Source organism: Hesperophylax consimilis, chromosome 2 (genome assembly GCF_061612785.1).
Source record: "Hesperophylax consimilis isolate HC1 chromosome 2, BYU_Hcon_1.0, whole genome shotgun sequence".
Classification (NCBI taxonomy): Eukaryota; Metazoa; Arthropoda; class Insecta; order Trichoptera; family Limnephilidae; genus Hesperophylax; species Hesperophylax consimilis.
The window spans coordinates 16,769,521-16,841,609 of record NC_142837.1 but is presented as its reverse complement, the minus strand read 5'-3'; the positions used below and the strand labels follow the sequence as shown (position 1 = coordinate 16,841,609).

General features: G+C 36.5%; 4 protein-coding genes and 1 long non-coding RNA gene across 5 annotated transcripts; 3 read left to right on the top strand and 2 right to left on the bottom strand.

Annotated features, from left to right (window-relative positions):
• Positions 1–875: 875 nt before the first annotated feature.
• Positions 876–4,296, top strand: LOC149425742 (UPF0729 protein AAEL015238). The gene is made up of 2 exons (XM_089644675.1): positions 876–1,009; positions 2,554–4,296. Exon 2 carries the CDS (start codon positions 2,572–2,574, stop codon positions 2,845–2,847), a length of 276 nt encoding a protein of 91 aa, XP_089500801.1. The 5' UTR covers positions 876–1,009; positions 2,554–2,571; the 3' UTR covers positions 2,848–4,296.
• A 15,710-nt stretch (positions 4,297–20,006) lies between these two features.
• LOC149425741 (uncharacterized) lies at positions 20,007–22,679 on the bottom strand. Its single transcript, XR_016304542.1, has 4 exons — positions 22,584–22,679; positions 22,334–22,470; positions 21,727–21,784; positions 20,007–20,062 (listed from the first exon to the last, which is right to left on the bottom strand). It is a non-coding gene; the product is annotated as an uncharacterized LOC149425741 (long non-coding RNA).
• A 269-nt stretch (positions 22,680–22,948) lies between these two features.
• On the top strand, positions 22,949–35,551 carry CCT3 (chaperonin containing TCP1 subunit 3). The gene is made up of 11 exons (XM_089644664.1): positions 22,949–23,091; positions 23,176–23,237; positions 23,414–23,590; positions 25,171–25,368; positions 26,155–26,279; positions 28,142–28,337; positions 28,724–28,878; positions 31,092–31,353; positions 32,724–32,844; positions 33,149–33,354; positions 34,888–35,551. The coding sequence occupies exons 1-11, from the start codon at positions 23,058–23,060 to the stop codon at positions 35,014–35,016; spliced, it is 1,665 nt and encodes a 554-aa protein (XP_089500790.1). The 5' UTR covers positions 22,949–23,057; the 3' UTR covers positions 35,017–35,551.
• A 10,559-nt stretch (positions 35,552–46,110) lies between these two features.
• LOC149425739 (uncharacterized) lies at positions 46,111–52,833 on the top strand. The gene is made up of 2 exons (XM_089644651.1): positions 46,111–46,979; positions 51,476–52,833. Exons 1-2 carry the CDS (start codon positions 46,188–46,190, stop codon positions 51,914–51,916), a joined length of 1,233 nt encoding a protein of 410 aa, XP_089500777.1. The 5' UTR covers positions 46,111–46,187; the 3' UTR covers positions 51,917–52,833.
• Positions 52,834–68,032: 15,199 nt separating this feature from the next.
• On the bottom strand, positions 68,033–69,493 carry LOC149425738 (uncharacterized). Its single transcript, XM_089646131.1, has one exon. The coding sequence runs from the start codon at positions 69,491–69,493 to the stop codon at positions 68,033–68,035; it is 1,461 nt and encodes a 486-aa protein (XP_089502257.1).
• Positions 69,494–72,089: the final 2,596 nt, after the last annotated feature.

The window sequence follows — 72,089 nt, the reverse complement described above, 5'->3', positions numbered from 1 at the left end:
TGAGAGCAATTATGTTGTCTATGTTCGAATCTTTTTTTAAATGGCCTTGAGTTTCCTCTACCTTGTCTACTGCTCTGCTCCGCACGGTAGGTACTGCTTGTATATCTGTGGTTAAGTACTGTATAATTCTGTTGGATACAAAAAGCCGGAAGATATCGATCTAGAGAGTGGTATATTTATGGTTGTAATCTATGGTTATGTTCAAGGTGCTGCCATTTTTTGACGATGTAGTACTGTTTCAAAATATTATTTCTTCTCTAAAGGCAACTGTTTATATGAAATCGTAAGTATGAAAATAATGATCGTGTAAAGCGAAAAATCACGAAAAATGTTCGTGTGTCTCCCAATTTGGGGATCGGTAAGAAAAAAATATGGTGTAAAGCAGTTATGAAATCTCTCTCATGCCGATCAAAAAATGAGGTTTGATTGAGTATATCAGTTGTATGTTATGTTTGGTTTGAGAGATATTTGCATTTGTCAAGTTGTTCTTTGGTAGGAACCATGGCAAGATTTATAAACATAGTGAAACCATTACTAAAAAATGCTGTATTTATCACGAAAAGGTATAAATATCACACAATCAAAAGTTTGGTATGAAGTAACCATCATAAAATAGTATTGTTTTTCCAAAACATTATTTATAATAGAAAAAATATATCACCATCCCACTCGTCGATAGCTTTTGCACCTGTTTTAACCCCGTATTTTCTATTTTAGCAAATTGCTCATGGTTAGTTCCGAATTTTTCGAATATGAGGAGTTTTTATAAAATCTAGGGAGTTTTGGCGAAAAAGCTGGGGAGATTTATTTTTTCGGCATCCCATCACTGAATCAGCGTAACGTAAAACAAATGAGTTATTTATGAAAATGTGAGTCGCGCAGTGAGAGAGTGGTTTATTTATGCGCAGTGAAATGTCATGAGAGACAATATTGTCATTGCGATTTGCGATTACAACCAAAACCAAGGAAATTACAACATTATTTAATTCTCATAATATTTGCTTAAAAGGTACGTCGATTTCCTGATAATATGTAATATCCTTTGTAATTTCAACTGTGCGGAAATTCTTCAGATTTATTATTTATATCAAAATAAGAATACGAAAAACAAAGATGTTTTTCATTTCCATCAAGTGAACGAATAATATTCAAGCTCATTGAAATGTGGCTTAAAATTAACAATGTTAGGTTTACTTGATATTTTCTGTCTTGGTCGAAGGTCATATATTTATTTTTTGTTCTCATATTCAAATACGAGATTCAACCTGCTTTCTTCAAATATCCACCCGTAATGTCGAGTTCTCACGAGGACAATGCATCCAAAGGCTCTTTATAAAAACGACACTTGATTTCAACTTAAAAATCTAATGGAGACAACTATAAGTAAACATGCACAAAATACGTTTTTAAGTTGTTGGCTTGGGTTATTTTAATAATTTATGCTTTTTCGAGCGATTATGACGGCCTCCGTGGTCGAGGGGTAAGGCTCTCGACTACCAAGCTGGAGGTCGCGGGTTCAAATCCCGGCGTGTGCGATTAAATTTTATTTGTGTTAATTCACAATTTTTTACGCCTTTAAAATAATATTTATGTATGTATTTACTTAACGCCCAGATGGCATTTACATGTAGGTGATACAATTTTGATGACAGACAATTTTGAAACATGAGAAAGAAATAATAAAAATAAAATTACATTAAAAAATGATATATGCAAGAAACAAAATTAAAAAGAACAAGAACATAAATTAAAAAATACAGCGATTTAACTGGTTTACAAAAATACAACTTCCATTTAGGAATAGTATTAAAATAAATCTTTTACGTGATCCACAAAATTCGCAAAAAGTTAATATTAAATATATTGACATCACCTAAGTGTTGGTTTCCCATAGCGTAAAACCGCAATGTAATTGCGCTTATGTGTGTTGCAGTGGAATAGTGTATTCTGTCGTGTTGTTATTGTAGGTATTCGTAAGTTAATGAGTTGCAGAAGTTCGCAACAGTCGAATTTAGAGTTTAGAATTTTGAATAAAAAAGTTAAGTCGTTTGTTTTACGCCTGTCTTCCAATGTGTGTATTTTTAGAGTATTAATATTAATATTTAATAAGAAATGATATTGTAAGTCTTCTAGTGGGATATTCAAATTTAAAATTTATAAAACGTAGAATTTTTTTTTGTATTCGCTCAATGTTATTAATGTGAATTTTGTAAGAGGGAGACCAAAGTACTGAGTCTTATTCAATTATGCTTCTAACTAGAGATATGTATAATAGTTTAATGACTTGTATGGAGTTAAAGTTTTTAGTTGTTCTTAATACAAAGCCTAGTGTTTTCATGCCTTTGTTTACAATTTGGTGGATATGAATATATTTGTGACACGTTCCAGAATGGAAGATACTCTCAGTATCGCCCTGGTGTAAGACCACCATTCAGAATTGAAACGTTGCTTAAAATGGCTTTGGCTGTGTTTGGTGCAATTTACTTTTTAATTATTTGTTTCGGAATAGGAGATTAAACACTTATTTGAATACATTTTTAAATTATTTTTCAGGTCTCATTACATTTGAAAATGGTGTGCGTCCCCTGCATATTCATTCCGGTGTTGCTTTTCCTGTGGCACAAGTTCATCCAGCCCTACGTCCTGAGGTTCTGGAACCCTTGGGCCACCAAATCTGGAAGTGGAATTGGTGGAGCGGTGGGTCAAGATGAGAAGACTGAATTTCCCTTTACGTGCCAAGGGGGAGTGTGTCCATTCCCAAATAAAACTAGCAAAGATTCTGTCACTGTTAAAGATGCTGACAAAGTGATTGATGCCCAAATATCTGACAAGGAGAAAGTTCAATAGTCAGACATTATTTTTTAGATTATTTAACACTCGTCTAGCGACATCATTGCATCAACACTTTCCATAATAAATTTGGCTTGTATAATTTAGCTAAAAATGTAGAAAATTCATAAAATATCAGATTACTATGACTTCTACAAAAGTTTGGACAATTTAAAATCGCAAAAGTTACAATTGTGCCTATTCTGCTGGACAAGTGTTGAAATTGATTCCATAACATTCATGTTTTGTAGGGTATTTAATTCTTGGAATCTTGAATTCTTAATTATGTTTTGTATAAAATATTCTTGCATTTATCTTCAATCAAAAACTAAAATTTTTGAGACATTTCCCTAATGATTTGATAAATTTGTGTGCTTTACAATGCTGGCCTTTGAACACAATATCCCATCGCAAGTAAGTGTTTAGGTGGATCACATGCTAAGTGACTGCCGCATAGATACGGCAAGTTACTTGCTGTAAATATTTATCAACTCTTCTTTTATCTTATTATTTTCGTTTGACTTTCCTAGAGAATTTAATAGTCCATATAAATTGAAGAGCTTATAATTTCACCGCATGTCATAAGTACATTATGCGTGGTATGGTAAAATAATCACCCATTTGTTACTAAGAAGTTTCAGATAAAGTTTGATGAAAGAATTAAAAATTATTTTTGAAGGTAGAGATTGCAAGGAACAATTATCGTTCGGGGACAACCCTTCACACAAAATTCAGTTTGAAGTAGTTTTTTTTTAAATATAACCATTCAAATATTATATTATTATCTAGTAAATATTTTGGAATTAAAAGTAACTGCCTGCATACTAATTGGAGAAAATGTGTTAATGAATGTTTTATTGTTTTGTGGTGGGTTATATACGGAAATAATACTATATATTATTTTAGCAAATATACATTTATAAGTATATATCATTGTCATGTAGGTATATGTGATAGACAAAATCTAATACGTATAAATGAATATAGACAAAATTGAATCTTGAAGTGAAGAGTTATTATTTTTTACATGCGCATTGTTAACATCTATTTGTTGTGAGATGTAACTTCATATACCTAATCCTTTTCCCAATGTTTGAATATAGAACAATGTGTGGCTTTGGGCCAGTTGTTTCACAGAATTTGAACATTTCATCAAATTTCATAGTTAATTTTCAAGTGATGTAAAGGTCCTATTCAAGTTCTATTATATTATTATTGGCTAGTTGTTTCACATATAACATAGTAACAAAATAACAAAACTTTCACAGAACTTGAATTTTAACTTCTGTGAAACAACTCGTCCTTAGTTTTTCTTATAAAACCAAATCAGACTTGCTTGCACTTAGTTTGTTCTTCTTCATTCTACGCGCATAATAATGATTATAATAAATACGTTTATATTTTTGTGTTACTAATTATGTTGCACCACAAAGTTTCAAAGAATATAATATAAATTATTAAGTTTTACCTATTGTTTTATTTTTTTTACTCATTTATTTATTTACTAACGGACCATGTCCAATTACAACACATTACATAATATTACACAAAGTTAATAATACAAGGAGAAATTTTGCAATACAGGATAATAAAAAAATAAAAGTATGACAAAAATAGGGCACAAAAACAATAAAGATAATGTCAAGTCAAGACAGAAAAAAGGTTTTGATGGAGTTTAGACTTCTGTCAAATCAATACAAAATATTACATGCGTAATGACTGACAAAAATCATTAAGGCTTACACCAAAAAATTATCTAGGAATTAAATCAGCACGACCTCCATGGTCGAGGGTAAAGCCCTTCACTAGCAATTCGGAGGTTGCACTGTCAAATCCCGGTGTGTGCAATTTTAATTTAATTTTGTTATTTCACAATTTATTAATTAATAATAATAATGGTCTTTATTCCAGAATATCGGGAGGTGAGTGCAATCCCATCGAAAGTATAAGTATATTTTACGTACAGGACTTCAAGTGAGAACATATTTATAAATAAGAATTAAAATAAAACGAGATAAACGAAAAATAAATTAAAAGAGATTAGTACAACATAGAATATAAATAAAAAAATAAAATAAATCATTTATTGGATCGGAGATTGTTGTAGCCAATAACTTTCTTCAATGTTTTTCGACGTTAGATTCTGAAATCAAGACAAGATTCGATGATGACGACATTTCTGGATTTGTTGATCCTTCTCTTCAGTCCTGCCACACTGGTTAGAGGTTAGAGGTGCAAATCAAGGAACATGCCCTCCCATGAACATCTAGGAGGCACTGCACTGTCTGGGAAGTCGGAACATCCTACAGTATGCGTTGTTGTATTGCATCCAAAGCCTTTCCATGGTTCTCTTGTTGAAATTGGCCCAGAGTTTGCATTTATACATTTTTTTTTGAATAACCAACAGTTATGATGTACAATAAAATATTTGTAATTATTCGACCAATAAAAGGTTTTCACTGAAGTACCAAGGTAGAACAAAGATCTTTTCACTTGTGGGCTAGGAAGCCGAATCTAAGCGCTCACCTCTGCCTGTTGCTGTCGTCATCACCCGTTAACTTGTTAGTGATGATGTGCCCTAAATATTTTGTTACTTCTACCATTTTTAAGAGTTTACCGTTCAAAAAGGCTGGGGAAATTTTTTGGACCTTCCTTGTTTTTTATAACTGACTGAGCTTTTTTTCGGATTGTAGGTTAATGTTAGTTTCAAGTACAAACTCTTCACAAAATCATCAAGAGGATACAAAGTCTTCTTTTAGATGGCGCCATCAGTACCATGTCGTCCATTAAAGATAATATATTATGGTATACTTGCAGCACCTTGCAGAGTGGAAAATACTCTCTCACTACTCCCATCTCCTTCCTACTACCTTCAGCCTTACAATATACCCCGAATGGGGATGCCAGTCTCAATGGCTCCAGATGGTTGGGACTCTTGTGCGGTATTTACCTAAAAATCCATACGAATGGCTGTAATTCTGATGGTAATGAATATTAGACAGATTGGAGAAAACATAAAACACATAACGATTTGTCTATGTTAAAAATGTGAAAATTTATTAATTTTACTCCTGTAGTCATTGTTGTAGGATCTTTAGGACTTTTACATAAATTTGTTTACATTTTGCTAAATTAACATCATAAAAAGTCTCCTAAGAGACCTATAGCTCAGCTGTTCAGCACAGGGCAAAGAAAAAGACGAGTGTGCTGAAAAGTAATGCAATACAAAGAGATTTCTTTTTAGTGTTGAACTGTGGCGGGAATCAGCAGGGCCGGCCCTGAACAAACAGCGATTGGCGCAAGTTAAATTCTGGCGCTGCTTGTCAAATCCAGTAGACGCCTAGGCTTTAGGTTGGTGATCACTGTAATCAATCATATTTGTATTTTTGTGTGGCGTGATTTTTATGAAAAATAATCTTAAGACCCCGTAGTAAGCGTTCAAAGATGGTTTGAAAGGGAGATATGTAAATACGAATGTTAGAGGGAGCGCGCTAATATTAAAAAACGATAATATTTAATAAACGTGACTCATTTGAAATAGAGCAAAAATCTCTCCACAAATGCTTTGGTTGCATTTAAAGATACACTTTGATTTTTTTCATGTCTATAACATATTAAATAATAGAACATAATGTGTTAATATATAAAATAATGCATAATTTTTTTAGCTTACTTCGCATTTTTTTTCTATCGTGGGAATTTTATATAATTAACGTTTCGGCATAACAAAGTGTAGATATTATCTTCGAACATAACATACATATTTTTTGGGACATAAATATATAAATAGTTAACGAGAAACTTGTTATAAATCTGTAGAAATTGGGTATGCGGGCCTCAGGGCGATGTGTTAGATTAGGTGTTATCAACGCCTTAGAAATTCGTTGCCCGGAGCGGCCTGCTCCAGTTGCGCCCACATAGGGCCGTCCCTGCGGGAATGATTTTTCAACTTTTACAATGCGTGAGTCGTTTTTAAAAAAAAGTTTTTCCAAGTAGGGTACATTATTTTTATATTATTATGGCATCATCAATATTTCATTTTGCAGAAGCTAAAAGCTGATCAAGGACAAGGTCCGTAGAAAATGCTACATTTTCTACAAACCTCGGACCAAGGTTGCATAAAATGACAGAGTGTGAATCTCTCTAAATCTAATAAATAGTATAAAACGAAGCCGCTATCTGCGTATTTCAAATGGATTGGTTCCCTAGGACTTCCTCGCTAGAATTGGACGGTTTGCTAGTTTCGGGCCGGAATCGCGCATGTTCAAATTAAGTTCAATGATATTCTTGCAAGACATGATTCTACAAGATTTTAGAAGTAATAAAGACTTTTTTTTAATTTTAATTTTTTAAAGTAGTTTTTAGGTAAACAAGTTGAATTGTTTGTATTGGAAAATAAATATTCTTCTATGGAAACATATTTTTGTTTTGAAAATAAACTTCGAAATAGATTTCGAAAAGAGTCATACCATCACTGGTGATGCCATAATAATATGTGTAACAATAATTTACCCTACCTGGATAACCTTTCCAGCATTTTAAGGTCATAAATGACCGGGCGCCCATATTTTATAAAAGTATTTTTATCTTTTTTTTATATCATGCGGAAATAAATATTTTTTTGATGTTAGAAAGAGAAATAATAATTCTTTCCAGTTTTCCTCAAATATTTGTACTGGAATCCATTAATAAAATCCTTAAAATAGCCAGAATGAATAATTCATATTTTGCGCCGCTATCGTAACAATAAGGAAGTTGAGTCCATTTTTTTTATTTTTTTTATCAATGTTCGCATTCAAACTTAAATACTGGTATTTTTTTTTTTTTTTAAAGTTTGTTTTCATAGTTAAATTAATTCTCAAAGTTTAAATTTTATTAAGCCCGCCAAAACGAGCGGAATCCGAGCGGTAAGAGGCGGGGTGTGGTGTGATGTCATTAGAACTGTGAAAACCACGACGCTCAAGCATTTTGTATGGAAAAAAATTTAATTCTTCAACAAGGAATTCCAGTAATTTTTTTACCAATGTTAACCGTCTATTAGAATTGATGTTATTAAAAAAAAAGAAAATTGATTAAGATTTCATAGTTAAATTAATATTTTAAGTTAGAATATTTGCTTTTCCCGCCCGGTACGGTACTGTACGGTATTGCCGTCGCTACTTGTTGACGTTCCACGCGCTAATTCAGGACCACCGCGCAGAAAAGTAAAGACCAAAAGTAAAATAACGGTTTACAGCCCAGTTCACTGTGAGACCTTTCTGGGCGGCCGGCGGCCTGAAGTGTATCACATGCTATGTGACATGTATAATAATAAAAACTTCTAAGTTATGCAATAAACAACATATTATTATAAAGCACTGTACGAATATGTATCTTTAGAAATCCATTTCATATAATAATAACAACAAATACGTACATATATTTGACAAACCCAAATAAACCTTTGGCCTATACACCTCTCTCATCTAAACCGACCATCTCTCATGTAATAGAAAGAGATGCACCATAGGTGATCCGTTGAACGTACAAGTCACGACACATGTGACGTCAGAATTCTTTCGACCAATCGTGGAGCGTCTACAGTCTATTGCTATTGAATGCTTTTTCAAGAACGTTTAACTAATTCTAAGAATAATAATATAGAAATATATTTATATTTTTAGAATCGATATTTTTTTATCTACATGAACATATTTTTTATAAGTCAAAATATTTTTCACTCAACTTCCTTATTGGTTTAACTTTAAAAATTATTTCTTATATTTTATTATATGAATGAGAAAAAAGTGAAGGTACAGTTTTCTTACGAATTCTCCAAACAAAACGAATGTATTCTCGAAATATCGAGTTCTCTCAATTTTTCTATGATTGGAGTAAAAAATTATGTAAAATATAGTTAGCGTTTTTGACAACATTTTTCACTTTTGATATTAAAATTTTATTATTTAGAAATAGTAATGTTTATTTTAAATGCATAGACCGGAAAGATAATTTTATCTTGTTTCTAAAAAAATAAAATGCATATAGCGCACTTGAAATACACAGAAAGCATTGCAAATTGAACAAATGTGATGAAAGTACCGAAGGGACTCGTGCATTGCAAAAATTGAAAAATCATTCCCACTATAGTATAAATAAATGATCTCAACAGAATGTAGAGGGATTATGGGAAATGTCAGAAGTTGGAGGTATTATTAATATTATTGTTAAAAAAAAAACAGCTTGCGTAATTTCTGTAGTAATATATCCCGGCTCTCCGGCGGGGAAGGTTTGGTCCGTAATTCACAGGTTTAGATCATCCTTTTCCCTGCCAAAGTCATCTCACAATTTTATATTTTGATTGTCTTTCTTAACAGAATAGCTCCCCCTTATGTACCTAATCTTGAAAAAGTACCTGCTTTATCTTACTCCCCAAATTCTTCTTCTTGGTTAGATGCTCCATTTTGCATAGTAGAGATAAAAAGAGCCACGGAAGACCTAAAAGACTCAGCACCAGGCAAATGTGAAATCCTGAACATATTCATCCGCCACACTGATGACAATTCCCTTTCCTACTTTCTCTCTCTCATCAATATCTTTCTGGACTCTGGTATTATTCCCCTGGACTGGAAAATTCAAAAAATCATTCCCATTTGTAAAAGTAGCAAAGTCTAGGCTCAAGCTACAGACCGATTGCTCTCTCTTTAACACTTTGCAAAGAATGATTGAGAATAGATTAGACTGGTTTGTAGAGAAAGATCAAATTCTTCTCCCTTCCCAGTTTGGATTTAGAAAGGGTAAAAGTATCCTTGACAACCTTTCCTCTCTTGTTACAGATGTCAAATTAGCGTTATCAAAAAAAAAATTGTATTGCAGTATTTTTAGACATCTGTGGAGCATACGACAATGTAAATATACTCATTCTAAAAGAAAAGTTACTGGCTATTGGCATTCCTCCTAAATTGGTCCAATTCATTATCAATTTACTCGCCCAGAGAACTGTTTTGGTAGATGGATTCGCATCGTCTCCCCACATAAGACAAATATTCAAAGGCTTCCCGCAAGGGTCTGTCTTAAGCCCGATCCTGTACAATATTTACAACAAATAGTTACAGACTTGACAGCTGCAAGCAACTATTACAACAATAATATTTCCAATATCAGAAGTAACTGAAATAAACATTTAATATGCCTCTTTTCGACAAAACTCACTGTGCTCAGTGCAAAAAGGCAACAAACATTGAAAAAGACATACGTTGTGCAAAATGTAGTATGTATTTTCACACTACATGTAGCGGCCTAACTCGCGCCGAATTACAGTCATTCACGGCGAAGTCGGCACATACTCTTTCGTTCATATGCGACTTCTGTGTCACGCCAAAAGCTGCCTCTCCTCAGGATGAAAAATTAATAGAGAAGCTGAGCGCCGAAGTGAAAAAACTACTTAAGTGTGAATTGACTGATATAAGCAAAGCAATCGATTTTTTCTCTAAAAAAATTGATGATTATGAGGAAGAGAAGAAAAAAATTTACCAAAAAATAAAAGAAGTACAAAATGAAAACAAAACTTTAAAACAAATGGTCAACAAAATTCAACAAAATGCTCTTGAGACGTCTATAGAAATCCAAGGACTGGAATTAAAAGAAAATGAAAATCCTAACATTCCGGTGGAACTCATACTGAAGAAATTAGAGTGCGATGATCTACTTCTGCACAACAACATTGAAAACTGCTACTCAACAAAAAAATCAATCACATTGAAATTAAGAACAAAAGAAGCTAAAAACAGAATACTTTCCCAAAAAAAGAAAGTTGGGTATTTTACTGCAAAGGATATGAAATACTCTTCTTCTGAAACAAAGATTTACATAAATGAGAAACTTACGCCCGCCAACAACCAACTTCTTTGGCTAGCAAGATCTACAAAATCTATGGGTTACAAATTTGCTTGGACAAAAAACGGAAATGTATTACTACGAAAAAACCAGGATTCACCAATAATCTTCGTTAAGGACGCGAATGATATTCCACTACAATAATTCGGACCCCATATAAAAAAAGACAAAATTAAATAAAAACTTCACACAAAATGGCTTACGCAGACAATATTGTTCCTAAAACCCAAGAATGCGATAACTTCATTGAAATAAATGCAATTTTCGATGATACTAACTTCAACATGCTGAACATGAATATAAGAAGTATCCGGAAACACTATGACGAATTCTGTATCCTTTTAAATTCTCTATCTTTCCAGCTAGATATAATAATACTTACTGAAACCCAAATGCGAGAATGTGTCCCTTTCAGCTTACCTAACTTTAATACCTTGTCAATACCCTCTAGACATACCTCGCATGATAGCCTTACTTTATTTTATAATACTCTATCTTTATCCAACATAAATGTAAATATACTAAAATTCAATTACTCTAATGCTGTCCATGTAACATTTACTTTAAGGGGAAAAAAATATTCAGTATTGGCTATATATCGATCTCCCTCTTTATCCACAAATCTATTCATTCTAGAAATTGAATCATTCATAAATGAAGTTAATGTGAACCAATTCGATTTTTCCTTCATTGTAGGAGATATCAACATAAACATACAAAACGCAATATTAAATCCAACTGCAAATGAATACTTGAACTTACTGTATACCAAAGGTTATCTATCTTACGTGAACAGTACCACTAGGCCTAATCATCCAAATGATTCATGTTTAGATCACATATTCCTCAAATCAAATAAAAGTTACCCACATAGATCTGCTACCTTCAAAATTGACATAACAGACCACTATCCGACCTTCTATGGTCATTGTACTGAAAAATTACCTAACTACACAGATCACATTAACGGTCAGCAAATCAAAACCAAAATTAATTACATATCTCTAGACATCTCACTAACAGCCGAAACATGGGTCTCAGTGCTTTCTAATGATGACACAAATATATCTCTAAATAACTTTTATGATATAATTCAAAACCATATTGAAAAATGTTATGAACCATTAGCAGCACCAAAAAGTAAACACAGACACATAAAACCATGGATTACACATGGATTAATAATCTCAATTCAGCATAGAAATAAACTGTTCAAATCTTATAAAACTCATGAAAAGCATTGCCTATCCACAAATGAAGCACAAAATTACAACAAACGTAACCATTATATTATATATAGAAATTATCTAAATACTCTTATAAAAAAATGCAAACACCAGTATTACTCTGAACAACTACAAAAAGCACATAACGACTCACGAAAAACATGGAACATCATAAATGAGATCTCAAACAGGAATCAAAAAGAACACAAAATTCCTCAAAAAATTATAACTGAAAATAATATAATCCTTGATAATCCTAAAGATATTGCAACCAATTTCAACCACTTTTTTACAAACATCGCCTCTACCCTAATTGACAATAATCCTTCTCTTAGCTTGCACTCTGAGCATGTACCCCCAGACTTTCTGAAGACTAAAAATTCTACCTTCGAACTTTCCGAATTTCCCGAAATAACTGAACTTGAAATCACAAACCACATTGACAATCTAAACGCTAGGTCTGCAAATGGCCCAGACAACTTAAGTAACACTACAATTAAATCTATAAAAAAACATATAATCAAACCATTACACCATATATTTAACGCATGCATCAGAGATAGTATTTTTCCGAATAAATTCAAACTAGCTAACATCATCCCAATACACAAATCAGGACCTAGATGTAAAACAGACAACTACAGACCAATCACGTTAACTTCTCAATTGTCTAAGATATTAGAAAAATGCATTAAAAAACGTATCGTCGATTTTCTGGAATCAAACTCACTCCTTTCACCTAACCAATATGGCTTTAGAACTAAACTAGGTACTGATGATGCTATATTTAATTTAACCAAAAACATTTATTCTAACCTGGACTCAAACATCAAAACTTTAACCATTTTTTTAGATTTAAAGAAAGCCTTTGACACAGTCAACCATAGAACTCTCTTAAAGAAAATATCCAACATTGGAATTCAACACAAATGTCTCATGCTGTTACAAAATTATATATTGAATCGCCAACAATGCACAAAAATTGGAACATATTTGAGCAATTTTGATTTAGTAAAACATGGTGTACCACAAGGAACTGTATTGGGGCCGTTACTCTTTCTAATATATATAAATGACTTATGTAATATTAAAATACCTGGTAAAATTTTTTCATTTGCTGACGATACTGCAATAACAGTCCAAGGAAAATCATGGGAAGATACTACTAATAAAGCTAACAAATGTATTACTATTGTCAAAGAGTGGCTAGATAGAAACCTACTTACCCTAAATTATGATAAAACTATTTGTATTCCTTTCTATAACACACAGAAGTCGGCTCCTAAAACCAATCTTAATTTGAAGTTTCATAACGTAAATTGTAACCCAAACACATTCTGTAACTGTGAGGAGATGAAATCTGGAAAACTTATTAAGTATTTAGGTGTAACTATAGATTGTCAACTTAAATGGACCAGCCATATTGAAAAAACTGTTAACAAATTGAGATACCTAAAATATATTTTTAAAAGAATGAGTAATGTAGTAAATATAAAAACCATGAAACTAGTTTATGACTCACTAGTTCATTCATCTCTTTCCTATGGAATAATTGGCTGGGGCGGAACTTTCAACAATCATGTAAAACCACTAGAAATTGCACAAAAATCAATTATTAAGATAATGTACCAAAAGACTAAATCCTATCCCTCTAAACAATTGTTCCAAGAAACTGAAATTTTGGACCTTAAGCAGACTTATAGTGCTCAATGTCTTAAATTTATTTATACGCGACCAAACAACTTTATTAAAAATTCAAATCGTGCCAGCCAACGACATGGCGCTTGTGAATATGCTGTGCCTCACTGCAAAACCAGGTTGGCCCAAAGGCATATTAGTTTTATTGCTCCAAAAATGTATAATTCTTTATGTACAACCTTTAAAAGGGACACGTGTGTAAACCTTCAATCTTTTAAAAAGTACATCAAATCTTGGCTAAAAAACACTGAACTAGATATTTTTTTCTTATAAGTTTTAGCAAAGCTATCTGTAACATTTATATCAATGTATACATTATTTTTTATTATTTCACATACATACAAAACAGCGGATATATTTTATTGTTTGTAATGCTTTGTCTGCTAATTCACTTTTTAAGATGTCTTCAAAAACTAGTATTTACCTTATTTTTTGTGTTATTTTAAAACTTTTACATGTTACATGATTTAGTTTCTTGTATTGTATCTCTACAGTAACTCTTTTAAAATAACTTAAATTTATATTTAATATTGTATCTTCACTTAAACCATAGAAATAAGATAAAAATACTTATAATACCCACACTCAGGCTTCGCCTTCGTGGGATTTTTTTTAATTATGTACATTTATTTCAATATTTTTTATACATTTTTCAATATTTTATGTAACCATGTATGTATAAAAAAAAAATTCAATAAATAAAAAATAAAAAAATAAAAAAAATTTACACATACGATCTGGAAAAATCCATTAATTTTCATGTGCAACATACTCTTAAACAACAACGTCTAAAAGGGATCCAAATGATAATCTAGTCTCCTTCAACGGAAGCAATCTTCCGAACAGGCCTTCCATTGATATGCTTGGTGTAACTATAAGTGACCAGCTCAGGTACGGGGGCTCCATCGAAGCCAGAGTAAAGTTGGCCTCTCAGAAGCTGGGCGTACTGTACAGGGCCCGCAGATACTTTAATAGTACACAACTGCTCACCCTGTACAAATCGCAAGTGCGCCCTACTGTCGAATTTGGCAGCCATCTCTGGTCTGGAGCCCCAAAATACCTGAAAAAAACCCTTGACTCTGTGCAGAAACGGGCGGTCCGTTTGATAGATTCCCCAATCTTAACAAACGGACTGCAATCTTTAGAGCACAGGCGTCAGGTAGGTATGCTGTCCTTGTTCTATCGGTATTACAATGGAAGATGCTCTGAGGAACTAGCGTCATTGATCCCTTTGGCACCGGTGCGTAGTCGGGATACACGCCAAACGCGCGCCCAACATTTGTACACAGTTGACACTTGTCACATGAGAACGGGTCGCTTCTACGATTCGTTCTTAAGTTCAACAGCTCGGCTGTGGAACGAACTGCCGGCCTCTGTGTTTCCTCCCTCCTACAACATGGGACTCTTCAAGACCCATGTTAACTCCTTCCTCTCCACAAAAAGACCCTCCACACAGCATCCCCAAAGATGACATAGGCCCTGAGGGAAATTATTTTCTTCAGGGCCTCCTGTGTGGAGTAAATATTAAAAAAAAAAAAAAAAAACTCCAATATGCTGACGACTTAACGTTTTACAAAATATCTGCCAATCTTTTCATCACAGTATCAGCAATTAACAAAGCTCTTAAAAAACTCTTGGCATGGTAAAGTAGTAATGGCCTTGAACTTTCCCCTTCCAAAAGCAAAGTTGTCATCTTCACTCGTCGATGAAAGGTCCCGGATATTTATGTGAGATTTGGCGATGAAGCCATCCCTATCTCTAAGAAAGTTAAGTTCCTGCGGATGTTTTTGGACTCCAAACTTACTTGCAACACTCATTTAAATCAGGTTGTTACAAAAGCCTTTTAAAGATTTCTACCCAGAGTGTGGTGGGGATCTCTCCCAGCATCTTTAAAACTTCTATACCAAGGCTGCCCAACCTTTTTAACAGTTGGGCGAAATTGACGATTTCGAATCACTGGCGGGCCACTGAATACCTGACGGTTCCTATTTCCATGGGGGGGGGGGGGGTTGTTAGAGAATTTCTATAAAACATAATTCCCCACAAAATGAGTGCTCCCCACAAAATATTTTTAACAATTTTTCGATTTCCATGGGGGGGGGGGGGGGGGGTGGCTACAAGATTCCATTTCGGACGCAAAAAATATGTCAAAAACCGGTGTATTTTTGTTTAAAAAATGAGTTCAACAGGTTAGATTTTTTCGTCGCTGATTCTCGTTCTTTTTCAAATTGGCGGATTGGCGGGTTTTTTGAAAATGGTTCACGCGGGCCACTTGTAATTCGTTCGCGGGCCACATTGTGGCCCGCGGGCCTGGGGTTGGGCAGCCTTGTTCTATACAATGCTCTCATCCGCAGCCATCTCGATTGCGGATCTTGTCTGTTTGATCCAATGTCCACTTCAAATTTTCATAAATTAGATAAAATACAGTCAAAATCTCTTTGCCTTATCTTAGGGGCCGTGAAATCTTCCCCAATCAACACAATGCAAGTAAAATGTTGCGAACCTCCTTTACATATAAGAAGGCAATGCCTAGCAGAAAAATATATTTTTTAAATACGTTCAATAACATCCCATCCCTTGATTCCTAAACTTCAATCCTTAAAGTATGTTAATTCGAATCCCTTTTGGAAAAATCATTCCCCTCCCCTTTTATATGATTGCTACAACTCTTTCTTGGTTTTATCTACATACACCTATCTCAATGAATCTCTTCCCTTATACTCATGTCCCTATGAAAGCCTTACTATCTATCCAAAGGTCCATCAGTTTATAGGAATAAGTAAAAAAAAAAACATTAAAAACGCAGCTCAATCAAATAATGCAGAAATTAAAAAAATTATTGAAAACAACTGGCCAAATTATATAAAAAATTTCACAGATAGTTCCAAACTCAGTCAGGATTTTCATTGCGGGGCCAGTGTCTATATGCCTCACAGAAAATTGTGTTTCCCACACAAACTTCCCAAAGAATGCTCCATTTCCTCTGCTGAATGCATAGCTATCATAGAAGCTCTTCAACTTGTCAAATCATTAAATATTAAAAACGCACTCATCCTTTCAGACTTACTTAGCTCGCTACGAAAAATAAGCACGTCCCCACTCAATTCCAGTGGCGACTCTCTAATCTACTGGATCAGGGACCTACTGCATTCCATGTCGCTGGCTAGTGCATCAGTAGTCCTGGCCTGGATTCCGGGACACCTAGGTATTACTGGAAACGACATGGCTGATTATATTGCTAAGGAAGCCACTGCCCGTGGTCCGTTTAGTGATATCCCCATTCCGGTTAGAGGCCATTTTACTATTCTAAAAACTAAGTACCAACTCCAATGGTCCTCTGAATAGAAAACATCCTATCTGATAAAAGGTCACCAGTACTCATTAATTCAACCTTCTAATCCTGTTAAGCCTTGGTTTCACAAATACCTACACTGCCATGCCTAAAAAATATATTTCTTCCATAGCCCAAATGCGGCTGGGTAACACTTGTTGTCTTAGCCATCTTGCCAGGTTCCACATAATCAGTTCGCCGTACTGTGATTGTGGGTCAGAGGATACTCTGGGACTATCGAATTTCCAAACTTCAATAAGTTGGTAAATAAATGCATAAATTGGTAAAACTTGAAATTGAATTCCCTACCAGTATACCCTGTCTTCTTAATCTCAACATTCCTGAAATTTACCTTTTGTTGGCAAAATTTATTTATAAAAATGGCCTTAATATCTGAATATTAACCACATTTCTTTCACTTTCATCTGTATACATTTGTTCAGTTCTCCTATTTACCATTTGATAACTAATCCCAACTCTGTATTTATTTATTTATTGCATCTCACTATGCATAAATCACGTTTTTTCTCATAAAAATTAACTTCACTAGGACTAAGCCTGTATCGAGGTTTTGTATTGAGCTCTGTATTTATTTTGATGTGTTATGTTTATGTTATGCATACCTACGTTATGCTTATGTTATGTTTATTTATCTTTATGTTGTTTGTCTTTTTCATAGTTCTGTTTAAAAAAAAAATGCTAGTTATTTTGGAAAAATCTGTTTAGTTAAATACCGAAAAAAGATTATTACTATTGTACACAGGTTCCTATTTTTATAATTTTGTAACTATGTTATGTTTATGTTTGGTTTATAATAATAATAATAATTGTTTATTCCAGAATGTGGGGAGGGGAGTGCAATCCCATACATTCCATAAAATATAACTACAATGTTATATACAGAGATTCAAGTAAGTACAAATAAAATAAAATATAAAATGTAATAAAGTATAAAACGTAATATACCTATATATTACGTTTTGTTATGTTTGTATAATCATCTATATAATTTTTTTTTTTTTTTTTAAAAAGAAAGACAAACATTCCCGGGTTACGAATAACCCAACAATGTTTGAAAATCTCCTACTACCATCACAGAAAGCCGAAAATGTTGCTTGTGTTGTGATGGAGGACTTAGCCAGCCGAGGAATCGAACACGCGACGCTCGGTGAGACCCAAGCGCTATGCCCACTCAACCACTGACCGGTCAATAATGTCATAATATATTTATATTCTGTCATTTGCTGTATTTGGTTTATAAAAAAAATGTTAATTGTGTATGGCTAAGATCACCCTTAATGGGTGAAAGCCAAAATAAATAATAATTATAAAAAAATGAATAAAAGGATATTCGCTCGTATCTCCAACTTTAATGCTGCATATACGTTTGCGAACCGAAACGTGAGTTTCTGCTTTGCTGTTGCTTCGCTTCTTTTCCATAATTCTAGGCATATTCTTGGCTTGGCTCGCGTTTCGTTTTGCAAATGTATACGCACATAATAAACAACGTTAATAATTACAAATGTTTCGTGTAAAATGAAAAATATATTTTATTTATAATTTAAATAAAGGCTATTATTGCATACGCATAAAAATCAACGTGAGCTCTGTTTTAACACCTCGCTTTTCATTCTAGAAGTCTCTACAATTCTTCGGGAGTCGCTATATGCACAGCGACTAATCGACAGGGGGCGGGGCCAACATTTCCGAGCATACCCGAAGTCAGGTGTTTCGGCGCTTTATTTGAAATTGGTTCTCCGCTCAGATTTTTTTGTGACGTCACGGCCGAGCATTTCCGAATATTGCCGAGCAGCCGATAGCTAATTTTCATATTTCGTTTCATACGATTCTTGCACCTTGATTTCATTTGGTTAGATTACATTACTATAGCGCCAATATCATAAAGTCGATTCCAAAGCCTTAATAAAGACTGTTTGGTATGGCAACCACATTCTAACTAACTAACTAACCATCACGCCGTTTCCCCGTAGGGGTAGGCAGAGAGGACGGACCGCCAAACAACTCGGTCTTGGCACACACTCCTTGCCTCATTCGCATTCATACATCGTCTCATACATACTCTTCTATTATTCTGACTCTTGACATGGCCCGACTCGAGTATCTGATTCACTTGATCGTGCCATGTCTTCCTCGGGCGTCCCCAACTTCTGCTACCATTCACATTTGCATCATATATCCTCCTTACACTCCTATCTTCGCTCATTTGCTCTACATGCCCAAACCATCTAAGCGTCCCTTTCTTAATCTTAATCATTACACTTACATCAGCCTTGCACTCTTTGCGGATCTCCACATTCCTCACACGATCAAACATGGTTTTACCACACATACGCCTCAGGGATCTCATTTCAACAGCATTCAATCTACTTTCATCCTTCCTTTGCCAGTTCCATGCCTCACTTCCATACATCAAGGTAGGTACCAGCACTCCGTTGTGGACAGCTAACTTCGCTTCTTTGGACAATTTTTTGTTAGCGCCAACGGCGTTCAGTCCTCCATTAACGGAATTACCTGCATTTACCCTTCTTTCAATATCTCTTTCAGCCTTCCCATCTCTCGTAATATTCGATATGAGGACGAAATGTCAACTTATTCTCATACATAATCCCAAGACCTATATATACTCAAAGTATCTAATCTTTTTACATTACAAAACAGTACACCTATGGGAAAGTAAAACTATCATTATTTGGAGTCTATGTGAAAATTTGGATGCCATATAGTATGTTGAAGGATAACTGAGCAATGAGGGAAGTTGGGCAATTCATTGATACATATTTGATATTTGATATTATTTTATTAATGGAAAATAATACATTACACCACACAGAGGAAATATAAACATTGAGGGAACAAACCCCTTTAAAAACATGACAGATAAATCAAGCATTACGTACCCAACACCAACTTTGTAATTTTTTCGGGTTATTCATTACATACTTATAATAATTTTGTTAACTCATTTCCACACCACCATGAGGTAGAGAACATGGCGCATTTTTTTTATTGTGGTATCCCCAGTAGGTCTACTCTACGTAGGTGGGCTGGTGGATTGAAGGGCTGCCTTCACTTGTTTCAGAATCTGAAAACAAGCCACATTGTTTTACTATAAATAAAAATAACAGAACCCTACAAAAACAGTAATTATTGGTTTGGTAGGCAGTAAAAAATATAAAATAATATTTACAAAAAAAAATATGTGATTTTCCTTTTAAAGGCACAGGGAAGTATGCTTCACACCTTCTATTTTGCAGTGTTGAGGCCCTGGTAATCATATTTCCGGCCATGGTACTGTGCTGACATCTACCATGGCAGCACAGTCAAATTCAATAGATAAGAATGTTGAAAATGTGTTTAAGTAAGCGATGGGAAGTTGCGTATTCCCACATGTTCCCACCACATTTCCTTCTAAAAAATGTGTGTTGTCCAAAATGGTATTTGTATAACCTTGCATCTAACCAGTGTTGTGTAGTATCTAGATACATTTTTGTGTATCTGTATCTAGCTATATTTCTATAACTGTATCTGTATCTAGATACATTTTACTAGTATCTGACACCTCAGTGTATAATATTTTATAGCAGTTTATATTCATGCATTTTAGGGGTCCTAACCCGAGTAACCGAGTACCCGGGTACCCCCCTATATAAAAAAAAAAAAGAATTTAAAAAATAAAATTAAAATAATGAATAATTTCATTTATTTTTAATTTTCCATCAGAACCCAAAGTAATCAAGTTGCACATGGTTCACGTATTTTTTTATTTATCCAAGGGGCGTCGGGTACCCGGGTAGTAATATGCTACCCGGGTACTCGCGAGGACCCCTAATGCATTTATGTTATCACCGCTTGCAGGCCAATTTGCCAATATCTTTTTGGGCAACGAATAAAACAAGCAAGTGTAAATATGTAAAATAATCACAAGCGTTTACGTCTACCGTCTTTAAGAAATCAAAGTAATCGCTGTTTTCGATAATATATATTTTTTTAAGTTTTCCCCCAAAAAAGAAGAAATGTATCTGAGTATCTGTGAGATACTTTTAAAAAGTATATGTATCTAGATACAGATACAATTTTACAATGTATCTTGTATCTGTATCTAGCTACAAATTTTGCCAAGTATCTGTATCTGTATCTAGCTACAAATTTTGCCAAGTATCTGTATCTGTATCTAGCTGCTGTCCTTGTTCTATCGGTATTACAATGGAAGATGCTCTGAGGAACTAGCGTCATTGATCCCTTCGGCACCGGTGCGTAGTCGGGATACACGCCAAACGCGCACCCAACATTTGTACACGGTTGACATTTGTCACATGAGAAACGGATCGCTTCTACGATTCGTTCTTAAGTTCAACAGCTCGGCTGTGGAACGAGCTGCCGGCCTCTGTGTTTCCTCCCTCCTACAACATGGGACTCTTCAAGACCCATGTTCACTCCTTCCTCTCCACAAAAAGACCCTCCACACAGCATCCCCAAAGATGATATAGGCCCTGAGGGAAATTATTTTCTTCAGGGCCTCCTGTGTGGAGTTAATATAAAAAAAAGATATTTTTAAAAAGTATCTGACACAACGCTGCATCTAACTATAGTGAAAACATTAAAATGTTATAAAGTGATTGCCCATGTAGGGATAAGCAGAGAAAAGAAACTATCATACCTTCGTTTTTGCTCTTTCTGAAATTTGAGGTGGAACAGGAAATTCTGGAAAATATTTGATTTGTTTCACACTCATCATTGCGGGACAACCAAGCTTCTTGGAGTCCAAAACCCGGAACCTCTTCTTCTTATGGTTTGGCTGATCAGCCTGAAAGAACAATTCAAGGTATAGGGTCTAATAGGCTTATACGTATAAGACACCTATTATTTGTGCGGCAAATAAATTGCCCATGGTTAACTTATTTGACGCAGATGATTAACTTTTACAAAAGTTGTTAGGGCCTATGCAATGTTGACATTAGTATAAAATTACAAGTGGGGGCTTTAATTAATTTGGCACTTTGAGCACGGTCTTCTTTAGACTAACACGACATGAGGATGTGTTACGAGCCACGGCACACTTTTTAACACACAAAGATGAATTGTGATTGGTGTGATTGTCGTGTTAATCTAATTGAGACGGAGCTCCAACTGCCATATTAGGAAGGCCCCTGGTATAATCTAGTCCTAGCTTACCTAGGCCCAGGCCCATCGCTTTTATTTTTATTTTAAACACATCACCGACGATACGGTGATCATTTTGGGGTTATAGACCTTAATCTTGGACCACCGAGTCCTCGATGCTCTGTCAATGCTACTATTGAAAGACGAGGGGGAGTAGGCCTAGCTGATGTGGTTCTAGGGTGCATGAACATACCAACTCAACTATCTCCTTGCTGTTATTTGGGCTGTGTAGTCGGGGGCCTTGGGCGCACTCTCTGTACGCATTCATACCGAATGTAAATGGCATCCCAAAGAACTCTACTGTAGGCGGGCAGAACGTGTATACTGCATCTGAAAGATTGGAAATGTTAATTTCGAATAACTCGTAAATATCAGCAGCTGCTTATGAACTGAAGAAATGGGAAGGCCTACCCTAGACCTAGGCCCTAAGGTTTAGAACTTACCTCCCAACTTCTTTTTCATACTGTCTCTCGTTGAAAAAGCGTGCCCCAACGCATTCACAGAACACAGAAATGCTTCATCGTCAATGTATCCACTGATAATACCCGTCTCTGAATTCTTTTTGAAATTACTTAATGAAACTTCTAAAAGACGGTCTAAACCGCCACTCAAAGACGCCATTTCTGATTATTTCTGACGTTTCGTGACGTGACATGAGAAACAATTTACTCGGAACACACTCGGGTATGCTCGGATATGTTGGCCACGCCCCTGTCGACTAGTCGCTGTGCATATAGCGACTCCCCAATTCTTCATGCAGCCAGTAACTAAGAGCTTTGTCTCTTTCTGGTAGGATATTTTTCTCTACTCTCTCTTTCTAACAGTGTGACAGTTCAAAGAAGTATTCTTTCTACATAACCAAAGAGCCCACGCGACTCCGGTTTTCAAAAAACGTGATCTCTAACAAATAAATCAAGATGTTTGGTTCTCAGGCCCCGATTTTAGTGCTAAGTGAGTGATTAGTTTATCAAAAATATTATATTTACCAGTGAATCCATCTTTTTAGATATGTTTTAACGCTTTATTTATGTTTAGGTCAGAATACAAAAAGAGAATCGGGCCGGAAGGTACAGATTGAAAATGTAAACGCCGGAAAAGTAAGTTAGCTATTCAACTCATTTTACTAGCTTTGCCCTATTTGTAATATGATTACTTGTTTCTCAGTTATTCGAACAAATTAATTTCGCTATTTGGGTGTTCTAACCTCCTTGAAATTATTATTGGTCGTGTGGGCGGTACCACCTGCAATTAAAAGTGCTAATTTCTATTCCAGGCTATTGCTGATGTTATCAGAACATGCCTGGGTCCAAGAGCCATGCTGAAAATGCTCATGGATCCTATGGGCGGCATAGTTATGACCAACGATGGCAATGCTATCCTGCGAGAGATCACAGTTCAACACCCGGCAGCCAAATCCATGATCGAAATTGCTAGAACGCAAGACGAAGAGGTAATGTAATATATGATAAACTTGTTGAATTCCGCTGCACTCTTAATACGCAGAAAATATATATAAATAGCACTCGGTTTCAATTTGATTACTACAAGAAATAACTATTTATGTGGTAAAAACCTTGCATGTTTAATTAAACCCCCGACTTAATAGTTGTCTCCATTAGATATTTAAGTTAAAATAAAGTGTTGTTTTTTTAAAGAGCCTTTGCATGCCGCAACCTAATATTTAACCCAACCCTTATATTTCTTAAGTAGTACACAACAAAAAACAAATGAAAAACATTATTTTCATTTGGATTATTTTGAAATCTGATTTTTTCTTTCTTTTGCCTAATAACTTTCTGATAAACTTATGGCTTTAAAAACAATAATTATATTGAATACATACAAAAAGCCATTCGTAGCTATATTTTTCCGGATGTTGGTCCTATTTGACCCGCTTGATTGAACCTTATACTTTCAAAAGTAGTTTATTAAAATGGTTTGTCTTTACTAAAATGACACAATATGAACTTTTGAAAATTTAATTATGGAAAAATGCTAAAAGTTAGTGGGCAGCAACACGACATTAAGATTTTTTTTTCTTTTGAGACATTGAATCAACCACCATCCTTTACAGTGGTGTATATTATCTTAGCTGCATTTATAAAATAACAATGAAAGTCCCGTTGTGCGTTAGTTACTTCAGTCAATCATAAAATATATACTTTAGTTTAAATGATTAAAATTATTATAAAGGATCCTCAGAATATTATCCTCTTATTTGAAGAATAACATGATTGCAAATTTGAACACCTTATTGAAAATAATTCTCAAAATGTTATACTTTGTTTGCTAAATGCCCATACACATCTAGAAAAATGTTTAAAAAAATCATCCTGAGATGTGAAGAGATTGAAACTACTATCAATGCTATTTCAAAGATCCAGAGCTCATATTGGCATTGCGAGTTGAATATTATGACAAAATAAAGCCGCAATTTTCTTAATGCCAAAGTTTACCATTTGTGAGTTTTTTGTTTCTGTTTTTATTCATGCCATAGCTTCTAAAGAAGAGTAGTACAATTTTTGTAATGTGTATATACATGTAATGTTTTGTTGAAAAAGAGTAGACTGCTTGATCTTCTGCCTTCAAGCATTGGTTGCGCATTTGAAGTTGATTTAAACAACACATACTTAGGATTGTGTGTATTGGTGCATATGTATACACATCCTTGAAAAGCATCTTATGCCTATTTATTATGTTTATGGAAAAATGAACATAAATTGAATTTGGGTATTCATTCGGCTGCGCCAAAACTTTTGCACTGTGTTCTTTTTATTATATTAAAAATGACCTTTTTATAAATAATTTTATTGGAATTTTCTTTTCTCAAGTCGAAACATTCTGTATGCAAGCAATGCATCTGTGTGAGTACTGTTTTCACATCAATATTGACTGCGATACCTTAGAGCATGTTGTAAGCCATCCTTTCATATTGTACCGATGCTTGAAAACTGATTCACAAAATTAATAAGAACCAATGACAAAATTTAAAAAAAATAATCTCAGAAATAATAATGATGGTGATTGTAGGTTGGTGATGGCACCACATCAGTCATCGTCCTGGCCGGAGAGATCCTGGCCGTGTCAGAACAGTTCCTTCAGCAGAACATCCACCCCACGGCCATCATCCGCCAGTACCGCCAGGCCCTCGAGGACGCTGTCAACATTCTGGAGTCCAAGGCCTCCATTCCCATCGATGTTAACGATAAGGAGAAGCTGAAGGATGTGGTTAGTAGATCATCTTACTAATGAGCTTCTCGGCTACATCCCTACATTATTAGTTCTCTGCTGGCTGCTGTCCTCTTCCCCGCAGACTACGTAAAAGGATTCACAAACACAGGATACGACAAATCTTTTCTTGTAATAAGTGTGACTTCAAGAAATCGAAGCGCAGGAGTGATTTTGAGTTTTGTGCGCTTTGCGGCTAAGAAAATTAGCTGCTGTTTATTTTAACAAAAGTCACTAGAAATAGTTGCAAGAGCGAGAAATAATAGGCCAAAACGTGCCACCATAAATAATAATAATTAAAGTTACTTGAATTGCCCTTTGTGAGGAATAATTTAATAACATCTAAAAAAATCTTTTTTGTAATTTTAAGGTTAACCGCGAAACCCGATGATGTCCTCGCAGGTCAATAAAATTTGATGTTTTTTAATATGGTATAGGATCAATGGTTAACCACTAAGGGGCCGGAACCCCATGCCCTTGCCCATGCACAGTATGAAGTGCTTGCAATTGCAGTGTCATCCTTATACATTCATTTTGCCTTCGGATATAACATCTACTGGGTTATAAAGACAAAAATAAAAAAAAGTCACTTTATCAGGTATGGTATTGCCTACATGTTGGCTTTAACAATTGAATCTTTTATTTACTAAAGTTTCTTGCCGGCCCCTTCGGGTTTGAGAAATATATAGGGATTTCCCGGCCGAATGCGTGGCCCCCAAAAATTGGTCAAATGAATTTAATTTTAATAATAATGAGCTGTTACTAAAACAGATTGGTTTATTTTAGGTGAGGTCTTGCGTGGGAACCAAGTTCATCGGCAGATGGTCGGAACTTGCTGTGAACATCGCCCTGGATGCCGTCAAGACTGTGATGATCAAAGAAAATGGACGCACAGAAGTAGACATCAAACGGTAAGTCACTTTATTTATCTTTTACATACGGCAACATGGGCCTCTGTCATCTTAAGAAAAGGAATGAACCCTTTACGACGCAATCTATCAGGTCATGAAGCATGTTTGATTCAATGTAGGTGTTTGACACATTTCTGGCAGGTATTTTTTGCGCTGGCGCTACTATGTATTCCGGCAAAAATAAAGGTCCCGCACGAATTTCTTTAATTAGTTTTAAATCGCTATATCTTCGAAAATAATGAAAATATTATTAATAAAAATTTCTACGTAGTTACTCAGCATACCCCAAGCTATAAAAGTATTAAACGAAAATGGAATATTATTTGAAATGCAACTCAATTAACCTTGTAATATGTTTATTACGGTCCGCCTAGCGGTATTTGCCCATACCTGCTTTCTTTAAATACGCCCGACATCTCTCGGAACAGAGATAGAGACTTGAATCGGGTTTCATGGTCATAAAAATCGTCATTTCAGGAATTTTTTTTATTTTTTTTTTATAGTGATTACCTCACAAGAGTCCCAACTGCTCCCGTCTGGAGCCAGTGAGACTATGGCATCCCCAATTGGGGGATGTTGTGAGGCTGAAGGTAAGTGGGGAAGGGAAAGAGGAAGGTGGGGAAGTACCTGGCTATTCAGATCTAGTCACTAAACACGGCTAAAGCCATTTGGAGCAACGTTTCAATTCTGAATGGTGGTCTTACACCAGGGCGATACTGGTAGTATCTTCCACTCTGGAACGTGCCGCAAATATACTATATATTATTTTAATTAATTAATTGTGAAATAACACAAATTAATCAAATAAAATTTATTTGCGCACGCCGGGTTCGAACCCGCGACCTTCGGAATGGCAGTCCAATGCGTTACCACTGGACTATGCCGGCCGTGAAATTGAAAGGAATTGAAAGGAATTGAATTATTACAATAACAAAATATGTTATATAAATAATATACTATCATTTTGTTGCCGATATAAACGAAAGGCACGAAGATAAATATAAAAAGAAGACTTGCATTACGATTCGATAATTATGTACATGTAGTTGGAACCTTTACAAAGAAATTGTTATATAATATTCATATAAAATAATTCCGTCTTGTCCTCTATTGAAATGAGGCCGGCGCAAAAGGTAGAACTACCGTTCCCGCCGTTGAGCATCAAGCGACTGAACGGGTAGAACTACCGGCCGAAGTATGTTAAGTGAAACTTTATGGTTCACATATTTATGCGACAGCCACATAAATAAGGCCCTGCATTGCCCGAGTTTCAACCCTCATTTCAAAATATGTATTTTTCTTATTGAACCATTGAAAAACAAGAAATAACAAATGGATATTCTGAATCTCCAGTGTTCAAATTGGAAATTTTGTTGGAAGCTGAAATTGGTTGTATTGACCAATTCCAGATGGAAAAATCTGTCCAAATTTCATTACACCGGGGCTAACCAATTAAGAGTTTTTATACTTTATATGTGGCATATAAATTTTGAATAGAGAAAATTTTCCTCAATTGCTTATTGTTATTAAATTAATTATTATATATTATATTCACCCGCCATAACACAAGGTCATCCCTAGCATGGAGGGTGAAATATCACAAAAACCATTATGTACCCTCTAAGTCTTGTATAAATAAAATAAAAAATAAATTATTATAACTATGTTTGGACACGAGGAGTGAATGAACGAAGAAAGCAGTGTAAGGAGAATATAAGGAGTTTGTACCAAGATAGAGCTTGTTGTGTGTCGCTCCATCCTCACTGCCTACTCCTACTGCTAGTTAGTAACTAACTAAGGTTACTCTAATGCTCTTCTATTAGACTTGATCTAATAATGGTTGGTTATCTTTTGAATTCCAGCTACGCCAAAGTTGAGAAGATCCCCGGAGGATCTATCGAAGAGTCATGCGTGCTGAGCGGAGTGATGGTCAACAAGGACGTCACCCATCCCAAGATGAGGCGCTACATTGAAAACCCACGCATCATCCTGCTCGATTGCCCCCTCGAGTACAAGAAAGGCGAGAGCCAGACCAATGTGGAGATCATGGAGGAACAGGTATGTAGACTGCCGATTCATTGACATGTCTGACTAATGATACATAATAGCTTCTCATTTGGACGCTAGATGGCACTGGAACGAATCGAAAAAACATACAAATCTGCACGAATAAAAACTAAATTAATAATTGGGTAGTTTGTTAAATTCTGTTTTTTATATTAATACTATTGGAGCATATTTTTGGGAGGTCATTGCCCAAATGAACTTCTAAGAAGAGCCGCCACTGGTCGTAACCTTCATTTGCTCCGCCACTAAGAAGAGCCGCCACTGGTCGTAACCTTCATTTGCTCCGCCACTTAGATAGTCCGTGTAGTTTGGTCGTAAAATCCATCGACATGATCTTAAAATATGAATGAATGCTATTAATGTTAATCTCCGTCCAGGACTTCACAAGGATGCTGCAGCTGGAAGAGGAGCATGTCCTGAGGATGTGCACTGACATTATCGCCCTTAAGCCAGACCTCGTCTTCACGGAGAAGGGGGTGTCAGACCTCGCCCAGCACTATCTGCTGAAGGCCGGAATCACCGCCATCAGACGGTAGGCCTACTCATATCTTACTTACCATTGTACTTCGATTTATCTATCTTCCTTGTGATAAAGCTCAAATTACACCAGTAATATAAAATTTACACACATATTACTTTATTTTTATTTTTAGAAAATAACCTTCTCGGGCAATGAATAACATGAAAATATTAGATCCCTACTCCCATCATTACAATGTCGCTTGTGCAATGATCGAGGAGTGAGCTAGCACATGTCCAGTCATTGGCATTGTTAACACATTGACGGACACTTGCCAGCAAATAGAGGCTCGTGATACATGCTGTATTTTGTAAAAGAGGAACCACAGTTTGTGTTTTGTGTAGTCGATGGAAATCAGTATTAAGATTTTTTAACCGCCTTTCGTCTTTGGGTGACACTATCAAGTATAGAAGTATTCGCGTTTTGACACCGATAAGACAGGCTATGTAGAACCCCGATATGTAATTCGAAAAAACGCGTAATTCGAAATTTTCGGCAAAAAAATTTCTGCAGAAAAATTTTTTCATATAAAATGGTTTTTTAATTCGAAATTCGTAATTCGAAATTTATTTTTGTCCGAGCACGAAAATTTGTTCGTGTAATTCGAAAAAATTTGATTTTTTAAAATAAATCATAATATTTCGTAAATCTGAATCTAAAATTCAGCCGTGGCGGTAAAACGCCGAAAAATGTATTTTTACGTGGTTATACATCGTCCTAATTAGTATTATTATTTTGTAAATCTGAATCGATATACACTGGAATGTTGTATTTTTTCAAATTTATTTCGAATATCCGAGTTTGAAGGGCCGAGAAAATACGTTTTACGCGGATATATGTCGTAGTTTTACGAATTTACACCAAATATCTGAATTTAAAGGGTCGGCCGCGAAATTTCGATTTACGCGTGAATGTATCGTATATTTACGAATTTATTTTGAATATTTGAATTTCAAATAGCCCACCGCGATGGAAAAAGGCTGCGACATCTCGATTTACGCGTAAATATATCGTAATTTTACGAATTTATTTCGTATATCTGAATTTTAAAGGGCCCGCCGCGACGGAAATCGGATGCGAAATTTCAATTTACTCGGAAATATATCGTATTTTTACTAACTTCAAATATCCGAGTTAAAAAATACGGCCCGACAGAAATTGGCCGAAAACGATTTTGATTCACGCCGAAATATGACATATTTTTACGAATTTACATCAAATATCTGAATTTAAAGGGTCGGCCGCGACGGCAATCGGCCGCGGATTCTCGATTTACACGGAATTGTATCGTATTTTTGCGAATTTATTTCAAATATCTGAATTTAAAGAGCCGGCTGCGAATTCTCGATTTACGCGGAAATATCGTATTTTTACGAAAATCTCGATTTAAAGGGTAGGCTGCGACCGAAATCGGCCGCGAAATGTCGATTTACGTGTAAATATATTGCATTTTTACAAATATCTGAATTTAAAGGGCCGGCCGCTACGGTAATCGGCCGCGAAAATAAAGAAATAATTGGTATTAACACGAATTTACTCCTAAAATACCACCCGGATTTGAAGACGCGGCCGAGAAAATCGATTTTCGGCGTATATTTTTTTTCGTAAAATTTCGAATTACGTGGGAATTTGTTTATTCGAAATTTGATTTTTGATGTCCCGTGGATTTGGAATTAACGAAGTTCTACTGTACTACTACAATACAAAACTTGACTTCCCTGTCCGTTGTCATATTGCATCCCTGACTAAAAGACAATATGTTGCGTTGTATCACATCTCTCAAACAATGTCAATAGACCTTTTGTCTGTGAATGTGTTAAGTCGGTCTGTGCATTCTTCTATGCAGTACTATTTTCATATTTGTTTAATTAGTTTCATCCGTACACTTCATACAACACACATTACCAACTATCAAATAAATAATTGGCCGTAAAAAGGGCAAAATAAAGTGTATAAAATCATTTGTGACTGTAATTACATATTGGGACATTTCCATTATGTTCAATTATTAGCATGCCTCTCGGAGTCCTAACGAAGCTGTCGAAACATGACTACCGCATTATGTTTGACTTTTGGGCTATTGCGTCGTGTTACACTTGTTCCTCCTTGTTGAGCTCATGTTTCACATCTGCCCTCATGATGTCTGAAACATTGTCTCATGAAGGAAACTGAATCTAGTCACCATATTGAAATATTTAATTAATTTTATTATATGTATTCTGTAGAGTCCGCAAATCTGACAACAACCGCATTGGACGCGCCTGCGGTGCCACCGTGGTGAACCGGACCGAGGAGCTGAAGGAGAGCGACGTGGGCACGCAGGCCGGACTCTTCGAGGTCAAGAAGCTGGGAGACGAGTACTTCACGTACGTCACAAAGTGCTCCGACCCCAAGGCCTGCACCATCCTGCTCCGGGGGGCTTCCAAGGATGTCCTTAACGAGACTGAGAGAAATCTGCAGGATGCCCTTCATGTCGCTCGTAATCTTGTAAGTATTATTTGAATTGAACATTTTTTGTAAATTTGCTTTGTATTTTGAAAAAGCTTTGAATTTACAAACAAGAATCATTGTAGAACCTTCTGGAAATCGGAGCCAAAGTCTCCAACAACCGGGTAACTGTGCTGGAAAACCCGGGAAACAGTAAAATGCGGAAACAAAACATTCAACGGCTCTACTGCAAAACTACAAATTTGCACGTTCAACATTTTTCATTGTTCTTTGGGACCGTTGAATGTATTTGACATTGTCTTGTTGTAGATCTCCCATCTGGGAACTGTAACTGAAAATATTTGTACAGAAATGTAAACTGGTTTTATTATTTCTACATAAAACTGAATACATACTGTAAACAAAAAACATTAATCAAAAGGTGTTAACAAATAAATAATTACCTTTATTCTACTTTGAAAACTCAAATACTTCCATTTTCACCACTCCGTTTTACGAAAACGAATACGACAGAGTTAATAGCGCAAGCGATTCTAATTTTGTCCTCTCGTTAGTTTTCAAAGCATAAAGGTTAATATAAATATTCTAGCATAGATGGTATTAGAACGGATCTCCGGAGCAATGTCGGCACTAGACTTGTTGAACCCAGCTTCATTGATATTAAATATGTCAATATTCAAAGTGTTTCTGTGACCACTGGCAAGTTGGTCCTGCAGGCCGGGAGGTAATGGTTAGTACACACGCAAAGCTCACATCAACAGATAATATAAAGCACAATAGCGCTCGCCATACAATCCCATACAGACCCGACACACGTAAAAAGATAACGCGCTATAAGTGTGGTTCTGAACTTCGCTAACCGAATTTATTTTACGTAACCGCTCCCGACGCGATATTTGAAAAGTTATGCGTCCCCCTCTCCGCCGCAAAAAGGAGAGGGGGTCATTTTAATTACGGAGCTACCAACTAAGTTCCGTGTTCCCTTAGTAAAGTTGTCACTTTGACAGATGAAATTATGTTCCTCGGCCGCTCTCGAATTCAACTGACCCCCTCTCCTACCATAGGTACAAATATTTGATAGCGTCGTGTGTCGGTAGAAAAGATGATGCGCTGTACATTAACTTTTGATGTGAGCTTTGCGTGTGTACTAACCATCAAACAGTCCAAGCTGTCGGTGACGGAGATAGCCACCGGGAATATAGATTGTCGAGTTTTCAAACCATCCACAATCACTCTGAAGACATGTGAAGCAATCCGAGCATAACCAAGAGAAAGTCAGTAGGGTAAAGCCACGGGTAGTAACCAATGCTCCCCCAGGTACATCCCATAAGTCAAGTAACTTAACTTAGATAACTCTACAGGTATGTTTGTTGGCGGTTGATTTCAGTTTAATTTGTTTGTGTTTTTAGATGTTATCTCCCAAGCTGGTGGCCGGAGGTGGTGCTGTAGAGATGCTGGTATCACAGGCCCTGTCCAACAATAAGGAATTCCCCGACAACTCTCCCTACAAAGCAGTTGCCCAGGCATTAGGTTAGTATATACCCGAGTGTTTTTTTAATTTTAGATGTTATCTCCTAAGCTTGTGGCCCGAGGTGGTGCTGATGCTGGTATCACCTTACCTCGGCTCTGCCTCAATGTTTCACGTGTGCACAAACATTTGGTTAATATTGTCGGTGGTAATATTGTCGATGGAGACCAGCCCTGGAAGTCAATAATATTATAGAAATGTTCATTTTGGTGTAGAGATAACCCTTTTGTTGTGCTTTTTTTGTTGTTGTAGATTATCACATTATAAATCTTTTTTTTACTAAACATCCTTTAATTTGAATTGCAGAAATCATTCCCCGCACCCTGGCCCAGAACTGCGGCGCCAACACCATCCGCATGCTGACGGCCCTGCGCGCCAAGCACACGGTGAAGGCGGCGGTGGCAGCCGACGGCCAGGAGCTGCCATGCACCTTCGGCATCGACGGTGAGACCGGTGAGATCGTGGATATGGCCACCCGCGGGGTCTGGGAACCGCTCAGCGTCAAGCTGCAGGTCAGATATTCTACTTGATTACAATCAGTTTGTTAATTTATTATTATTATTTAATGAGCTATTCTGCTGATGTGCTCATTGAATGCTAAATTCTGATCTTTCTGCCTTGCGAGTAATTCGAGCGAGTGTTATTCGTAAAAATAATAGCTTATTATGTGGTTGTCACGTTTAATAAATCAATGAATCATTGACTATCCTTTTGCTCTGTAAGCAAACAGATCTTTAGGTTGTGCAAAACCAATTCGAAATCCATGGGACATCAAAAATCAAATTTCGAATCAACCAATTCCTACGTAATTCGAAATTTTATGAAAAAAAAACTTTAGTTAAACTTAAGTTCCTCGGCCCTTTAAGTTTAGTTACACAAAGTAAATTCATAAAAATATGATATTTTTCCACGTAAATCAAGATTTCGCAGCCGCAGATTTCTGTAACAGACGGCCATTTAAACTCATATATTCAAATTAAATTTGTAAAAATACAATGTATTTCTGCGTAAATTGAAGTTTCGCGGCCGGCCCTTTAAACTCTGATATTCAAAATAAATTCGTAAAAATACAATATTTACGCGTAAATCGAAATTTCGCGACTGATTTCGGTCGTGGCCGATCCTTTAAATTCAGATAATTTATGTAAATTCGTAAAAATATCAGCGTGAACAGAATTTTCTCCCTAGATTTTCATCGCGGCCAGCGTTTTTAACTTAGATATTGGAAGTAAATTTAGTAAAAACACTAAATTTACTTCCAATATCTAATATATCCAATATTTATCTAATTTAGTTAAATTCAGATATTTGGTGTAAATACGTAATACTACGACATATTTCTGCGTGAAAAGAATTTCCGCGTAAAACGAATTTTCTCGGCTCTTCAAACTCAGATATTCGAAATTCCAGTCTAAGTCGATTCAGATTTACAAAATAATAATACTAATTAGGACCATGTAAAACCACGTAAAAATAAATTTTTCCGCATTTTACCGCCACGGATTCAGATTTACGAATTTTTTCGAATTACACAAACAAATTTTCTTGCGCGGACAAAAATAAATTACGAATTAACAAATTTCGAATTAAAAAACCATTTTGTTAAAAAATTTCTGGGGATATTTTTTTGGCGAAAATTTTCGAGCGTTTTTTCGAATTATCGGGGTTCGAATTAACGGGGTTCTATTGTAATCTGTAGAAATGCGGCCATTTCTGTTCAACCCACTTAGATGAATTTACATTCAATTAGCACTAAGGACTTCATTTCTCTTGCCACATTTCTGAACATGTTACCTTCTCCACCAACTTCTGTCGCTAATCCCTAAAGCTGGCTTACCATGGTGCTTGATATCGGACCGTGGGAAAAACCTCGTCCATGATAGCGCAGATGCGTCCATAGCGGTGCGTTGGTAACCTCGCACCCACGTAAACCGACATACACTGGAAGAAGAAGAACGACAAGCCGTGGTGCGATGCACGCGCGGCTGTTTGCATTTCTGTTGAACGTGTGTATTATTGACACTTGATTTATAAATGTTTTGCAGGTTTACAAAACGGCCGTGGAGACAGCAATCCTCCTCCTCCGCATCGACGACATTGTATCAGGGTCCAAGAAACGCGACGGAGGCGGCGAAGGCATGATGACCCCATCACAGCAGGCCGCCATGGAATAGGCCACCAGTTCACAGCACATCACCGCACCTTCATATACGCCAACATAATAAAATAACTCGTTATATCAAGCGTGACGACTGTACACCTATCGTCGCTTGCATGTAATCTCATTCCTATTTTACACTCGAGGTGTCTCTTGTTGCACATGAGAATGCCGCTATATTTTAAATGGGAGACACGTTATCCAGCCTTATATATGTTTTATCACATTCATTTAATGAACTGAGATTCATTAACAATGTTATTATTAACATGCTGCTTTTTAATTCAAACAATTTTAATTATAATTTTTTTCCACCGATTAAGTGATTGGCCAAGGAAATTTGTTTTATTTTCATTTTGGGGTGATTATAGCAGATTCCAGCAATCTGAATATGGAATGAAAATAACAATTTTGCATATAAGTATTGTTAGCGTCACTCGTATTAAAATTTGTTTAATTCTTGCGAATCTTATTTAGGCTACTAATTATTTGAATGTATTAAAATATGCGTCTAATATACTTTTTACAATAAACGCTTTATCTTTATTAAATTGTGTTCATTTTTGTTTTGTTTCTCACCCCTTTCAGGTTTGGAGGTTTTATTATCGCTGCGTTAGTTGAACAGTAATAGTAAAAAAAAAATCATTTTTGTTTGCTGAGAGCAAATAATCGACATTTTCGAGGGGGGGGTGGGGGGAATTTCATGGGAAATAATTCCCCAAAATATTTTCGTGTCCTTTACGAAATTTTCTCAGAAAATTGGAAAGGGTTTACTATAACATTATTGAAACATTAGAAATAATTTATGACCAAAAAATATATTTTTTAAAATATATAATAGTAATTAATTTGGATTTGCGTTTGTGTATTTTTATCAACTCGGCGCAAGTCGATATTTTGTCAGTCTCCGCCGACTGATTGGTTTATTTATGCCACCAAGACAGGGCGGCGAACGGACGTTTGGTTCACGCCGGTCTAGTTAATAACATTTTAAAGAAATTCCTTGCTTAAAAATGGGGAGGAAAATGCCCTTGGAAAAAAGTTTTATTAGAAAACACAAATTACGACATCAAAAACGTACGTGAGAGATATATTTTCAGAAAAAAACATAGGTTAGTGATATTTAATTATCTGTGTACATTGTACGTACTTTATATGCTACAGGACCGTTCAAACGAATCAGTCAGAATTAGCAAAAAATTTTATAACATTTAGCGATAGTTTTGTGTTGTTTGATTTCCAGGGAAAATAATCAACTATGGACTATCAGGAGTTTATGTCTGTCATCGATGTTTTATGTATAAATGTTAAAATTTACGCCAAAGTACATGAAACTGTTTGTGATTGGTGGTCAAAAAGTGCCACGAACCAAATTAATTTTGATTCGTGATGTGCGATTCAAATCGTGTTTTTGTTCATAATTTCTATTCTATTGTCCAATTCACTATAACATTGGTATAATTTAACATATTCAATATTTTTTGTGTTACTTTTTGTCAGTTTCATAATGTCATATTGTGAATTGAGCCCCTTTTTTTAGGAAAAAAACGACATTATATTTGACATACTTACCTATGATTTTTCAATTGAAATTTACCTCGTGAATTTAATAACATTTCGGAAATTAAACAATAGTCAGGTAAAATACTCGATAAGTATTTTATACCAAGAATAAAATACTCTCACTGTTCCTAGTATGGAAAAGTACTCACACGACCCACCTCTAAACCCCACATCGTATAGAAACCACAATTGGAATTTACATAAAATACTCTCACTGTTCCCAGTAAGGAAAAGTACTCACAGGACCCACATCGTATAGGAACCCCAATTGGAATTTACATAAAATACTCTCACTGTTCCCAGTAAGGAAAAGTACTCACAGGACCCACATCTAAACCCCACATCGTATAGGAACCCCAATTGGAATTTACATAAAATACTCTCACTGTTCCCAGTAAGGAAAAGTACTCACAGGACCCACATCTAAACCCCACATCGTATAGGAACCCCAATTGGAATTTACATAAAATACTCTCACTGTTCCCAGTAAGGAAAAGTACTCACAGGACCCACATCTAAACCCCACATCGTATAGGAACCCCAATTGGAATTTACATAAAATACTCTCACTGTTCCCAGTAAGGAAAAGTACTCACAGGACCCACATCTAAACCCCACATCGTATAGGAACCCCAATTGGAATTTACATAAAATACTCTCACTGTTCCCAGTAAGGAAAAGTACTCACAGGACCCACATCTAAACCCCACATCGTATAGGAACCCCAATTGGAATTTACATACAATACTCTCACTGTTCCCAGTAAGGAAAAGTACTCACAGGACCCACATCTAAACCCCACACCGTATAGGAACCTCAATTGGAATTTACATAAAATACTCTCACTGTTCCCAGTTAGGAAAATTACTCACAGGACTCACCTCTAAACCCCACACCGTATAGGAACCCCAATTGGAATTTACATAAAATACTCTCACTGTTCCCAGTTAGGAAAAGTACTCACAGGACCCACATCTAAACCCCACACCGTATAGGAACCTCAATTGGAATTTACATAAAATACTCTCACTGTTCCCAGTTAGGAAAAGTACTCACAGGACTCACCTCTAAACCCCACACCGTATAGGAACCCCAATTGGAATTTACATAAAATGCACGATTCGGTTTAAGTTGACAGTAAGCACTAGATAATGCCTATACCTTTTGATTACCCCACTCCCTCCGCCCAAGGGTCCTTGGGTACATTTGCTGACTTTCTTTTGAGTCTTAGATCCGCTCCTGATCGGAAGCTACTCCAAGTGTCGCCTTGGTGAAAGACCACAATTCAGAATTAAAATAGCTGTTTTTTGTGATCAGATCTGAATAGCGAGGTTCTACACCTTCCTTTCCCTCATATCCTCCCAGTTGAGAGCAGTTCGGATTCTTGTACGTTATTCACGTAAAAAATGATAATGAAAACACATTGTTAAAAATAAAATCATAAATAAGTGATCTCAGTTTTGAACACCGAAACAGCTATCGCAATAATAATAAACTAAAATACATGGGTACTTTCAAGAATTTAGTAACAACATTGTTAAATTTGATTCACATAAAAAAGTACTCATTTTTAGTGGGTACCTGCAGTACCGTGTCATCGTAAAAGTACAATTTCAGTTTATGAAAAAACGGAACGTCTGGCAGTTTTCGTAAAAATATTTTGAAGAATCACCAGTTTCCCGATTACGTCACCGGTTTCCTGATTATAACACCAGTTTCCCGATTGTACCATCAGTTTCCCGATTAAATTAATTTATCGCAAGTTTCCCGGTTACACCACCAGTTTCCTGATTATGTCATCAGTTTCCCGATTGTGTCACCAGTTTACCGATTGTACTAACGGTTTCTCAATATTACCACCAGTTCAATCAAGCAATCTTCCGAACAGGCCTTCCATTGATATGCTTGGTGTAACTATAAGTGACCAGCTCAGGTACGGGGGCTCCATCGAAGCTAGAGTAAAGTTGGCCTCTCAGAAGCTGGGCGTACTGTACAGGGCCCGCAGATACTTTAATAGTACACAACTGCTCACCCTGTACAAATCGCAAGTGCGCCCTACTGTCGAATTTGGCAGCCATCTCTGGTCTGGAGCCCCAAAATACCTGAAAAAAACCCTTGACTCTGTGCAGAAACGGGCGGTCCGTTTGATAGATTCCCCAATCTTAACAAACGGACTGCAATCTTTAGAGCACAGGCGTCAGGTAGGTATGCTGTCCTTGTTCTATCGGTATTACAATGGAAGATGCTCTGAGGAACTAGCGTCATTGATCCCTTCGGCACCGGTGCGTAGTCGGGATACACGCCAAACGCGCGCCCAACATTTGTACACAGTTGACACTTGTCACATGAGAACGGGTCGCTTCTATGATTCGTTCTTAAGTTCAACAGCTCGGCTGTGGAACGAACTGCCGGCCTCTGTGTTTCCTCCCTCCTACAACATGGGACTCTTCAAGACCCATGTTCACTCCTTCCTCTCCACAAAAAGACCCTCCACACAGCATCCCCAAAGATGACATAGGCCCTGAGGGAAATTATTTTCTTCAGGGCCTCCTGTGTGGAGTAAATATAAAAAAAAAAATAAAAAAAACCAGTTACCCGATAACATTATCACCAGTTTCCTGATTATACCACCAGTTTCTACCATCAGTTTCCCGATTATGTCAACAGTTTCTCGATTATTCCATTAGTTTCATGATTATTTTATCATTAGTTTCCTGATTATACCACCAGTTTTCCGATACACACTATTTCCTTGTATTTTCCTAGATTGATTTTTAAACCACCAATCTTAAATACATATTTTTTTAAATATGTATTTAAGATTTAAACCAATTCAAGAGTATAAACCAAGTTTCCTTGGATTATGATTATCTTTTTTGAATACATAGGTACCAACTTACTCATTTAATTGTTAATAAAAATGAACTCCTTGATTATAGCTAGCCGTTAAAAGTTGAATAAAATCCGTTGAAAAGAAACGATGTTTCGCATTAACAAAGATTAGATCATGATTAGATGATGTCCAATCCATAACATGACAAGAAATAACCTAACCAAAGATATTGTGTAATATTTGATCATTTTTACCCATGGAACTATGATTGAGTCCATAGATAGTTACTCTTGGTTTTTACCGGTTAATTTCGGTTCAAGAAATTTCCATTAGAAAATTTTATCATGGATGACAACCAAAAAAAAAATAGGTAAAGCACACTCCCACAGACATAGGAATTAATAGACGAGAAGATAATGGCGAGGGGTAAAATCAACTGTTGAAGAACGAAGGGAGTGAAGCTGACTGTGATTCGTCAATAAATCAATCTGACAGTAAATAGGCATCTCGCATTATAATATCACCATTTACTTCTTAAAAGTAAACTCTGCTTTTGAATGAATATACATTTTTACATGGGAGCGCAAATTACTCGCCACGTTATGAACAAATTTGCGAAGTCCAAATTCGGCAAAAAAATTCGGTTCTATTTTCAGGGTCGAATATTTCGTTTAAGTATTTAGTTAAGACACTTTTATAAATGTTCATAATTTACTTCCCAGCAACCAACCAGCTTTGTGTTTCGCGTCCAGACGTTTCTCGATGTGATAGTAACAACTGATTCATATTATACGATGTGAATATGCTTATATGCTTGTAATACGACAATTGGGTTTATTCTCTTTTTCACATCTATTTTTACAAGTTTTCATAGTACAAGTCAACATTTTGCCGTGTTATTTCGTAAAATGAACCGATGATGCCTCGACCATAGTTCGCACAAGAATGATGACGTCACGTTTTCAAATTTCACTTGAGGCCATACGCGAGCACAGCCGGCTCCAATGGAACCGGTATGGGGAGTGGGGATAATACGCTTTTAATCACTTAGGGCAGGTATACTAATATTCATATGTCTATGCACACTCCCAAGAAATAATGAATATTATTTTTGAGGACTCTGAGGGCGATGCGTATTTCAATTGCCTCTTTGAAAAAGATAATAATTTGTAAATGTAAGAAAAAACTTGGTAAGTCCGTGATAAAAATTATAATGTCAAATAATATTGGTAATAAATATGCTTGTTTCATAAAAGTTGAATTCGGGCCGTTACATTTTGAAACACAATTTCCTTATCCGTTTGCGTCCACATTTTCTCTATGAATATATAACCAGATTGCAACAATAATATTTGGCTGTAATTAGTTGTTTTGTTTTGCTTCTTATAATCCATAAACCAATATTTTACAGTTTTCTGCCCAAAAAAAGTGTAGCGTGTTGTGCCTTGAGGATTCTTCTCCCTCTGATCTTTCAGAAGTCACTTTTCGCCCCCCTATTTTCAGAACTTTTCTTTCTTCTGTCACTTTCGATAAATTTGAAAAATTACCTTCAGGCCGCAAAGCCCCCACATCCACCCCCCGTGAAATCTCACGTGGAATCTCAAATGAAATTTCACCTGATGATGAAAATGTCAGACTGTGTGTCTGTTGTTCTAACTTCAACTAAAAAAGGAAGTTTAGACCCTCTTACCCAGTAAAAGTCGACTCGCCTTCGACTTCACAGTCCCCACAAGCACTTTCTCAACCACCTCCAACATACTTTTACTCTCCTCATTCCCGTGGCCCATACATAGTATACGACTTCACAGTCCCCACAAGCACTTTCTCAACCACCTCCAACATACTTTTACTCTCCTCATTCCCGTGGCCCATACATAGTATACGTCTTCACAGTCCCCACAAGCACTTTCTCAACCACCTCCAACATACTTTTACTCTCCTCATTCCCGTGGCCCATACATAGTATACGTCTTCACAGTCCCCACAAGCACTTTCTCAACCACCTTCAACATACTTTTACTCTCCTCATTCCCGTGGCCCATACATAGTATACGACTTCACAGTCCCCACAAGCACTTTCTCAACCACCTCCAACATACTTTTACTCTCCTCATTCCCGTGGCCCATACATAGTATACGTCTTCACAGTCCCCACAAGCACTTTCTCAACCACCTCCAACATACTTTTACTCTCCTCATTCCCGTGGCCCATACATAGTATACGTCTTCACAGTCCCCACAAGCACTTTCTCAACCACCTCCAACATACTTTTACTCTCCTCATTCCCGTGGCCCATACATAGTATACGACTTCACAGTCCCCACAAGCACTTTCTCAACCACCTCCAACATACTTTTACTCTCCTCATTCCCGTGGCCCATACATAGTATACGTCTTCACAGTCCCCACAAGCACTTTCTCAACCACCTCCAACATACTTTTACTCTCCTCATTCCCGTGGCCCATAGATAGTATACGTCTTCACAGTCCCCACAAGCACTTTCTCAACCACCTCCAACATACTTTTACTCTCCTCATTCCCGTGGCCCATACATAGTATACGTCTTCACAGTCCCCACAAGCACTTTCTCAACCACCTCCAACATACTTTTACTCTCCTCATTCCCGTGGCCCATACATAGTATACGTCTTCACAGTCCCCACAAGCACTTTCTCAACCACCTCCAACATACTTTTACTCTCCTCATTCCCGTGGCCCATAGATAGTATACGTCTTCACAGTCCCCACAAGCACTTTCTCAACCACCTCCAACATACTTTTACTCTCCTCATTCCCGTGGCCCATACATAGTATACGACTTCACAGTCCCCACAAGCACTTTCTCAACCACCTCCAACATACTTTTACTCTCCTCATTCCCGTGGCCCATACATAGTATACGACTTCACAGTCCCCACAAGCACTTTCTCAACCACCTCCAACATACTTTTACTCTCCTCATTCCCGTGGCCCATAGATAGTATACGTCTTCACAGTCCCCACAAGCACTTTCTCAACCACCTCCAACATACTTTTACTCTCCTCATTCCCGTGGCCCATACATAGTATACGTCTTCACAGTCCCCACAAGCACTTTCTCAACCACCTCCAACATACTTTTACTCTCCTCATTCCCGTGGCCCATACATAGTATACGTCTTCACAGTCCCCACAAGCACTTTCTCAACCACCTCCAACATACTTTGACTCTCCTCATTCCCGTGGCCCATACATAGTATACGACTTCACAGTCCCCACAAGCACTTTCTCAACCACCTCCAACATACTTTTACTCTCCTCATTCCCGTGGCCCATACATAGTATACGACTTCACAGTCTCCACAAGCACTTTCTCAACCACCTCCAACATACTTTTACTCTCCTCATTCCCGTGGCCCATAGATAGTATACGTCTTCACAGTCCCCACAAGCACTTTCTCAACCACCTCCAACATACTTTTACTCTCCTCATTCCCGTGGCCCATACATAGTATACGTCTTCACAGTCCCCACAAGCACTTTCTCAACCACCTCCAACATACTTTTACTCTCCTCATTCCCGTGGCCCATACATAGTATACGTCTTCACAGTCCCCACAAGCACTTTCTCAACCACCTCCAACATACTTTTTCTCTCCTTATTCCCGTGGCCCATACATAGTATACGTCTTCACAGTCCCCACAAGCACTTTCTCAACCACCTCCAACATACTTTTACTCTCCTCATTCCCGTGGCCCATACATAGTATACGTCTTCACAGTCCCCACAAACACTTTCTCAACCACCTCCAACATACTTTTACTCTCCTCATTCCCGTGGCCCATACATAGTATACGTCTTCACAGTCCCCACAAACACTTTCTCAACCACCTCCAACATACTTTTACTCTCCTCATTCCCGTGGCCCATACATAGTATACGTCTTCACAGTTCCCACAAACACTTTCTCAACCACCTCCAACATACTTTTACTCTCCTCATTCCCGTGGCCCATACATAGTATACGTCTTCACAGTCCCCACAAACACTTTCTCAACCACCTCCAACATACTTTTACTCTCCTCATTCCCGTGGCCCATACATAGTATACGTCTTCACAGTCCCCACAAGCACTTTCTCAACCACCTCCAACATACTTTTACTCTCCTCATTCCCGTGGCCCTAACATAGTATACGTCTTCACAGTCCCCACAAGCACTTTCTCAACCACCTCCAACATACTTTTACTCTCCTCATTCCCGTGGCCCATACATAGTATACGTCTTCACAGTCCCCACAAGCACTTTCTCAACCACCTCCAACATACTTTTACTCTCCTCATTCCCGTGGCCCATACATAGTATACGACTTCACAGTCCCCACAAGCACTTTCTCAACCACCTCCAACATACTTTTACTCTCCTCATTCCCGTGGCCCATACATAGTATACGACTTGACAGTCCCCACAAGCACTTTCTCAACCACCTCCAACATACTTTTACTCTCCTCATTCCCGTGGCCCATAGATAGTATACGTCTTCACAGTCCCCACAAGCACTTTCTCAACCACCTCCAACATACTTTTACTCTCCTCATTCCCGTGGCCCATACATAGTATACGTCTTCACAGTCCCCACAAGCACTTTCTCAACCACCTCCAACATACTTTTACTCTCCTCATTCCCGTGGCCCATACATAGTATACGTCTTCACAGTCCCCACAAGCACTTTCTCAACCACCTCCAACATACTTTTACTCTCCTCATTCCCGTGGCCCATACATAGTATACGTCTTCACAGTCCCCACAAGCACTTTCTCAACCACCTCCAACATACTTTTACTCTCCTCATTCCCGTGGCCCATACATAGTATACGTCTTCACAGTCCCCACAAGCACTTTCTCAACCACCTCCAACATACTTTTACTCTCCTCATTCCCGTGGCCCATACATAGTATACGTCTTCACAGTCCCCACAAGCACTTTCTCAACCACCTCCAACATACTTTTACTCTCCTCATTCCCGTGGCCCATACACAGTATACGTCTTCACAGTCCCCACAAGCACTTTCTCAACCACCTCCAACATACTTTTACTCTCCTCATTCCCGTGGCCCATACACAGTATACGTCTTCACAGCCCCCACAAGCACTTTCTCAACCACCTCCAACATACTTTTACTCTCCTCATTCCCGTGGCCCTAACATAGTATACGCTCAAAAAACCGAGCAAGGTAAAAGCATTCACCCTCTTGAATTTGGTAAATTCCTGTCAAATAACAAGAACCTTTCGATTGACCCTGAAGGTGAAAAGGCTGAGGTTCGATTCAGAATCTATGTAGAATTCCTCAAGGGGTCAGCCGCACTTTATAAAAACATATAATCATCTTCAAATTCCAAATTCAAGGCTTACATTCGTCACTCGCATGGGCCTGACCGATCGATCGATCTGTGCATCGCAGAAATGTTGTCTTCACTCTCAACCCCCCGATGTATCGGCAATCCCATAAGATCCAGGAGGCTAAATTACAAGAACTCCTCTGAGGGCAACATTTCCTGGAAACCTTCCCTATCTGTCTTCATCGCCCTCGAAGGACAAACTGTTTCCTCTCAAAGATTCATATTCTAAACTCATTACCGGTTGAAATGTGTACTTATCCCACCACTCGATGTTTCAATTGCTGCCGTTTTGGTCAAAACGAAAGCTGCATGCAGATTCCCTGCCAGATGTTTTAAATGAAAACCACCCAGCTGACCAATGCACTTCTTCTTTCCCACCTAATTGTTTCAACTGCTCGGGCTCTCATTCCGCCATCAACTTTTCTTGCCCAGAATAATCTTGTCAAAAAAATATTTGCTGAGGCTTTATCCAGCAACTCTTCATACAAACCTCTCTCCTCCTCAAAAACAACTGCCAAAGCAGTTTTTTATTAAAAAATCCACCTTCGCTCTCTCCATAATCTGAAATAATAGCCTAGAACACCCGCTGAAGGGTGAAAGCCAGAAACATTTGGAAACAAAACATATAACCAACATATGGGTAGATCACAAAGTTTAGTATCACGGACCAATGTAATTTCACCTTTCTAGTACGTATTTAATAATGAGAAACAAACTTATCGCATTATTCTACTTCTTATTGTTCTAATTTGAATGTATTGAAAATAATAATTGAATGAATGTATTGAAAGTGATAATATTATATAATTATGCATACTAAGTCATTGGGTAAATAGGTGTACCTATACATATCTACTTTCTTTTAATAATACAATGAGTACATTAATAAAACTTATTTCCAGATTTCTGGTTTTAGGATTAATTTTCGACCACTCACTAGGCATTTGATTAATATATTGTATGTGACACTTTAAATAGTAAAATATGATTTAAGATTTTCACGGCCAAAAGTATTTTGTTTTGTTAGGGTGTTATGCCGTGTTGCGCTAACTCCTTCTTTAGCCAACGTTAAATAAATATTAAATAGTTAAGTATCACTATAGCTTTTAAAGAAAGAAGAGAATTAGTGTTCTATGGACAAAATTCTAATTTCATCATTATTTACTGAAGAAAACATCAATCTAATTCTTAGAAGTATCGTGTTCACAGTCTACGTGGCCCAGATCCGTTTTGTTCAAACCTGAATCTGTCATCAATATAAATACACAGGTACTCGGCAGGTAGACTTCGTATAAATCAGTCAACTCGTTTCGGTGCAGCCATTTCATAGTTGTGCAGTATTGTGCACGGTCCAAATACTATCTCCGCAAGTTCGCGCTCCGTGAAAAGTGTTGAGTCCTTTTTGAAGATGGATAAAGCGGCAAAAGTGTACGGTTACCCTACTCAATACGAGTGGGTTGTTCACAATGTTATCTCAGAAGAAGGAATACGTGATTTCACCATTGATCCGACATTTGCGTCCGGAAAAGGAGAAAACTATCTTGGCGTCCTATACGGACTTGACATAAACGGCGTCAAGGAAAACGGAGAAATAACAGGACTGAAGCTGATTTTAAAGGTGCCCCTGGAATCTGCCATCATGCGAGAGAAGGCTCCGATACATAAAATGTACACCAGAGAAGCCTACGCGTATAACACCCTCCTTCCGAAACTTTGCGCCTTGCAAGAGAAATATCTCGTTCCCGAAGCGGAAAGGTTCCGGCACATTAAATGCTATAGAGCCGATTCTGAAGAGTTCCAAGAATACATAATACTGGACGATATGCGCGCTAAGGACTTTATAATGGCAAATAGGCGAGAGTCCTTAAGTGTGGGTCACCTGAAAATTGCGCTGAAAACTTTGGCGAGCTTTCACGCCTTGTCTTTCGTCTTTAAAAAATCTAATCCCGAAGAATTCGAAGAGATCGCAGGAAAGCTGGGTGATTTGAGTGACTTCAACGAAGGGTTCACTAATTATATGGAAGCCTTGAAAAGCAGAGCCTTGGCGGTCATCGAGGATCCTGTGTTGGCAGAAAAACTTAAAGCTTTCGGTGTCAGTTCCACCAAGTTAGGCGAGTACTTAGACTCCGAAAAGATAAGTCCTTACTCAGTACTTTGTCACGGAGATTGCTGGAATAACAACATGTTATTTAAATTTAAGGTAACCAAAAAACATATATATATATATATAACTAGTTGTACCCCGCCACGCGTTGTTGTGGTTCAGTCTGTCTGTGCAGATAGAGAAACAATAGCGCGTGTTGCTATCGCATTAAAAGCGTGTTTTACCTGCCACGCAGGTGACATCTACACGATATATAAAACACACACATATTCGAATGCAACGTTATGTCAAAATTTCAAAGCAATCGGTGTAGAACTTTAGGAGATTTAAGATTTTAAACAAAATAAATTAAATATTTTTATTTGTATAGATTAACTATTTACAGAATATCCTAAACACAATTTTCTTATTCGAAGCGTTACACCCCAATCTGTCTCTTACCGAGGGACGAATCTAAAAAACTAATAAACAATAAACAGTGTTAATCTCATGTGACCTTCCAGGTAAGTATGGTCCTGTAGGAATATAAATAAATAGTAATAAATGTACATTTTAACGCAGCATCATATTCATTGGTCAAATGCATTGTACATATTATAGTTTTGTATTTTTGATCGACAAACCGGTGGACACAAATCTGTTAGTCATAAGTTGTTATAATAGTTTGTCTAGTGAGACTAGTCGGCACACGGTACCTAGAAGGTGTTCTAGGTACCGTGTGCCGACTAGGCACACGGTACCTAGAATTCAAAAATGTTCTAAGAGCACCAAAACGCCATTATAATTGATTTGAATGGTCAGCGAAAAGTTTTAAATTTAATGAAAATAAATCACTTTGTACACAATACTATTTAATACATTTATTTAACAATTATTATCTCGTGAAGTTAAGTGAAGGTTATTTGTAATTACAATACTGTATATAAATTGTAATTTATTATATAGGTACCTAATCTTATAAATAATCAAAATAATTTTTTAGACTAGGTGAATTTTCTTAAGACATGTCTAATCAACCTACATGATTTCCAGAAAACTTTTATAATTCTTTTTCTATCAATAATCATAAACACTTCTGTTAGTATTGATTTGTCGATCAAAGAGTCATATATAAATATCTTTGGTATGTATATAATACTCGTATATACGTCACACGGATACGAAGATAGTTTTACACCTTTAAAACCTGTTTCGGCAAACCCAAAAAGAGACCTTGAACCTACCATGATATTATACACAGTGTCCGGAAATTCGTAGTATAAGCAGTATATCTACACATTTGGAGTCGATTTTGTAATGTAGCTTTTTTGATTTGATCTTTTGTATTCGAGTAAATCGAGACTGAATTTGGAATTGTGAGGTCGAATTCAGTCGGTGGTTAATATCAGCTGTTTAATGTCTTTTAACATGTTGCTCAAGATTTTTTAAAACTCTTTAGTAACCAAAGAAAGGAGATCGAAAAAATGTTTTTAGGGTTCTCTTTGTGATTCACCAGTTTTGACCAGTCACAGGTATAATAATGTACATATATATATATATATATATATATATATATATATAAGATTATATATATATATATATATATATAATCTTAATACTGTCGCAACTGGTGAGAAAATCAGTACGAAGTTCCTATTGAACGCTTTATACATAAACAATAATACTCGCTCTGTTGTATTCATACCATAAACTAATAATATGACTATTTGATATGCGTGAAGGAAGCGTTTTCATTCTGCTTTTCGTGTAAACATAATGCATTTTCAAATAAGATTTGAAAGTCTTACGGTGACAGCGAGTGATATATTTATTATAACACGTAGGCTCTTATTTCCCACTGTCGAGTTTGGTAGCCACCTTTGGTCTGAAGCCTCTCGCCTCTCGCCTCTCGCCTCTCGCCTCTCACCTCTCGCCTCTCGCCTTTCGCCACTCATCTTATGCCTCTCGAGATCTGTTGTAACATCAAATCTAAAACACGATCAAAACAGGCAATCCGTTTGATTTCCTAACAGGCGGGTTGCAATCGTTGAAGCACATATATCACAGGCGGATTGCAATCGTTGAAGCACAGATCACAGACGGAAACACTGTGTTTGTTGTAGGTGTATTTCAATGGGTAATGCTTCTTAGAACTAGTACCTACCATTGATCCGTTTGGCACCGATGCATATTGCGTTGTATACCGTTACCTTGCTATCGGACTTTACATTTGTTACGGCCTGGAGTGGCGCGCGGTATTGTTCAATAGCTCTGCTGTGGAACAACTTGTGTGTTTTATTCCTCCTCTAAGATGGGTATTTTCAAGACCCTGGTTCGATTCTTTACCGTAGAGTGTTCTCACAGACAGCAAAAATACCGAGTACAGTTCCTAAAACAAAATTATAAAAAGTCGCGCATTGGTGTTCTTTATAAATAGAATACGAATCGTGAAAATAATAAATCTGCAATAATCTGCATAACCTTGGAAAATAAGTAGTTTTTGGCCAATTTGTGATTTAACTTCATTAGAATAAATTATTAATTAATATGCATGGATAAGTCATTATCCGGAGGTGTTTAGATTGCATAATAATAATATTTAGTTTCTCCGATGAAATTGATTCCAGATTTGACTGGTGTATTGAGCTTACTCAAATTAATTTATAAATTAATTATAGTTTAAAGGTCATTTGATTCAGGTATGATGATTAAAATTGGGATCTTGTGAAATAATAAAAACAATTTAGAATATTAAAGTTTACATAATTAAAGTTAAAAATTACTCCCGACCTGAAGGGGGGTCACTTTGTCCTCCAAAAATTGCAATGTGACCAGTACCTACTCTTGCCATTTCCAGTAATATTCAGATATTAGCTAAGGCTCCGTTGCGCTCAAAGATTGTTTGAAAGGGAGATATGTAAATACGAATGTTAGAGGGAGCGCGCTAATATTAAAAAAGATTTTTAAATCGAGCCGTTATCAATAACACCCCTTATGTAGATGGCGATAAGGTTTAAATTCCCGCTTAACACCATCCGCCTTTTTTGATTTATATAAGAAAAAAAATGGCCAAAAAGTGCCTTTTATTTTATTTTGTGGATGTTCAGGCATAAATATTAATTTTTTTTCCGATCATTTTATAAATAACTTAATTTTCCACATTATACAATAAAATCATAACCGAAAATTGGTTCGTAAGTAGGAGATTTTGAACTTTAAAGCAGTTTTCATAGGCCTTATACATTATATTTTTCTGGACTTATAAAAAGACTTATCTAAAAATACTCGATTATTTCAAAGGTCAAGATGTATTCTACTAGCATTATTTAATTAAAGCATCTGAAAAATTTTTAGGCGACCAAATTTTCAAACCAAAAACACATGATTTTGCATTACTATGTATGGCATCGCCTTAAGCGAAAATGGTGAAAATATTTAATAAAACACGACTCGTTTGAAATAGAGCAAAAATCTCTCGACAAATGCTTTAGATGCATTTAAAGATATACTGTGATTTTTTCATGCCTATAACATATTAAATAACAGAACAAAACATGTTTTTAATAATTTTCGGAGCTCATTTTGCGATTTTTATCTATCGAGGGAATTTCATATAATTAACGTTTCGGCATAAAAAAATGTATAGATATTATCTACAAAAATAACATGTATAGTTTTTTTTAAACTTGAAGAGTTAACGAGAAACTTTTTATAAATCGGTAGAAATTGGGCATGAGGAGGCCTTAATACCTACTAGTTTGTTACACCAGTTTTACCGGACATGGACCATCTTCGCCCGATTACTGAATAGTTTATCTAGGGTTACCTAAATCTGCGAGTATGTGATCATATATACCGAATCGACAAAAACCTAAGTCTATCAGTCTTAGTTGACTTCATCATAGAACTCCACAGATTAATAACTTACACACAGCGCGGATTATTTCACAATTCATAGAATGTAATGACATGCTCATTAAAATACTGAAGATAATTACAATAGTTTATCTGAATGTGATATTAGATTTTTTTATAGATATAAGTACTATTAGAATGAATTAAATATTTATCTAAACAGTGGCCTTGTGAGCGAATGTAAAATTTGTGAATTCGATATTTCTTTTGACCTTCGGCAATATCATCAGATCTCCGAATATCGCAAACTTGGCCTCCCATCTAAACACGACTCAAGATTAACATTTTGCATATTGCTTTCCTCTTTTATACAAGGTGAACTTATCTGCTTATATGACGCTATTTTCGTGAAAATTATCTCAAGGGCGCTATTACACCAATAAATAAATAATTAAATAAATTATCTGTATGTGTAAATTTTAATTAGAATGGCTGATATGACGTACTGGACATTAATATAAAATAAAGTCTTCAATATTTGCCATAATACTCGAAGCCAGGCAGCCTCCGATGAGGCGGAAAGAAATGAGAAATATGAGAAGAACATCGCTTTTATATGTATATATCCGGTTACTAAACGTAGGGTTCCAATTCTGAAATGTTGTTTCTCACAAGGCCAATACTAAGATTAGGTACCTACCTGTATTTATTCTACCCTGAGACAAATCTATACTTCATTCAAGTTGTTTTCTTTCCAGGAAGAAAAACCCGTAGACGTGATGCTGCTAGATTGGCAGCTTCCAAGAAACTGTTCTCCGGTCATAGATATCGCCTACCTTATGTTCACCAGCACAGACTATGACCTCCGCAAGAACCACTTCCAAGAACTGATGGACCATTACCACGAGAGCCTCACCAACAGCCTCAATCGCATGGACTGCGACGTTGAAGAACACTTCCCCAAGCCTGTATTTGAAGAGCACCTCAACAAGTTTCTTCCGTACGGACTATTCATGTCTTTCATGCTGCTTCCAGCTGTTCTAGGAGAGGCCGAGGACGTCCCAGATATGGATGAACTTTTCTCGAAAGATGTGCACGATGCTAAAGATATGAAGTTTGAAAGTAAGCAGGCGTCGGGACGATATGATGTTCGCATGAATGGAGTCGTAAGAACATTCGTGGAAATGAATTTGATTTGATAGCCAACACGGAATAGACTCAGGGGAATTGGTGGAATAATTTGTTTATTTTCAATTAAATTCAACCTGTTTAGGCAACTACAACTAAAACCACTAAAGTTGATAATGTATTGATCCTTTCTACAACTCACTTGCTGAAACTTTATAAACTATTGCACATAATGTTTTCTCTTTACTTTTATAATAACTATAAACAAACAAAAAAAAACTTTTTCTACTTATATATATTATACTTAGGTACTTGAAATATAGTAATGGTTTTATATTACCCACACTCAGGCAGTGCCTTAGTGGGTTTTCATTTCTTGTGTATACAATTTGGTCATATATATTATGTTTTTATTTACTGTTTATTAATATGTATAATATATGTAAAGAAATGAAAATAAATAAAGTAAAAAAAAAAAAAAAAAATCAACCACATAAAACTTTCTTTCTAATATTATTAAAAACTGCATTTCATATTAATATTATTAAAGAAATTACTTAAAAAAAATACTACATATAAATTACAAATAATGGTAGAGGTACGTGAAATAAAATGTGCGCCCTTTATTTAGTTTTAAATTAAATTTTGTATTAAAGTATATCATTCTCAAGAGGCAGGTTTGGGTACCGTCGCCCCGGGATCCATTAATTGGATAACCAACACCATAGGTCACCCCAAATGGTTCGCTACGTTTGGTGAATTATCAGGGGTGCCCGGGTTCATCTGGTGAGGTGTGTTCACAATGCGCCTGCCCATCAGCTGCTTGGCGGGCCAGATCGGCTGAGGAGACTCCAACTGGTCTCTCGACCGATGTATCATTATGTCCGCCACTTCTGGATATACTGATCCCTAGATTCCTACCCAACCCTCATACTTTCGTTTATGTTTAAAAATTAGGTAAAGTGTAGTAACTGAATGTGTGTTGAATAAAGAGTTATGTAAAATTGTCCAGTATGTATGTATGCATTTATTTCCATAATTCCCGCGTCCTTTAAGTTAAGTTTATGCGAAAATTAATTTATGGTCGGCTCCATCCTTTTATAAGCAAAATTTAAAAAATCACATCCACTTTTAAGGGTGTCTGACAAGGGCGTGGCAAAATTCGTTTCTCGAAATATTCAGAATAAAAGTTTTCAAATGTTAAAACCTATATATGTTTAAACCTGCCTATGTTTAAACATGTATATGTTTAAACCTGTCTATGTTTAAACCTGTATATGTTTAAACGTGTATATATTTAAGCCTGTCTATGTTTAAACCTGTTTATGTGCACAGTTATATATATTGGTTAATACTTTTGGGTAAAGTTTTACTTACCCATGATCAAACAAAAGTTTCAATTTTAATATCTTTTATTTATTTGCAAAAACAGTATAAACCAGTACCTACATTGCAATATCGGTAATTAAAAATTACAAAAAAGCGAATAACAAATACATTTACAAGTGGGACAAAAAAAAAGTTTCAAATATAGGTTTACAATGTTAAGTATTGAATAATAATATTTCACGTTCAAATACGTTGTAGGAAATGAGGAAAATATCCACATTTCCTGCGAGGTAGTTAATTAACCAAGTGATTCTTCCCAAGGGCATCACCATTGGTAAGTTAGTTAGAATCAAAAGCCCGGGTTGGCGGCCTCGCGTAAAATTATCCGGGACATAAAATCCTATTTTAGCCAGAATGTCTGATATTGATACTAAACCTTTTAGAAGCTTATACGCCATCAGGAGTAATGCAACATCCCTTCTGGAACTAAGGCTGCATACACCCAGCATTCCCAAGATAAATGCTGTTGGAAACAGCCATGGGTAATAACCAAACTCTCTCGTGTAGAGGTATCGTAAAAACTTCTTTTGTATCTTCTCGACCATTAGTACATTGACAGTGTCCTCTAGCCCCCATACCTGAGATCCATTCTCGAGAATGCTACGCACTAAGTTAAAGTAAAGCAGCCTTATTACTGCAAGGTTGGTCAAGTCTTTTGAATTGTGTATGACAAAAACCAACATCTTAGTGGCTGATTTACAGATCTATATGCAGAATGATGACGTCCGCGGTCGAGCGGTTAACACCCCCGGCTTTGCGTTCAGAGTTCGCGGGTTCAATTCCCGACTTATTTCACATTCATTTTAATTAAATAATATTGTAAGGAAGGCACGCACGGAGAAAACTTACTGATATGATATATTGATAATTTATTTAAAATTTGGTCAAATTATTCGTTTTCCTTTTATAACGAATGAATTCACGTGTTTCATAACAAACTATCATAGTCCAGTCAAGATGTACATCCGTGCTTGCAAAAGGTCCAGTCATTCCGAATTTTTTATATGTTGTTAGGACCTAAACCAGTATTAAAAAAAAAATTTTGCAACTTCGAAAGTGCTGTGCGAGCGGCGGTGGACCTAAAAAACCATGAAATTTTCGGATTTTTTTCAGTTTTTGCTCAATATCTCAGTAAAGGAAGGGTCTGACCGGTGTAGTCGGTATGCATACTTTTAAAGTAGACTAAATTTTTGAGACCAAAGCAAGCTATATAAAGCCATTGGTTTTCAAGATACAGTTCTTCGAAAATAGGCAATTTTTTCCAAAAAGTGAAATTTTTTCGAAATGGTCACTTATTTTGTAAAATAATTTCTAAACTACGCATCCCACGTCAAATATTGTGTGCAATAAAGTTGTTTTAAATTTGATAAGCTTTCATTTGAGACTACATTGATAGCTGTAAACTAAACAGTTCTCTCAACAATGGCTGATAACCAAAAACAGTCATAAGTGGATTTTGGGTGAAATGCAAATAAACTGTTCTCGCGTCTTTTTATGGTTTTATTGTGCTGTGAAGTAAATCCATTAATCATCGTGGGTTTATCCTAGGGTTATGAAAAATTGTTGCGAGACACTAAAAGGTCTCTCACTATATCAGCAGAAGAAATTGATACCTACCAAATACTAAAGGCAAAATTTAAAAGTGCCTTGGAGAAAATTGAAGCGAATGGTCCAACTTTCGTATGACCACTTTGATAAAACTATTCATCCAGGCAGAGCGTGCTGGTGATTGGAACCTTCATTTGTACACTGTCCACAAGATGCTCCCTTTTTTCCACGCAGCTGGACATTTTTTGTATGCTAAGAACGCGCACCTCTACCTTCAGGATATGATGGCTCTACAAGATCGGATGGATAAAAGTGAATACGACATGTTCACAAAAGGATCCTTCACCATTCGCCGGTCTGTCAAGTTTTGGTCTGGGTTGTGGTCAGACCTAAATATTGAGCAGAAGCTGATGCGATCCATGAAAACCTACAATGGGTTGACCCAAGGAAGAGGAATCTCCGAAAGTGTTCTGGCAAGGTGGACAACAGGAATGGTGTTTATGTTGAACATTTGTGAAGAACTGAAAAGTTTTTGCAGGTTATCATGTCCTACTGGAGAGCAGCATGTAGACATGAGACCTTCTCGAATCATCCGAGATAATAGTGATGTGGAAAAACTAAAAAACTGGTTTGCTCTCCACCCTCCATTTCCCAAAACTGACAGTTTAATTTCTATCAGTAGTGGTTTACTGGCAGGTCCTGAAATTAATTGCCACACAGCCCAGAGAGTTGGAACGGAAGGAGTAATGAAAATTGTGGGGAAAATGTACGACAAGGTAGTAATAAAACGGAAAAATAAAGTTACCACGCTGGCATCGATCACCTCAACCGTTAAACTGCCGGACAATAACAGAAGAGTGGCTGTGGATCCGCTCACAATTTTTCAGCGAGTGTGTATTGCAAAGAAATCTGAACAGGATTTACAGGGTGACTTCAAGTATGAGTTGGCCCCGTTCCCGATGTCTCTGTTCAATGAACAAGGGATGCGCAAGGGCACAAAATCTACTCTGTACTCTGCCTTCACTCCTCTTTCCAGCCACACGCCGATAGATGCCAGCACTCACGTCATTTTGGATGGTGGCTACCTCTTGCACAAAGTCGTGTGGCAGCGGAAGAGCACGGTTCGAGCACTTTTGGCGCGTTATACCACCTACGTCCAAAACCACTTTGGGAAGAACGTCTCCATCGTTTTTGACGGCTACCCCGAAGATGCTACCAAAAAAAACACCAAAACAGCGGAACGACTCCGGCGCTACGCAGCTCATTCCAGCTACGAATTGACGTTAGATGAATCCACAGTAATTCAAATTGCTCAATAGCATGTATTGGGCAATGAAAACAATAAGAGACGCCTTGGCCGGGTGCGATACCACCTCAGCACCGTTTGGCCAAGGAAAGACCAAAATCAGCACACTTCTGAGCAAGAGTGAACCACTTGCTGAGCAAGTGGAGGTCTTCCTTCGGCCAGACTCTACCCCACAAGCCGTGAGTGAAGCAGGCATCAAGTGCTTCGTGGTTCTATATGGGGGTGACATCGCGAAGGATACTTTGGATTTCCTGATGTATAAGACGTTTGTCACTTCAACAAACATAAACCTCGCCCGTTTGCCACCGACGGAAGATGCTGCAGGCCACCATGCAGCAAGGTGCTACCTCCAAGTGCAGAAATGGCGGGGAGTCAACTTGAATCCCACTGAATGGGGGTGGAAGCTGTCTTCTCAAGGACTCACCCCCATCCTCAAATTTCATGTAAATGCATGAAAGGATACTCTGGGAGCTGCTCGTATAGAAAGGCTGGGCTCCACTGCTCAGTCCTCTGTCAGTCATGCGGTGGCAAATTTTGCATCAACGTCCCGGATGTGGAGCTGAAATGCTCGGACGATGAAGATGACCCGACTACAGACTGCGCGCCTCTCCCAGCTAAGATAAAAAGAAAGACATGATTTGGCAACCAAGACACAATACCTACATGATTTATATTAGTTTTATTTTTTGTGTACATGTAATTTGTCCTTATAGTAGGTACCATGATGTTTGTACAAGCATTTTAGTATGTAGATATATAAAACAATGTTTGAAGATGACGTAATTCCCGATAGATGTAATATCTTTTCTTTTTTTCATCAAAAATGTGTTAACTGTTTGATAAATAAAACCATAAAAAGACGTGAGAACAGGTAAGTTTTTAGATTTTCACGGCCAAAAGCATTTTTGTTGTTTGTATTTGGGGTGTTATGCCGTGTTGCGCTACACATCTTCGGATCTACCGGATCTGCCCTGATGATGGACACTGCAACGCTGTCCGAAACGTCGGCTAAAGAAGGAGTTAGCGCAACACGGCATAACACCCCAAAAACAAACAACAAAAAAGACGTGAGAAATGTTTATTTGCATTTCACCCAAAATCCACTTATGACTGTTTTTGGTTTTCTGCCATTTTTGAGAGAACTGTTTAGTCTACAGCTATCAATGTAGTCTCAAATGAAAGCTTATTAAATTTAAAACAACTTTATTGCAAACAATATTTGACGTGGGATGCGTATTTTAGAAATTATTTTACAAAATAAGTGACCATTTCGAAAAAATTTCACTTTTTGGAAAAAATTGCCTATTTTCGAAGAACTGTATCTTGAAAACCAATGGCTTTATATAGCTTGCTTTGGTCTCAAATTATAGAAAATTTAGTCTACTTTAAAAGTATGCACACCGATTACACCGGTCAGACCCTTCCTTTACTGAGATATTGAGCAAAAACTGAAAAAAAATCCGAAAATTTCCTGGTTTTTTAGGTCCACTGCCGCTCGCACAGCACTTTCGAAGTTGCAATTTTTTTTTTTTAATACTGGTTTAGGTCCTAACAACATATAAAAAATTCAGAATGACTGGACCTTTTGCAAGCACAACCCCCTTTTCATGTTTAACATGACTGGACTATCAGTAAAATACGAATATTTTATAAGGAAGACGGAACACGTGTTCTTCAAAATAATAATACTTTTATATCTCGTCCATTATATTTATTCGGACAAGCCACCTGCGTTGAATACGTGATCAGATATATTCTGATTGACTAATATAGTACTAGTAAATGGTCGGGCAGTCACATTTTTCACAGTATCTTGAAAGACCATTCAGAATCGAACGTTGCTTGAAATTGCTTTACCCGTGTTTGGGGACCTTCCTATATCCCATATCCTTCCCATCCCCTCCCCTTTCAGCCTTACAACATACTCCAATTAGGGATGCCACAGTTCCACTGGCTCTGGGAATGTGGAGCTCAGATAAAAAACTAAAATAAGTAAAATGCTAACTTAACCTAAACCAATATATTGCTTTAGGGACCAGTAAAAGTATTGTCACGCCCTTGGGCGAGTGTCGAGGGTTGAGTGACGAGCGAGAGGGATTCGCTCACGCTACCTTCTCCGGGATAGCGTGAGGGTATCGCTCATCCCACGGCCACGCGTCTTCCCTCATGAATATGCAGGCAGTCGAACCCTTCATCGCTTTTCACAATTATTATTATTCTCCACACAAGGACGCCGACCCTTTATCCCTCTCCCTTCACGGAAAAAGGTTCGTTTTATTCCGTTTTAATAAAATTAAAATTTCATTCAGTTTGCGCAATTGTTTAACACACTCTACGCAATCTAAGGGTTAAGGGGAATATATGTATAATAATGTATTCGTCACACATCTCATACTCTATAGCAATAAAGATGGTAAAATCTTATTTAACAGGTGTAGAGCGAAACCAGACGATTAGGGGGATTACAAAATAATATACTTTTTCATTTCAATTCACAATTCATGAATATGCATAATTATAAGCATATTTTATGATATATGCCAAAAGCTCTCCTGCACATAGCACACCCAAAAAAATAATATTTACGAAATTCTGTAGTAATTTCTGTAAAGTTCCGCTAGATGGCAGTGCATGTAGTTCGCGCGCAGATAAACTTTACCGCAACATCTGATCATTGTATTTAAAAAAAATTCGTTTCCTTATTTTTATTTCTTATGTGTTTTTTTATCCATTGAAATTATATTTTCATTATATCTTTCTTATGCTTCAAAATTTTATGTCAAAGTTGTACTACTACCTACATGTAAAGTTGTACTCCATGTAAAATACCCTCTCGTCGTTAAATAAATAAATAAAATTCGTAAATATCTCGGATATGTATCATAGTACATATGTATATACTCGACTACCTTTAACCAGTCATTCTTGACTAATAATTAGAATGTTCAAAATGTAGATTGCATTTTGGTCTCCGGTGCCTTTTTGAAAAATGTTCACATAAAAACATGAAAAATCAGTGGGTATTGAACACTGAGGGTCTAGGACCTGGTCAGGGGGTTGGGCGTTTTCTCGACTGAGTGAGAAGTGACAGTGACGATATGTAATGTATTGTTGCAATGCAATCTAATACCCGATATTAAATTCTCCAAATGAATAGTCCTGCCTACATTACCTATATACCCGGAGGCCGAAGGTACCTACAAATCACCCTCCCACGTGACCCCTTGCCGCGTTTTTTCTAAATTATTCCACTTTTGTTTGACGCATTTCGCTTTGATGTTACCACGACGTGTTGGCAACACACCAAAATCTTGTAGGTAAGTACCTACCGCAAACCCAGTAAAAAGTATTACAGATGGCAATACTGGGGCCAGCTGTGTTGAAATCCCATACATGTGAAGATATTTTTATATTTTTCACCTATCAAAATCAGAACTAGTTATTAATTTTCTAGGAACTTTTCAAAATTTTGAAGATGGAATAATGCCATAGGTGCAATACTAGGTTCGCACGGTAATATTTGTGTTTTGCCTGCCATAGAATTTATTAGGTAGGTACCCCTAATGCCTTGTAGGAAGAGAGGGAGATGGGGCGGTAGGAGCGTGTCCCCGCTTACCGTCCACTAAGCCAGGAAAAACTCACACATTTAGCCGCTCAAACTGGGTTCTTGCTGCAGATGTATGGAAATCAGAACAGACACGGTTAAATTCAGGGCCGGATTTATTCACATCGTAACTTATAATACTTACTTCAAAGAAAATGGTGTTATTATTTCCTTTGTAGTTTTTATTTATGTTCCTTGTTAAAATTGTTGCTGAAATACACGGGAATCTTTTAATAGCGAATGACAGAAATTAAATGGCCGTCAATGATCGCAATTCCAATATCATTGATTTTAAAAATTAGACGCTAACTTATTTATTCCCGAGATAAAATAATAAAAATTGTGAGTACCGCACAAGATTCCCAACTGCTCCCAACCGTCTGGAGCCAGTGAGACTATGGCATCCCCAGTTGGGGTATGTCATTAGGCTGAAGGTAGTGAGGAGGGGAAGGAGATGTGAGTGAGAAGATGGGGAAGTACCTAGCTATTCAGATCTCGTCACCAAACACGGGTAAAATTCCCATGGGAATGTATGGCAAGCGGTATTTTGAAATAGCTAAGGCCACATATATTATTAAAGTATAGCTCCTGTACGAGACTTCAAAAAACAATACATCTATTTATTATAAACCGTTTTAGTGCTAATTAATTTTTGCAAAAATAAATGTAAATTGCCATACACATATTGATTAATTTAGAGGAAAAAATAATGGTGTCAAATAAAACACTCTAATTTAGACAAATATCAATCAATTTTATTAATTCTTTTGGCATTATAAAGAAAAAATGTTTATTGATATGAATATGAAAAAATAAGCATAAAATATCAATTTTATTTTTTTTGAAATTGAAATTGATCATTTGTTGCTTTAGAAAACGCTTTTGTCGGAGGCATTTTGGCAAAATTTGGTGATTCTTCTGTTTCTGAAGATGAAGAGGAGATAGAAGGCTCACTTTAAATTCTCAATCTTTTTATATTATAATACTGCTATCGTCACTATTTGTATCTGTTGTTTCACCTCCCGTATTAGAGATTCCTCTAGGAATCGAATCAACGTTCGAAATAATAGCTTAAATATATTTTTTAAATAATATACTTAAAAAAATGTTATTTTTAAATGTATAAGAATGCACTCTCGTTGCAAATTACGCGCGAGGTTAGCGTACGTCCAATCCCGCGGAGCACCAAAAACACACTAAAACTCGCAGCTCTTTTGCGCTGCGCCGCAATTTTCGATACAAACGATCGCAGCGCTTTTCCGAAGCTTAGCATTCTATCGGTTAATGTTCTTTAATTACAATGATATTGGAATATGGATCGTGTTATTCTTCAATAAGTTACACGCAGATGATCTGTGACCACAAGTTACTTTATTACGATAGTGTTTATAGTAATACCGTCTGATGAATGAAGGGTGCTTGAGTCCTTCTCATTCTGGTCGTTGCCGATCCGCTTCTGTCGCTGGCCTATTGATTCTCGTTGTAAATTTTTTATGATTTTTTTTGCATAAATTTTTGTCTAAATATCCTTTTATCGCAAATATGATATCACCTAATTTCTTTTATGTATTAAATAAACTATCATGTAAAATCATGTAAAAAATTTAATACTATTCGTAGTTTTTATTAATCATTTACAATATTTTAAATAAATTTGTTTCTTCGATGTAACTGTACTTTAAAAAAATGTTACTAATTTTAATAGACAATGTAAACTTTATATGGCCAAGTTCACTGTTAATGGATGAAAGCCAAAATAAATAATTAAAAAATAGTTATAATTATCTTCTAATATAGTATAAAGTGGAGTGTTCAGTTTTCTTCCGATACTTAAAAGAAGAGGAAGGTCACTGTCTACAATTTCAAAAAAGTGTGAGCGAAAAAAGTGTGAATTTCAAAAAAGTGTGAATTTAAAAAAAGTGTGAATTTCAAAAAAGGGTGAAGTGTGAAGCGAAAAAAGTGTGAATTTCAAAAAAGTGTGAATTTCAAAAAAGTGTGAATTTCAAAAAAGCGTGAAGCCCGGGTAACGCCGGGTCATTGAGATGACATATAAATAAGAGTGTCTTTGGCGGACGCCGGGTGGGCGGCGTGGTTTCGATTTGTATACAAATCTACAGTTTTATTCCAAGGCTAATGAAATTTTGTACACTTGACCCAGGAAACAGAAGAAAGGTCACTGTCTACATAAGATTTAAAAAAACCACTTTAAGCAGAATTTTGATACTTCTTGATGCAGTCTTGCACACTTCAAAAAATATAGGAAAATTACCTACTATATCTATTTCGATTTCTATATCTGATTTCTAAAAACTCTATTTAAAGCGGGAAACAACGGGGACTTCATTTTAATTTTTTATTTTATGGGTTTTTCCATCCTCTTACTAGCTAGGGCTTGTAACAATACCCTTTTATGTGTCTAACTAACTAGTACTGTGGCTCATTTGGCCTTATTACTATTAACATCTGATGGTTGTATTTATTTGACTGATTTAACGTTACATTATTGTATATTATGAGGAAACATTCTTAACTGGATAAAAAACCTCATACAAATCACAAGAAAAATAAAAACAATAAAAACAATAATAATATTAAATTTATTTCACATAAAATCATACAATAAAACATTCGGAAACTTTCACTAGCCGACTATGAATGGATCCTGTTTTAGGCCAGTCAAATTGATAAGTTTAGTTCGTATCATAATTTAGCACTTAATATAAAATAAAACAGGTAAAGTAAATAAAAGCCAGATGGTAATAATAAAAAGACAGATCACAGCATGAGTTGTAAGGTAGAAAAGTGGGAAGGGTAGTGTTATAAGTTTATAATCTAGTTGGGTGATTAGAAAATGATCAATAGCATTGATTAATAATGTATAGATTAATAAAGAATAGACGATTGTTTCAGAGGTGATAAATATGTATTTTATGGACTTTAACGGATTATGTATGAGTGTTTTGGCAATTATGTATGGTTCCATGATAACTCAACACAGTGACAATTCAACACACTTTTAAAAAGTGATATAAAGTCATTAGAAACGATGATTTTTTTAAAATTTAACCAACCTAACCTAACCTAACTTAACCTAACCTACTTAACCCAGTTAATAAAGTTTTTGTTTCACCACTTTCCATGACTTTATATAACTTTTTAAAGATGTGATGAATTATCATTGTGATGATTTATCCGGTCACCATTATGAACATATATTTTTTATAATGAGATTATCTATTGATCAACATATCTTAACTTTTGACCCTCCCTAAATCAAGTAAAACATTTGTACTTTTCTTTTTCCAAGCATTGGGAATGATATAATTTAGGTCCTAAGTACGAGAATTGCCGTTGCCCAAGGGACGTCGAGGTTTCTATTGGGACTATTGGATTATTCCTTGAACGTCGGGTGTCGTGAAAGTGGTTGATAAGTTTTTATTGGGACTATTGGATTATTCCTTGAACGTTGGGTGTCGTGAAAGTTGTCGATAAGTTTTTATTGGGACTAGTGGATAATTTCTTGAACGTCGGGTGTCGTGAAAGTGGTCGATAAGTTTTTATTGGGACTATTGGATAATTTCTTGAACGTCAGGTGTCGTGAAAGTGGTCGATAAGTTTTTATTGGGACTATTGGATAATTTCTTGAACGTCGGGTGTCGTGAAAGTGGTCGATAAGTTTTTATTGGGACTATTGGATAATTTCTTGAACGTCGGGTGTCGTGAAAGTGGTCGATAAGTTTTTATTGGGACTATTGGATAATTTCTTGAACGTCGGGTGTCGTGAAAGTGGTCGATAAGTTTTTATTGGGACTATTGGATAATTCCTTGAACGTCGGGTGTCGTGAAAGTGGTCGATAAGTTTTTATTGGGACTATTGGATAATTCCTTGAACTTCGGGTGTCGTGAAAGTGGTCGATAAGTTTTTATTGGGACTATTGGATAATTTCTTGAACGTCGGGTGTCGTGAAAGTGGTCGATAAGTTTTGAACTTTTTACTCAATTTTACCATTATGATTTACTGAATGTAAATATTTCATCTTTCATCGTTGGACTGCATCCTTTTCGCTTTGGTGGTCCTGCTGCACCTACATATCTGTGTTTACCTTTATATCTACCTTTTGGAAGAAAAGCAGTTGGGTAAAAAACAGTTTATGAAATGTTACATTTTTTTATGAAAACAGTACCTAAATTTCACCCCCCCTTCTGTGTTAAAAGGATACATTGCTACTAGGTATATCATACATTAATGGTTGGTTATTAATGAAAATATTGTGATTGTAAGAGTTAATAATGACAGTAAAATTGGTATCTAAAGCTCCAAAGATGACGAAGTTATGAGCTTTCAAAGTGAACTTAGGTAAAATGGCCACTGTAAATACCCGCGACGTTACGATACACAATTTAGTACAATTTTATCACGCTTATCGGTCGACTTCAGTATTGATTTAGATTCAGTATTGTTTCGAATGTAACATTTGAAAATAACCTGAAATTTCGTTGTAGGAGACAACCTCTTTCAATCGATTTTACCATTATTCACACCTGATTCCGGTTCTGCGCGAAATATAAAATTAATCCTCTTTGTCGCCTGGCGCAGGAGGTACCTGCCGGTTTTAAAAGCCTGACTGTCTGATGCCGCCATTTTTCTTTTTTCACACCATGGTAGTACCTACTCAGGGGAAAATTACACATTTACCCGCCAACAAACTTTTATGGTACTACATTTCATTATGAATACAAGAAATACGAGGTGGGCGTGTTTCATGATCCAAAAGTCTATTAAATCGGGCCTTCAGTTTCCAATACAAAACTGTGCATCATCAATATAATGAAAATTAAATGTGATAGCGATATACGATAGTATAAGAGAGATAGAGTACTTGCTAAATGGGCTAGAACTAACAACCATGTGTCAGTGGGCGGCATTGGTTTCCATTCATATCTTCATAGGAGGCATTTCTAGTGTATTATCTATTCATTGCATATTACCGATGTAAAAAATAAATGTATTTGATTTACCATTTGACCTGTGAATTTAGGTACCTAAAAATAAATGTATTTGATTTACCCTTTGACGTTTGGATTTAGGTACCTAAAAATAAATGTATTTGATTTACCCTTTGACCTGTGGATTTAGGTACCTAAAAATATAATTGAATTTATTATGATGAACTTATTGAAGTTTTTAAATCTCATTGTAATATTTAATCAATGAAGAAGATAATGTCACCGTTGATTTTTTATTTTCGGTTGTTGGTGCATGAGTAAGTAAGTAATATGAAATATTCCTGCGTAATGCCTAACATTACTCAAGTGCAATGAACTTTTGATTTTCAAGATTGGAATTACTTATCACATCAGACAATCAATAAAGTAAGTACCTACCAAAATTATTTTAGCAATTGTTTTGTTCAAATGCTTGACATATGCTTAGATGAATTCATGGGGTGAAGGTAGGTTACTGTTACTAAGAAAACGTGCGCGCTTTCACTGAACTAAGTCCAGTTGGGCACACTTTGGGACACACCAGTTCATATACATTACACCTGTACATATCCTTTGAATGGATACCCTTATAAGTGGTGCTACATTTGTTGTTCAATTAATGTGAATATTACACTCGGCGTCACACAAATCGCACATCTTCGAAAAAAGTTTCAAGCGTAAGTTTTCCAGAGCCAATACATTTAACCCAAACAATATCGATATCTAATTATTGAAGACAGTATTAGCGATTCTTAAACACCTCGGCAAGGCAAGGCTTCAAATTCTAGATGTGATCGTACCATTTTCTGATTTTTCTATTTCGAATTTTCGTTTAAGAATCGCTAATATTGTCTTCAGTTATTAAATATTAGAATTTGAGGTTTTACTCACTAAGTTATTCCAAAAACGGTGATATACGGATTATCCAAATATCATTATAAGATTTTGCAATTGGTGCGATTTTTGTGACGCCGAGTGTATGAATATAAAGTGTATTGTATTTTATAATGTCATTGGACGGATGTCGAATTTTTCAAGGTTACTAACTTTTGATGGGTAAATTCTTGGAGGAAGTACATATCATTCCTCCAGGGGTAAATTTCTTCTTTTGAAGGCAATGGATCCAAAGGCAAATATATATTTTTTATAAATACTCTCAGCTGCGCAAATCCTACATTTCCAATATCCCGTAATTTTTCACTGGTGTGCGATAATAATTCAGGGTCGTAAGTTTTTTTATTAAAATGTGAATACCGCACAAGAGCCCTAACTGCTTCCAACCCTCTGGAGCCAGTGAGACTATGGCATCCCCAATCGGGGTATGTTGTGAGACTGAAGGTAATGGTGAGGGTCAGGAGATGGGGGAGGAGAAGGTGGGGCTGGCATCCTCTTGACGTACACCGATTGAGGATGCCATAGTCTCAAATGCTCTCAACCATCTGGATATAAAAAATGAAAGGAAGGAGAGGAGGTTCCGGGGAGAAGAAAGGTATGATGGGTGGGTAGTAATCTAGTAATCAGGTTTTAAAGACATTTTATAAGTTCACAGCAGTTAAGAGCCAGTCCCCGGAGAGGGGAAGGTTCAATTCTCAGTAAACCAAAAAAAGTAATTTTAAAATTAAAATGTATTAAGTAAATGATTGTATAAAACCTTAGTCATTGTACAGGTTGATTTATTTCAATAAACAGACTTTTTAGATTAACTTTCTTTATTTGGTATGTAATATTAGCAGTAGACAGTTATCCTATTTTAACATTTAATTTTTAACAGGTATTTAATGAGTATTTTTAATACATAATGTTTTCTTAAATTGCATCATAACAATTCAGTTAAACAATAATATTATTATAAATATGATTTTACAGTAGGGAACAACTACTTTATAAACAAATGTTGCTTTGATTTGAACTTATAACTACCTACCTATAACAACGGCAGACAGTTTTATTATTTTCTTTCTAATCGCTTATTTTTTGTCACTGAACAGTTTAAATATCTGGGAAAAAAGGATTTCCGTGCCTTATCTTCTGAACTGATATTTCAATGATGTGAATGATATTGCAAGCTAGAAATAATTGCGTAAACGGTCAACGTCATGACAAAACTTGGTGTGCAAATGTAATGATACCAGAGCTCACCGTTCCAGCTCTTTTGCTCGTTCAGACAAACAGATTTCTATTGAAGATTGGAGATAACTTAAATACATCTATTCGACTACATATTCATTCATCACTTTCGTTCGCGGTGATGAATGAATATGCAAATTTTGGAAGCGGAAATTAATCCACTTCCCGACATTCCTTGTATTCTCTTGATAACGCTACAGCAGTTAATAGACGAAATAAATTTCAGTCCTACCCGATCGGCATTTGGCGAGATTAGTAGAGTTTTAGACTAAGGTTCCCGTGTAGGAATATATATTTAGTTCTAATAGACATTTTAAATTATGTATTATGTTAAAAAAAACCTTGTTGTTTACGGTTTAATTTAATACGAAACATGGACTTGTAACAGGAAAACTTCATAGGCAATATTATTGATATAACATGAGCAAAGGAATCAAATAATAATTCAGGCCAAAATCTAATAAAAACCATTATTCCACATGTGTATGAAGATATGAACTGTTCATATAATTATTACAAAATTTAGAATATATTATACATCCATGTATTTTTATTTATAACTTTTTTTAATAACCTACACATAATTCCATTGTAATCAATAATTATTTGACCTGATTTCAGTATGCAGTTCAAACATGAACAACGCCAACGTAAAATAATAATTTACCATTTCGTCACGTCAAACTGTCAAACGGTTCCATGCTAATTCAACACAGTGACTATTCACACACTTTTAAAAAGTGATATAAAGTCATTAAAAACGATGAAAAAATTATTTTTTTTAACCTAACCTAACCTACTTAACCCAGTTAATAACAATTTTATTTCATCACTTTCCATGACTTTATATAACTTTTTAAAGATGTGATGAATTATCATTTTGATGATTTATCCGGTCACCCTGTCAAACACGTCAAAGTGTACACCAATGGCTTTATAGTTTACGAAGATTTAAATGCCAAATTCATAGATTTACAGCTAGTAACAATTTAGGCATCAACTGAAAAATAATTAATTTGAATTAATCTCGTCGTATTACAACGTGCACTGTATATACTATCTGAGTAAATGTAATACAATCGAATTTAACTATTTAGTAACATATACTTATTTACATTTTAGTTTATAACATTTTTGGAAGTAATTAAATCTACCGGAGAGTAGTGGGGCCATCGACCAAATAAAACTACATAAATGAGTGGGACGCATAGGAAGGTGTTTATTTTATTAATCTTCGTGCAGTTCTCCCAAAACTTCAACGTCGCTTGAAGAATCTCTTCCATCCTCGCTGAGTTCCTCGTCGTTTTCTTTTGCCACAGAGCCTCTCTTACTTTTCACATAATCCACCACTAGTTCCAGTCCTATTAGTGCTCTGAGGTCTTTCCTCCTTTTCTTTTTTGCCTCAGACGAGTCAGAATCGTTGGCGCCGTCCAAATCGTCACCGATTTCCTGTTCCGCTCTCTCCATCGCTTCATCCTTTGCGTCTTCCTTCGAGTGATTAGACAAATCGGCGTAAATACGTTTAAGGTTCTGCATGACGTAGTGGGTGCTGGTGGTGTTTTTACCGCAGATATTCCTCTCGTGTAATTTAACGTCCACATCGTCATAATACTTCATGTTGAATTTGTTATTTCCGCTATGGCAGAGATTGATAGGAAAGTGTTTCCCGTTGGCTTCTCTCGGTTTCGGCACGGAAAACGCAGACACATGTCGGCTTGACTTAACACTATCTTTGAAAGCAGACGAGTTGTTATTATCTCCCCCCATCTGGGCAATCTGATTGCTTAGATTCAGCTCAGGTGCTGTAGTTTCCTGGTGACCAGGATGAGGGTTGACGTTCAAACTTAAGTTCTGAGCTTCCTTCGCTCCGTGCTTCCTATCGTATATGTGGCCTGAAACTCGAAGATCGATGAAGAAGTTGAGAGGGTCGATTCCATAAGGAGATGGGTATAGGGGAGGATACCACAGCGGTGGGGGAGGGGGTGGTAGAGACAGAGCAGGAGGGGTGGGGCCAGTAGCCGGGTATTTCTCTTCTTTTAACTGTGTTTGGCCTTCTGATGTCTTGGGACTCTTCCTCATCTTAGATTGCAAGTCCAGTTCTGGAGATCCAGATTTTTCTTCCGCTTCCACTTTTTCAGAGAATTTGAAATTAGGCATTTGCCTCGAATAGTTGTTCTTGTTTATTGTAAGTTCTAATGGCTTCTCGTACAATTGTTGATTCTTGTTGATATCTCCAATTGCTTCTGCGTACTTGTCATCGTATATGTGTTGTCTTTCTTCTTGAATGGGCATGTTTCTATTATTCCAGAGGTCAGATCGGTGCGCCCATTCCTGTTTAGCTGGAGTTCCTTCTATAGGTGGGGAGATTTTGCTTTGGTTCCAGGATCTTTTCCTCGATCTTCTATGTCCTGGTTGTTGCACCACTCCTTGGTTTTGTCTGTTGGGTTCGTTATTGTTTTTGGCGTGAACGAATGACCTCAGCATTTCACTGAAAAAGTAGGAGTGAGGAACGAGGGGCATGTTGTATAGGTAAGGCGGGGTAGCGGCCAGTAACCTGCTGACTAGTTCTGCGCTCCGGATGTCTCCCGATCTTTCCACACCACCCGCTCCACCCACTCCTCCCAATCCACTCCTGAGGCCCCCAGGTCCGGATACCGGACCATTACCACCGCCATTGGCTGCACTCATGGTACTGATTTCTGTAAGAAAAGAAAAAACATATTTAAAAAAAAACAATGTATTCGGTGCCTTTGCACTCTTTGCCACTTACTGGGTAATGGTACGTAGGTACGCGATAATGCGTGTTTCCACCTCGTCTGTAATCTATTTCAGAGAACACTAAGAACAACTGTTCTATGCCATAGAATGCCCGATAGAAATAGAATGTCAATGTTGAATTTGATTGATTGAAAACTTTGACTTTTGTTCATTTCTCTATAGAATTGACCTTAGAATAGAGCAGTGTGAACATGCACTAATTCCTTTCCATTTCGAAAACTTTCGATAGATCATAGGGGAAATAGATCGTCAAATAGGTCCGGTGGGTTCTCAGCTTAAATAATGAAAGTTATTAGGTACTAACTACTAATAAATGCGAATACTTGCTCAATATTAAACCCTGACTATAAAATACAAAGCAAGTGCGTGTGAGCTGAGACACGTGTCTGCAAATATTGTTCGCAATTTATAACGAAATCCTTTCATAAACCTCTCATTCAACATTTAAATTAGGGATTGATTTTCCGCCTCCCGCGACTCGGCAACTAAGTAGGTACCTGCTTTGATAATCTACGGTATCATCTTTTATATTTTTAGCGAGCAACACCGCGTCTCCGCGGTAGGAACTGGGTAGGTGTAGGTTGGAATATAAATATTATATAATCCTATCAGAGCGCGGGAGTGTGTCAGAATCAGAGCACGGGGCGATGAGTTTTGGAGGGATAGGTTTACGTAGGTACGAGTGTACTCCAGCCGTGGGTATTATGTCATTGTATAATAATATCTTTGCGAGGCGAGTGCCGCAAATGCGGAAATAGGCAAAGCGTTTTGCCAATTTCGCTCCAGCCGAGCGGCAGTGCCCGCAGTGGCGGGGAGCCTGCAAAGCGCGCCAAAGGATTTCCCGCCAGTCGCCATTTTTAAAGCGCTTCGATGAGCCCCGTTAAAGCGGGCCCGATTACGTGGACGATAAACGTACTAACCAGGTAGATCTCTCGCCTGTTTGAGGATCAAGGATGGACATTTTACACGGAATACTTACAATAAAAAATAATAATTGTGTAAACGAGTATCGATGACCGCCGATCTTATTAATTTCTTACATAATAGTTCTCATTCTTCATAAATAATAACAGAGCAACGAAACGAGATTTTTTTAAAATAATTGTATACTTCATATTACTTTGTACTTTTCTTTCGTATTAGTACGAAATCAAATGTATGTACGATCTGCCACTTACGGCATTTATACAAGTAGGATTTGTTGTAAGAGTGTTGCCATCTTCATGGCAACTATTTCGAAGATATAAGTAAATAGGTGCCTACCTACTTATCTACGAACATAATATATTTTGAGGGTTAAGAAATCAATAGATATCTAACGCATTTTGATAGGAAAAATGTATTTTTCCAATTTAACATAATACCTACTCAAAAATAGTAATTTGTCGCCCCTGTGGAAAGAAGCTTATTGTGTCGCGGATTGAGTCCCCTCCACTTTACCCCCTCTCCTTCTCCTCCCACTTGACAGATTTCCACACAGCATTTAGCACACAACCACCCGACGACAGCATATTGAATTTGACGGCAAGCACTGCCATACGCCATACTGCCGCACAATGAGGTGGGTAGATAGATTTCTTTGAGATAAAGTCTGCAACGGTGTGATTCATTATTAATAAAACGAGGTATATTTTTTCTTCGTGAATATGCTTTAAAATAAATATTCTTGAATTGAATGTCGTAGTCGCTAATTCCCGGTGTCCGCAAAATAGTGGTATACGCGCGAAAACTGGTAAATCTACATCACAGAGAACTCAGAAAAATGTTTTTATGTGCATTTTGATTATTTAAACTTATTTCTTTCTTTTCTTTTTTTTTAAATACATAAACGGCTATACTGCCTTTTATAAATAAACATATAATAGAGTACAAAAGTAAGAAAAATAATATCATTATATAATAGTAGTTTTAAACTTAAAAATAACATACAATTATTTTGTGTATCACAACCAAAAATAACAAAAAAAAACAATGAGAAATATCATCATTTCATTTCAACATGTCCATATTGCGTATTTAAAGTTACATTATGGAAAAATAATTTTTGAGTGCATGTTTATATTGCGCTAATTTTAAGAAATAAATGTCGCCGATGTTAGCATGTTCATTTCCCAAAATGTGTAATCGACTGATTGGTGAGTAATAATGTGATAATGTATATAATGTTTATATTTCATAATTAAAGGGCACAAATTCTTTTGGAACCAAGATTTCTTCGACGGATTTTAAAAGATAACAGATAGAAAACGAAAGCTCAAATAAAAAAAGGGTTGTAGGAAGCACAAAATCGACTCCAAATGTGATATAGATTCACCAGTTGCCCGCTTGTAACACTAGTTTCCGGACACCGCGTATGAAAGGCTAGCAGTCCACAGTGGGATACTGATACCAACCCCGAAGTGCGAAACTGGCCGAGGAAGTATAAAAATGAACCGAATGCAGTAGAAATGAAAACAAATTTGATGAAAGCGTAACGAACAAGATTAATGGTAGAAAAAGTAGGGGG

Excerpts from the sequence above, each read along its gene's own strand:
- LOC149425739 (XM_089644651.1), top strand. The coding sequence starts at position 46,188 with ATGGATAAAGCGGCAAAAGTGTACGGTTACCCTACTCAATACGAGTGG. Across the intron at positions 46,980-51,475 it reads ACATGTTATTTAAATTTAAG|GAAGAAAAACCCGTAGACGT; the intron begins GTAACCAAAAAA and ends TTTTCTTTCCAG.
- LOC149425742 (XM_089644675.1), top strand. The coding sequence starts at position 2,572 with ATGGTGTGCGTCCCCTGCATATTCATTCCGGTGTTGCTTTTCCTGTGG.
- CCT3 (XM_089644664.1), top strand. The coding sequence starts at position 23,058 with ATGTTTGGTTCTCAGGCCCCGATTTTAGTGCTAA. Across the intron at positions 23,591-25,170 it reads CTAGAACGCAAGACGAAGAG|GTTGGTGATGGCACCACATC; the intron begins GTAATGTAATAT and ends TGGTGATTGTAG. Across the intron at positions 25,369-26,154 it reads AGGAGAAGCTGAAGGATGTG|GTGAGGTCTTGCGTGGGAAC; the intron begins GTTAGTAGATCA and ends GGTTTATTTTAG.
- LOC149425738 (XM_089646131.1), bottom strand. The coding sequence starts at position 69,493 with ATGAGTGCAGCCAATGGCGGTGGTAATGGTCCGGTATCCGGACCTGGG.